The sequence below is a fragment of the Neopelma chrysocephalum genome, unplaced genomic scaffold (assembly GCF_003984885.1).
Source record: "Neopelma chrysocephalum unplaced genomic scaffold, ASM398488v2 Primary Assembly neopelma1_24, whole genome shotgun sequence".
Classification (NCBI taxonomy): domain Eukaryota; kingdom Metazoa; phylum Chordata; class Aves; order Passeriformes; family Pipridae; genus Neopelma; species Neopelma chrysocephalum.
The window spans coordinates 26,569,418-26,641,506 of record NW_020897693.1 but is presented as its reverse complement, the minus strand read 5'-3'; positions in this window follow the sequence as shown (position 1 = coordinate 26,641,506).

Sequence of the window (72,089 nt, the reverse complement as noted above, 5' to 3'; positions counted from 1 at the left end):
GAGAAAATTTGTTTGTCTGACACTCAGATAAGAGAAAATCAGCTGAAAAGGAATTAGATTTATGCTTTACACATAAACAGGTAAAGAAATTTGGACCACTGATTTCACAAACAGCTCAATGTACAGCAGTATTATTCATACCCTTATGTTCTTGAGCTGCAAATTGAGTCATGCTTTCATCATATTTTTCAGAGTATTTTAACACTGTTTAGGTTTAGGAATGGTACTCCCCAATTTAGTCCCCCCACTGAGACTCTACAAAACTACACTACTGCTCTCTCTTGCTCCCCCCATTTGCCCCTCTCCCTTCCTGCTGTAGTGGGATAGAGTTGAGAATTGGTGGCACAAAAGGCAAAGATCCCTGGTTGAGATAAGAACAATTTACTGGAAACAGCAATGAGAAGAAAACAAACAGTAACAGCAACAATATTAGTAACAAGAGGTATAAGGAAAAGAAACTATTTACATGGAAAACCCCTGACAATAAACAAATATTGCACCCTTCTTTCCACCACGTTTTCTCGACCAGAAGGAAACCTTTCCCCCTGGAAGAGAGTCCCTTTCCCCCACCCTTGGCAATGACCTGAGGTGGTATCAGATAATATCCAGGTTTAGTCACACACTCTCACAGCTACTGCAATAAAAGTAACAGTGTCCTGGTTGGAACTACAATAACATTTTACTATTTGGTGTCTTTTTTCTAACATTGATTTGCTTTATGTAATAAATGTTTAAGTGATCTTAGAAAATGCTGAGATTTTGATATTTATTTCTTATATATAGTAGGTAGCGACTTTCTATGAATTTATAATAATTGACCAAAATGCCTTTCAGGAAACAAAATCTTATTCCTTTTGAACATCTAGAAACAAAACAATCTTAAATGCAGTAAGAGTACTGCTAGATACAAATAAATTATTTCAGGATAAAAAAATCACGAATGGGTAAAAATACTATCATAAATTTTACTCAATCTACATGGCCAAAACTCTCTCTGTTCCCTTCCCTCCAAGGAAAAGGAAATAGGAACATATGGAGAAGCTCATATAACTTGCTGAGTTCATTCAATCATTGAACATTTTTATTCAAACAGACTATTCAAGGTAAATAGTGTTCCTTCACACTTAGCAGATAATACTGGTGCATTTGATCTATTCTTGCTAGCTTTCCTTCTATCAGAAGTGATGTACCAGTGCTGTTGACTTCAACTCCTCCTTTGACTTGCCCTTCTGTAAATCCAGGCTACTGGCAAATCAAATTTCAAGTCTGCAGATAGGTCAGGAACAGCAAGTAGTCCTATTTTTTCTTCTATGAATTCAGAGCCTTCTTTTCCAGAATTTTTGTTGTGTTACCAGAGAGAGGAGCATCTGGTCTAGAGATCTTATCTCCTATTGCCTACTTAAACAGTAATCCGTCCCATTTAGAGATAGTTGATGACTCTGCATATCAAAAGTTTGTATTGTGCTGTTGACTGTAATTAAATCTGGGCTCTGTCATAAATGGTCATGTGTTTATGGTTAAGTATATGTTGATAGTCATTAAATTCTTACACCACTTGCTCGGATTTTCAGCAGAAAAATGCAGGTCTATATTTGTACCTATGTACTTCCATTTGCATTCAGCTTCTTACAAATATCTTTACTTTCAAAGTAGCTATCAGTTACTAAATTAATGTTATGATCTCTATTAGCCCATCTGCTAGCTAGCCAAAATCACATTTTTTCATTTTTATTAGTAGATTCAATCAATAGCCTCACATGGTACTTGTTATTTTCATAGAGAAAATATACCTTTTCCAACAGAAAAATATGCTATTCTTCTTTTGAAGAACCTATATATTACTCATTTCATTTGTGATAATTTCTTATAATTTTCAGTATTTTTTCATTCCTTCACTGGAATCACTACCACTAATTAATTATTAAGTCAATTTTCCCCATAGCTGATTTCCTTATCTCCAAATGCTTTGAGATAATACTTGCTACCAGTAAGTGTTGCAGTTGTCACCTACAGTTCTTGAGTTTGGATTCCTGTAAGATAAAAGAGTATATTTAGTTTCATTTTAGCACAGATCTTTGTGACAAACTTGGGTACACTTTATAAGTAATACTGTTATGTATCTGGGAAGTAATGGTAGGAAAACAGTCTTTCTGTTGTTGACCTATGTAAAACTATAACAAAAGATTTCCCCTTAATGGTTAATATCTGTAGTTTGTCTCACTATACTATTTTTCTTAGTGTGTTGCCACTATTCATAATGAGTTCAGAGTAAGTTCAAAAAAAGTGAAGTATATATTAGTGAACATTACAGCGTGTTAAAAAAGTTTATATTTCTGTGACTTCTTTTGAGTGTTTTGTGTCTTTTAAAATTTTCTATGGCAACTTGTTTAAAAGTATTTTATTTTAACTACCACCAGTGAAGCAGCACTACTTTTCCTGACTCTGTATCCTGTTGTTAATAGCAGAGAGGGTCTGTGCTGGATGATGATTCTAGGCACTATACCGATTAACTTCTACATGTAAAAAGTATTCCACCTTCTACTAGTTGCATCAAACTATTTTTCTAATGAACTAGAAGACTAAGGCAAATTTGACTTCCAGACTTCCTTTTAACTAGAAATTACAATAATTTTATGACTGCCTGTCAAAACTTGATCTCCTCAATCAGTATAAAGGGTAGCAATAATCTCTCTGGAATGATCTGCACCAGTCTTATTGTTTTGCCAAACACTTAGTCACAGCAGAAGCCCTTTACAAATCCTATCTCATAGGGAATCTTGGTGCAATATTTCTGATTTGAACAACATAAAAATGTCTCCAATTTGTTTTGTTGTATTTCCCTCTTGTAAGTGGCTCTATGCTTCAGATAAAGCTCCATTTCTGTATGTTAACCTGCAGCAGGAGGGCAGATGTCACAGGGTGAATTTACTACCTGTACTTTCTCCTCTCTGATAGAACTAGTTCACATGCCAGTTTTAAATAGCCTCCCCAAAATGTGTAATGGCCACCACCCACTGAGATCTAAGCCATCCCTTGCTCACTTGGAACTTGGCCAAAACTGCACTGCTGTGATGCAGAGCATGTCACGCTGCTTCTCCCTCTGATGTGGAAATGGAACTTTAACAGTCAGCAAATCTCCTTATAATTTGAATCTCTTAGTTGAGAAATATCATTTGGAAACTTTACTTAAAATACCAGCAGCCAGCAATAAAAGCAAAACACTCTTTCTAATTCTCTGTCTTATCCTTGTTTAAATGTTCAACGTTGTGCAAAGACAAGGCTGCAGGAACAGTCAGTTTACACGTGAAAAAAATGTGTTACTCAGTTCATTTTCATTGAACAGACAGCATCTCCTTAAGTAGCCTCTCTGACTCCTTAAGCCTCCTATGTACTAATCTGTGTTTTTGAAACACTAATCTCTAGCTTTGCAAATGGCAAAAATCTTTCTAATATTTATGCTAATGTATTGATCACATCTAATATTATGATTCTTTGAATTCCTTAGATTTAAACAAATGTAGAATATTCTTAGTGTATATTGTGCATATTTATGTTACTTTAAATATGGGTTAAATTTGAACATGATCTTATAGAGATATAACCCGCTTCAAATTTTTCACTGAATATGATAAGAAATAGAACAAGGTGAGATGTGATGAATAGTGGATAAAGAGACAAAGGCATAGATTAGGTGAGAGTCAGCAAGTCAGTATTTGCAGTGTTATTACTGCTCATTTGCAGGTGTGGTGGGACAGAGAATATGTGAGGAATACTGATGGAGGCAAACAGAAAACTGATTCACCAGCTTCTTTCTTACAATAATTCCCTCAAAAGCTAGTTGTCTTCTCCACTTTCCAGCAGAAGCATGTGTGAAAGGAAACAGCATTAGAACATACATCATATCACTCAGAAGAAATAAATAGCTTGTTCACAGAAGCTGCTTGAAACTGACAGCTGACAAGGTGACTGCTGTACCTCTTTAGAGAACCCTTATTTCACCAAGACCCGCAAGGTTGTGTGTAAGTGCACAGGGCAGAGCACAGCAGCGCACACATATGTTAAACTGCTTCAAATACGTAGATGTGTGCAGGCAGATGACCACAAAGTGGAGATATAGCTGTAGAACAAAAGCCTCCATTTAATTTGGAGGGTTTTTTTGCTCTAAGGCAGAGTCCCAGCAGAAGTAGCATTTGGGAACGCTTAACATACTTTCAGAACTGAACATGTACTCCTGAGAGAGTATTCCCCATCTGCTCTAGGACAGATTTTAAATAAGAGCTGCAGTCCTTAAGTGTATGTTTTGAAGTTACCTTGCAGTACCTGCTATAATAATTGCCTGTACCAGTCAGCTCATTGTGATCAGCTTTTTCACTCAGATTCCAGAGAAATAAGACTGTCTGGTTAAATGGGTTTGTGCTACCTCCATACTGGAGGAATCATTAATAAAGCAGTGATGTGCCTGAGATGGTAGGTGGACAGCTCATGCCACTACTATAATCAAAAATGTGATTCTGCAGCACCTAACACTTAGAGAAAATGACTTTGATATTATGGTGCCCTAAAGGAGGATAAAACCCCCTAAATATTCAGGATCCAATACTTGCAACTGTGAAGGACGTAGTGCTTCCTGAGTCAATAGGAAATCAACCAGGAAACCAATCAACAGATTACTAAAAGAAAACTTAATTTCACCTTCACTTTGCTCCTGACTACTCATGTCATAAAATCATATGTAAGGCTTCAGTTCACTTAAGCACAAAACAGAGATTATCAGACCACATGGCTGGTTTTCTTTTTACTTTAGTCATCAAAATAATGTAAATTTTTACAACCATTAACTTCTTTGTCATTTTCCTGATAAGTAAGAAATCTCCAGATTAGTTTTGTTCAAAACCAATGACACCACAACATAATTTTATATATTTTCTTTAAATTCCAACTTTTTGAAAATGGTACCACAATACGCAGTTTCTCATACACATACAGTTTTCATCATGCGCAATTGAATCCACAAGCAGTATCAGTTCACCTAAATCTACATTTCTAGTGAATAAAATATTTGACTGAAAAGCTTTGAAGAACTCTAATGATCATTTTTTGCCTTCTCACAGAATTCTAGGGAGCTTGATTAAGGCTTATGAAAGGATTTTGAGAATCTTTTGCTGCAGTTGCCATATGAATGTAAGGATTTTTTAATATGTGGTTGTTACAAAATCTCCTATATTCCTGATACTTTGCAATAGAATGCCTCAGAGCAGGAACTTTGCATGTTGTAATTTAGTTATGACAAAACGAGAATACTTTATGAGAGGGTTTTTTAGAGAGAGAGAGTTCCCGTAGTGTAAAAGAAAGGTCTCGTTAGTCAAGAACATAATCTCATGGATATTGCTGTCTGGTGGCTCACCACAATACTTCAGGTAAATTAATCTTTTCAAGTAAACACACAAGGCAAAGTTTGAAATGATATGTGTTTATGTATCTGTAGACAAACAATTTTTGTAGTGATAAGTATTTCCGCCAGTACTTTCTCATGTACCATTTTTTAAATGATTTCATGTTGTTTTTACTGAGCCTTTACTATCAAAAACCAGCTTTCATCACCAGACTGGGGCCTCTGTTCAGCATTTTTAGAGCAGTCAGGGGTGAGGGTATGGAACTCCCATGCCTGCATTAGTAAATTACCATTTGCCTCTGCTCTACTATCCATTGCTCCCTTAGCAGCAACAGATCATATACTGATAGTAAATCAGATCCAGTATGTTTTCTTAATTTTAGTTTTGGGCTAGTCTATCTAATAGTAAAAACATCTGGTTTAGTTTTGCTTTAATTCTGATCTATACAGCAGGAATCTGATCACCAAGGGACCTGTGGAGTCACACCAGGTCAAGTTCTGTACCTGCATGGAGTTAATGTGGAATCTCTGTGAATAATAAGGTATTGCTTTATATTTATGTTATGCCATTTTTATAGCAGTAACACTAACAATAAAACTTTGATATTACAACAGATTCAGGCAATAAATTCCAGACAAGTAAAAAAAAGCTGGCAATGATACAATCAAGAGACAAGAAAGTTGAGCAAAATCATTTTGACGTGAAATGGGTTAGTCCATGATATGAATTTGGCAGTTTATATTATAAACAATATAGTCTTTTAAAAAAGTAGTGCTTGTAAGAATTTTGCTTGCTAGACTGATGGTAGGCTATGCATCATGACTGTCAGTGTGACTACCATGAAAACTTCAACAAAGAGGTTATAACATTTATAATGGGAAGTTGCTTTTTGTTCTGTACTTAATCTGCTTAGACAACAAAATGTAAAAAAATCCCACCTCTAGTCCCATGAGAAAGAAAAATAAATGAAATAAATTCCTGCCTGAATGTTTTAATTTCTGTTCTTAATTGGATTTTACAGTACTTCCACATATTTTTGGAAGTATATTTCAATGTTTAGGATAATTTTTATCAGCTTGGTAGAAACTCCATTTTTTAATTGTGTGGCTCTTTCTATGCTGTCAAAACAGCTAATCTACTACTTTGTTTCCTTTGTCTTACGAATCTGAAAGAATCTCAGGGTCATCCTGAGGCAACATGAGGAAATAAAAAATAAAATTGTTATAGCCTAGGGGTAAAAAAAAAGCCTTTCCCAAATCAACAGTATGTTAGGGGACTTCTGCTCCCTAAAGTAACATTACTGTTTGTGCACTCCTGGCTTAAAGTTCTTTTTTACTTGGCCTTATGAAGAGTGCATAAACAGTAACATTGCTTTAGTCAGAAGGAATTAATTATTGAAATCAATTATTGTTCCTTTCAAACTACTGCCATCAGTCCACAATTACTTGATGTAAAAAAATATGTAAATATGTAAAAAAATGTAAAAAAATATGTAAAAAAAAATGTCTTGCTTGCTGTTTCTGTGAAGGTGAAATCAAATAATTAAAAAAAGCAGGTTTCTGGTGTAAGACTTCTGCTTCTTTTACCCCCATAGATTTTTTTTGGCTTTACTGTACACAATGCTGTGTTGGCAGAGAGAGATAGTCACACTGGTTGTTGGTAGAAAACAGGTATTGCTCAGTTACATTATAAAATACAGTCTATTTTTATCATACAAAACCTTATGAAACCAGATTTGCTTCTGCATAGTATTTCTTCAACATTCAAAGGCTTGGAATCTGGAATAAAATGCTCTATAGAACTACAGTTGGGGTTACATGCAAACACAGTGTGAATAAGGAAGAGAGTTGTATACCGTTCAAGCTCTCTCTCATGACACTGGATGTCCCAGGGCAGGCATCCAACATCTGAATTATACCAGACCAAAATCTGGCCCTTTGTTTCTTACTAAGGTCACTGTTTTTCTTACTTTGTTGTAATTAAAGGTATTTCTATCTTATTTCTTTTGCCATAAAAACCTTTTGAGTGAAAAGGAAAATTCTTTTTCCAGCTGCATTTTCTAACATTTTCATGGCCACTGGGAAGACCATAAAGCAGCCGTGATTTTCAAGTTTTCTCTCTAGTGTATGTTATACTACTGCCTTCTTTGTTACCATCTTTCTTATTTTTTAATTCCCTAGAGTCCATGACTGTCTGATGTTATAATTTAGGCCTTACACAGAACTTTTTCAGAATATTCAACTTTTCTGGAAAAGGTGACTACATTTAGAGACTGCTGCCTGAATGGATATTTCTTGACACCTGAACATTAACTGTCTGTGAGCAGCACATGGCTTCTTCAAAGATGTGTCATAGAGGGCACCAGCCAGAACTTCCTGCGGTTGCCAAAATACCTCTGTGAGCAATATTGGTTCAGGATTTTCAGGTACCCCTAGAACTTGAACTTGCCACAAAGGACAAGAGGTAACAGCACATATGCTGCCTCCTTGTAAAATTCAGGAGAAGCTCTGACCTCTCCTAATCACAGGATGCTATATGTTGATTTAAGTGCTTTGACTTCATTTGACTTGATGCTGGAGGAAACGCACAAACGCATACATGTTGGCAACAACATGTATTTTTCTAATTATTGACAAAAGCAGCTATTCAATTTAATATTATGGCCTAAGGGGTTCAGAATTCTGAAACCTCAAATTAACCACCTCTCTACTGAGTGGTCTAATACATGAAATTTATATTTATTTATGGAGTCCTAGCTTTGTATATGTATCAATGCGTTGATATGATACAGTAATTGTGGATCATGTCCTTTTATAGTTCAAATTGGGTTATCTCCACCAGAGCCAGTGGTTCTATATTAATTATGCTTATAATTACAACAGAAGATACAGCTCCCTGTACCTTAACTTTGACAGTTATAATATATCTGCTGCTTGTTTGATAGATTACTTAAAGCCTTCCTAAGCTGGCCACACCACTACTGCTTACTAGGTGTGCTGACAGTGCTAACTTAAACAGATATAATACAACACATTTATCAGCTCTTGGCCTATAACAGATTTACCATGTGGAAACAAAGATTCTGTTCACATCCTTACAAAACAGGTTGACTGTTGTTTGAAAATGCCAATTTAAATGTGTAAGAAAACATCTTAGTGTTAGCCTGTGGAGCTCCTGAATCTGATTGTAGAACAACTTCTTCTTCACTCTGTAGGAGCTAATATCAGATTGAGAATATTTCCTATCTAAATAGACCATTGCAATTTATCGTCTCCCTAAATTGATAGCCTCTCCCTAAACTAATAGAAATGTGTGTTGGTTTTCTGACCAGGCATTTTTTCAAATAACATTGGTTTTGAAATTGATGGTCATTTTTTGCTTCATGTAGTACGTGAAATATACTATTTATTTAATGATACAAGAGTTAGTTAGAAAATTCAGGATTGACTGCAACCTCCTGAGTGAAAAGCTGTCGCATTCATGTATTCTCAAATAGTCTTACATACGACTTCGTAAAGAAAACTCCATATACTTATTCTGAGTATGGATAGATAGATTTAATTTTCTGGTGTGATCTGCTGGCACTGGTAAGGGACTGAATTTAGGTCAGCCCTATACAAGCACAGAAATTAATTAGAACCCAAAAATATTGTGCATGGAATACTTGATAAGATGCAGAAATTTTAATTTTCAATTTTTTATTTCTAGTCTTTCAAGAGTAGAAATATACAATGAAATGAAATTAAATGAAGTGAAATGAAATTACATGAAATGAATGACAAAAAAATCACTGGTGTGTCCTAAAGAAACACAAATGCCAGAAAATCTTCACTATACTTTGAGTAACAAAAAAGTGATGGAAACTGCATTGATAAGAAAAAAGGGGAGAAATCATCCTTATTTCTAATAATCTTCATCTACTTACCTTGTTTTTACTCTGTTTTTCCTGCCTACTTTCATTGTATCTGCTTTCTGTTTTATTTTTTTTTTTAATCTGCTTGGTCAAAAGGGAAAGGGAAGAATTCCTAGGATCCTATTAGAAAGAACTCAGTAACTCTGGGTGAAACTTCATTTCATTCTGATTTCCATTTAATAATTATTTCATTAAACCTTAAATATACTAGCCTACAAAAAAATTCTCAAATTCTGTTTTGTTGTTCCTTATCTTTTAAACTCTTATTTAGGAAGTTAATTTATGAGATCATAATGAAGCCTCCTTTATTTTTGATGAATCTTGAGATTTTTGCCTTGTGATAAATAAAAAGAAATTATAATGATACTTAGAAAGTTTCACCTGAGAGTACATTCCAATCCAGAGAGCAGCGCAATTTACCTGGAAGGAAGGGATTTAAATGCAAGGCAATTTTTATTCTTTGAATCATCACTCCTATGATTTTAGTGTATTAATGGTCTTTGCCATTTGTGAAGTAACTGGTCTCCTAAATCAATAAGCATGCTCAGCTGCTTGCCATTAAAATCAATCAGTACTACCCTTCTGGCTGATGTCATACCCAACTGTAAATATTAAGTAAGTTGTCATCCAGTTTTTCATTGTCTTTCACCTTTCAAAAGATAGATTTCTTCTCTATCACCGATTTGTAGAAGTCTTTTAAATTATTTCTGATGTTTCCCAATGGAATCAGGATCTCTTTAGGAACAGAAATGACTGTCCACTGTACTGAAAGAGAACTAAGGCATAATATAAGATAAATGGTTTGCAATTACTGATGTTTTAAAAATTAACATAACTGAACAAATTGTGACATTATGAAGAAAGACTAGAGAAATACATTTGGATATTACTACATGTTGTTTAGATATTAGCCAGTAGAATTACTTAATATCTCCATGCTTGAGTTTGAAAAATATGCAGGTCAGTTATGCCTAGATATGACTTATTTATATTGGGATTCAATTTGGAAAAATCTCATAAATGCACTTTGATTGTCTAATTGCTGTGTATATGAGACAAATGAGACAAATTCTGCTTCATTTATTTAATGATAAATGCAGAGAAATTAAAATTATTTCAGTGGAATTGATTTTCAACTCTAATGCCCAGAGGACCTTCTCATTGCTTACACAAAGAAGAAAAAAGAACAAAGATATTAAAACTAGCACATGTGGGACTTAATCCTCTCACTTTGACAGAGGGAATGCAAATTATATGTGAGATAAAATAGACATATGAAATAACACTTTTCTTGAAGACAGTAGAAAATGATAGAGCTATTACTCTTGTTAGGGCTGGTGTAGTGGGTGGGATGATTTGGATTCCAGTAGGGCAAAACATTGTGAAGAGAGAGGTCCATGCTTAGCCTTATCCACTTCTTGGGTTGCACTACCCAACTTTAGGATCAATGAGGGTTATGCAGGATTCCAGCTTTGTCCCGGCTTTAGGTAGTTTTTTACCCCCAATATTGGTTAAATCAGGTTCTCTATTGGACTAAATCAGATGCAGTTCTCCAAACTGAAGTCACAACGCTTTAAACACATTCGTATTAAAGCACGATTTGCTGCAGATTTGCATTTCAGGTTTGAGGGTTTCGGCCAGCATGATTTTTGAGGGCTTTATATTCTGTATGAAGCCTTATACATGATTCTTATCATTTTTACTTGCAGCAAACTTGGTATTTGAATAAGACGTCAGAAATAATTAGACTCTCCAACAGCAAAAATACAATTAATTCATTTATTATCTTCATATCAGTGATATGAAAGGATATCAAATGAATTTGAATTACATGTAATTGGATTTAGTTTAAGACTTCAAGATAGCATTTGTATCTCCTTTAATGACTCTTTGACTGACCTTTCTACATGCAAATCTCAAACTCCAAAATAGTTGACTATCTTTACAGGCTGATTGCAAAATCTTTATAGCATGATGATTATATACGTGGAATCACAGAATGGTTTGGGTTGGAAGGGACCTCAAATACCATCAAGTTCCAACCCCCTGCCATGGACCAGGTTCCATGGACACCTTCCAGTAGACCAGGTTACTCAAAGCCACCCTCAAAACATGCCCTTAAACACTTTCAGGAATGGGGTATCCACCACTTCTCCGAGCAAACTGTTCCAGTGCCTCACCACACTCATCATAAGGAATTTCTTCCTAATATCTAATCTAAACCTACCCTCTTTCAGTCTAAGGCCACTACCCTTGTCCTATCCCCAGATGCCCTTGAAAAAATTCCCTCTCCAGCTTTCTTGTAGCTTCCTTAAGGCACTGAAAGGTCTTCCTGAAGAAAATTCTATAAGGTCTTCCCGAAGCCTGCTCTTCTCCAGGCTGAACAATCCCAACTCTGATGATCTTTGTACTACACCAGGCATTTATCTCTGAAACGAAGTATCATTCAAAAAGTGGCTCACTTACAGTTCCAAACTGAAAATAAATTACATATCTGACTGAAACATTATTGGAGTCTTATGTCACCTGAATGTAAATGTCCAGCTGGAATTTTTCTACAGGGAATCTTGTCAAAATTGCCATGGGAAATTTTTGCTAACTCACCATTTTGAGTCTCACCAGAAAAAATGAAATTTCTGAAAAGCACGTCACCCCATTATACTTTACTAGAGAACTGATACAGTACAGACTTTTTGGCAGAAAAGCGAATCTCTAAAAATCTGGAAAAAAAGCTGAGTGCTTGTGTTACTTGGGTTGTAAACTAACTGAAAATTTGAATGGAAAGGAGTTAGAACTGTTATTTAACTAGAACATTTATGTTCTCTCCACTTGACTTTTAATTTTGGAACCTTCTAAAAATACTCTACCAGTGGCAGAAGTACAATCCAAAACTTATGCATTGCAAATTTAGCTTTATGCTACTAGGTGGTAGATGATGGTTTCTGGCTTTCCTTGAAGATCATAGGAAGTAGTTCCCTAATGTCACAGTAGTTATCCAGGAGATTTTAGACTGTTTCTTCAATGACATTCCTTTCAGAGGCTGCAGAACCCACAGCAATGCTCAATTTTCATCCTGGCAGCTACTTTTGAAGGTGAAAGCATATTCCCAAGATATCCAACAAGGCTTCCCATTTTGCTTCACTTTTTTTCTTGCACTGTAAACTAATCTTGACCAGCTCTTTGCCTAGCTCTTTCCTTTTACTCTGATTTTCCCATGAGGATTTAATTTTTTTTCCGGTAATTAAAGTAAAACCAAAACTGAATTTTCTTTCTGAAATGGCACTGTGATTTATTAATATCTTCAACTGGAGTTTCCTAGGTAATTCTATGGCAAATAGTGCTTTCATGCAAAAAGATAGCTGTCTCTGGGGAAACTTTAGGTAGATAAGACATATTTCTTGGATGTGTTTCTCTTCAGAGACTAAGGTACATGAAGAAATTCATTTCTTGGGTTATGTGCTGGGTCATATTGATGACTCCATTTAAGCCAAATCACCCTATAGACTTTATAACAAATTCCATTTCAAATGTAATTTTAAAAATTATTTTTCATTGGGCTATCTTTAAGTTAGGTTACCACTTGCTCAAAAGCTCAATTCAATACACTGTAATACAGTTTATTGTATTAATTTCATCAACAGAAATTATCCTGCATGAAAAATGGGTGGTTTTTCTTCCTTAAAGCACCACATCTAGAATCATGCCAAGCCTGTCAAGTCCTGAGTGTTTTTCCAAACTAAGCTAACATGGAAAAGAAATAAAATATTTTAAATTGTAATTGTTATCATTAACCACTCAGCTTTAGAGAATACATGTATAGGATTTTAAGGTATATTAAATATTTTTTACTTTTCACGTTTTGCATATTTTCTTTCATTTGATCTTGTTTAGATTATTACTTACATCATAATTGTTTTGCTTTTTCAATCACAATAGGTATCCTGTTTTATTGTGTAGTTTAGTTTTCTTTAGTCTTGATGAATGGTTTCAACTACTTAAAGGTTTTGTTCTGTTTTTTAATTTGTTGGGTCTTTTTTCTGTTTAGTTGGTTTGGGTTTTTTTACTACGGTGTCCTTTCTCAGTTGCTTTGATTCACTCAATTAATTTATTAATTTACTATTAAGTAATTATTTTCTTTCTTTGGAGAACAACTGCTTTGGAGGCATCACAACTCACATTAATAGTGGACTGCCCATGGTTATCAAAATCAAATCTGCAGTCCTTACTACAGTAATTTCAACTAGAAATACTGGATCACTATTTAGGCGTAATTTAGTTCCTGAAATGAGAAAGAAATTTGTGCTTTTTCATTTCTGTAGCTAGTAGAACTGTGAAAAGAAACTTTACCTTCAGCATTACAATCTGAGATTACTAATAAATTTAGAAGTTAATCTCGGTACATTACAAAGAAGAAAAAAATTAACAGAATTTTTAAAATAGTTGTACAAAGGCTTGGTTTCACTTCAATGAAAGAACTTCTTGAGTGCAGTAGTTTCAGACCAGACACTAACATCTGTTACACATTATACATATGATATCACAATCCCAGATTTTTTGAGGTTATTCAAAATATATACTTATTCCACCAAAATAAGGAATTCTTCTCTTAGGATTTGTTTAATTTTGTTTCATTTACTTTATGACAGCACACAGTCTCTGCAAGAGTTATGGTTTACTACATTAAGGCCTTGGGACACTTTTTGGCCTGGTATATAAACCTTGTCAAGATACAACCACTTTTTGTCTTCAGGTTGCCTATTGGTACCTTATATACAAGTTAAATAGTAAATGTTTGTTTGAATATTTTGAGTATATTTGTAGTATTAATAAATGATGATGAACAGGTCTTCAGTCACCAAATTTATCTGACCCAACTGTGGTTTGATCTTGAAGATATTTTGATGAACAATATATAAACTTTACATAACTACAATAAAATTGACCATTGGACTGAGTTAGAAACTAACTCCCTTCTAAAAACAAATATCCAGGCTCGTCTTAAAGCTACCCTGAGCAACTTCTTTCAGTGTGTTATTCATTTCTTGTTACTAAAGTGTTTCTCCATCTCTGATCTCAACAGGTTTGGTCTTTGTTTACAAAAGAAAAATAAAAAAGAATATTTTACAAATGTCTTTTTTTTTTTTCAGTGAGCAGAAGATCAGAACAAAAACATTTTAGAATTCCAGCCAACTCTACCATATTATTTCCATAGACCATGTTACCTTATGAGTAACCAGAACTTACAAATATCCTCCTGATTTGTGTCTGCACAAATGAATGATATGCTAATTGTTAAAACATATGTTGGGTTTTATTATTCTTGGTACTTTCCATTCTTTCTGCTTTCAGATTTATTGTACTTTCTTGATTTCACATTACTGAGCCCAGTTTATCAAAATTATTTGTGTACATGTGTTGTATTGATTGTAGAGTACAAAAAGCAACATAAGATCAAACTAATCCAGCTGAGAGCAGTCTCAGACAGCAGCCAGGGGCCAGTGCTTAAGAAAAGACTATGCTCAGGCAAGTACAGTGTGGTATCACTTCTCCATTTCGGGTAATAAGGATCAGCAAACCAGAGGCTCTATCCAGATCAATAAAGTTTGGTAGATCCTATTATTCAAAAGCATCACAATTAAATAAAACATGGTGTGCACACATTTTGTAATACTTGTTTTAAACATGCTGCTGGTAATTTAACTGATGCTCTGGACCTCTTCCATTATATGAATATTAATATATGTGTATATATATATAAGAAACATCATTCTTCTCTTGATTTTATGAACATCTATCTTACTCTTCTGTCACCTCTTTTCCAAAATGCAGATTCCTCATCTGCCTAGTTTCTCACTATACAAAAACACAGCTCTCATCAAGTGCTCTTTAATGTCTTTTTTTTCCTAGTAGTAATGTATCTCTCTTGATACTGGGCACCAGAACTGCTCACACTGTTCAAGTGAAGTAGGTGTTTAAATACTCTGAGGTTTTGGGCTGTAGCCCATATACACTCGCTCATTGTGGATAAAGGCAATGGAGTCAGAGTTTAATGATTTGCAGGAGTTTAAATTTATTAAGAGCTTGAAGACCAAGGAGGATCTTGAAACCAAAAGCTATCAGGCTATGTCATGATAAATGCTGTATTCACTCAATGCTTTTATATGAATTAAGTCTACCATGTTGATTTGCATGTTTCAAGTTAAGTCCAGAATAAGTGCTTTGTTGGACTGAGTCCCAGAAATCTGCCTCCTTGAAAGAGTCCACAGAGTTTAATCAGCAAAACGTCACTGTACAGAAGCTGCCTATACTTTGCAGTGAAACTCTGCTTACTCAAAATATTTTTTTCAGCAATTTCTCAGATATTATTGCCTTAACTGTCCTGCCACTATGTTTTTTTATTAGAAACTCTAGCTAGTTATAGATGACATCTTACTTTTCCTCTTTCCAGTTACAAACCATTATTTCTTTTGTAAACCATTACAGTACTTTAAATATATATTTTAAAATTTTCATCTTTTAATTTAATGTTTAGCATTTAAAATAGTTCTCCTTCACAAATACAAGCCCATCCACACTTCTACTTATAATCTTTATTTCTGTGCTTTGTATAATATCCTTTTCCCTCTCATTGTCTCTTTGGGAACAGTACATTTTTTAAATGTCTGAAAACAAGATATTTTCACTCTAAACTTCAGGGTTAGAAATAGTTTCAAGAAGTCCCTGGTTCTTGCAGGTTTTATAGATCACCTCTCTGATATAGGATAGAGTATTTCTCCCTATAGATCTAACTGATATATGTTAGGAGAAAACAGGGGCTAACCTGAAGATGTTCCTTCTCATTACTGCTGATACATTTGAAACTATACAAGGAATAATGCACCTGGTAAATCTAAAGACTGATATAGTTTATTCTTTCAATGAGACATAGTGAAGTAACAAATCAACTTTTTAGGGTTAGAAGCCTCTTGAGCTTTCTTTTTTTAATCAGACTATTGATTTTCTCACAACATTCATTGTCTAAAACTTGATCACTGCCACTTTCCACCTTCATAAAATAGGATGCACTGCAACCTGAATAAAATATCTTGAAGTTCACAGAACTCCAGATAAAAATAGATATCTTACTATATTGTTTGCCAATTAAAAACCACACCTGTAAAACTAGGGATGTTGCAAAATATCTGTGTCATCTTTTACCACTGCCTCCCGTACATACATTGATTAAGGTGTTTAGTCACCTTGTGACTAGTATGCAAATATTACCAGGCATACTTTATTGAGGTTCAAGCTAGCAGTGACAAATAGATGTATTATGGGATGTTATGTAAAAGTTCTCACGCATGCTGTGTGTCCACTATGAGAGTAGAAAATTTATTAAACATAATCAGTCTTAATAAAGCCTTATCTCCTCTGGATAGCAAAACAGAATTCGAGTCCTGATTCATAATAATTTGATTCATAAAATGAATCCTGATTCGAGTCCTGATTCATAAAAATTTCAAAATAATTTGAAACAGCATTATGGAACTTAGTGTCAAAGTCAACTTTTTTTCTTAAACTATGAGGATAAAGAAGGTAACACTGCAGAAGTTTTAAGCCCAGGAGTGCACAGTTGTGAAAATGTCATTCAGTTCCAAAACCCCACAGGAAATGCTGATTTTAGCTTCTCTTTAAGATCAAAAATTGCACTTGAAAATACTTAGAAACAATTTCAACTTAATGAAAAACGGAACAAAAAACATACGTGCATGCAAAACTCAAGTTCTACAGTGACTTCAGAAAGTCCTAGTCCTCCTTTCTATACACTGTGTCTTTTCTGCTAATTTTATTTTCTTCAGATCTGCTTTACATGAAAAAAGAGCAATCATAAACAATTTTTTTGGGATCTACAAAGCTCTGGAAGTCCTACACCAGCAGCTAATTTTCACTTCCAAAAATATGAATCTCTTCAAGAAAGGAAAAAAGAGCCTGAGGCAAACAGAAGGAACTATTCTTGTAAAATTTTAAAATATGTATGCAATCAGAGGGAAGTCTAAGATTAAGTGGAAACATGCTATTGATGTGCTGCTGCAGCTAGGATTAGATTGGTACAATCACTTGGCCTGAAAGCAAAAGTTATTAATTAGGCAATGAAATTAGAGGACTGAGACATTTTCTGGAGATTAATAACTGGTTGGTAAGATCCAATGATCATCAATGCAGTGAAAAGGAAACCCAGACAGTTATCAGCCCTCCAGATATTTCTTACGTTAGTGTTACTGTGTTGTTTTAAGATGAAAAGGAGAAATTATTTGCCTGTTGACATTTCTCATGTATTTTGTAAAAACAGTGGATTAAACTCTGTAATAACTCTGAGGATCTGAAAAAAAATAAAATTCATGTTTCAGATTGTAGCAATGGAGTTATGGAAAAAGTCCTGCCAAAGATGGACTGGTGAATCAGAAGTTTTTAATGTTGTTTAAACACGTGTTAAGATGGCTTTTTGCAGAGTCACTGCTTCTTCCCACACCCTCTGTAAGACTCCTTATCTCTCAGGCAGGAGTGTCCTGGGCAGATGTCCCAAGGTGCTCTCATTGGTCCTTTGTTAACCCCTTCCTTATTTGGCTGCTAACTCCCTACCTGATTGTAAGACATCTGTGATTGGTCCCTTTTGACCCTCCCAAGAGCTATATAAGCCCTTACCTCACAGTAAACTTGCTCTTTCATCCGTCTCTCCCCTGGTGGTCTGGTGAGTGCTCCTTTGTGGGGTCTCAGGCCACGTGGGTGGGGGGCAGGGTGGAAGGGCATACACCTTCTAGGTAATGGACTGAAGCCAGGCCTGAAGGATCTCCCCCTCTAACTCATCTACCGTATCAGATGAAGAAACAAACATGTTTAAAAGTAAGATACATTTTGAGGGTTTATTTTCAGGAAGTCTGATCTTATGTATGTAGATGTTGTCCTGGTTTTAGGTAGGGTAGAGTTAATTTCTTCTCAGTAGCTGTTACGGTGCTGTGTTTTGGATTCAAAATGAGAATGATGTTGATAACACACTGATGTTTTGGTTTTTGCTAAATAATGTATACCCTAAGTCAAGGACTATTTTTCTTTTCCTTTGTCTCATACCCTGCCAGGGGGAGGCAGCATAGCTGGGGCAGGTGACTCGAACTGACCAAAGGGATATTCTGCACCATAGAACGTCATGCCCAGCGTATAAACTGGGTGAAGCTACCCAGAAGGAGGGGCCAAGCTGGGTTTAGAAAGAGGGGTCTGGCATCAATCATAGGGTGGTGAGCAATTGCATTGTGCATCGCTTGTTTTCTTTTTATTATCAGTATTGGTATTTACCATCATTATTGCATTTTACTTTATTTTCAATTATTAACTTGTTCTTATCTCAACATGCAAGTTTTACTTCGAGGGGAAAGAGATGGGGGGTGAGAGAGCAGCTGAGTGGTGCTTAATTTCCATCTAAACCATGACAGCCCTTTTTAGTGCCCAGTGTGGGGCAAATGGAAGGGCTGAGATAAGGACACATCTGCCCAGAATGTGTTAAAAGAAAATTGAAAACTCCTGAAGATGACACAGGAAGTGCATGTGAAAGTAATATGTGTTAGGATTTACATTTTTGGTTTGAGTTTTTTTACTTAGAGTTTCAGATTATGTAATTCAGTTCTTTCAGGATCTTTCTTAATCAACTGCTGCTCTAGAAATTAAACAAATGTTACCTATATCACCTTGGAATGTCTTAGTCACTATATAGCACCAAAGAATACAGATGTAGAATGAAAAGGAGTTGAATAGCTATGATGAGTTAGGATAATTCAGATAAGTTCTGACATGTTAGAGCCATTTTAACCACAAAGTTTATTAGGAAAAAATCTTTGGTTGGTGAAAATAGATATTTACAGATCTTTTGGTACATCAGTTGGGCACCTTTATTATGAAGCAATGGAGAATCAGGATATGGTAATGAGATTCCTAGAAGACAGAAAGTGCCAATTTACACAGGGAAAAGAGGAAGATGAAAGGGAGGTGTAGTCTATTGAAAAAAATTCACATGCATTAAAACAAAGAATATAGGGGGACTGTCAGCCTGCACTGATCAACTTAGACAGATAGAAATTAATTATATTTTGTTTAAGAAGCTGCCTCTCCAACCTTGGTCAATTTTAAAAAGCACATTAGAAGATTTTTCAAACTGGCTTTCCAATTACCTTGGATGGCAGGTAAAGTGCTTTGAAAGAGAATTTGTTTTAAATTGGTAAATGCAACCAATTCTGACTGACAGTATTTTCATTATTCATAACACAGTCTTACTGGTCAATGTAATTCTAAGGGGTGCACCAAAAGAAGATTTCTTTTCTTTCAAAGATCAGGAAGATGGGGATATCAGAGAAAAACTGTAAAACATTATTATTTAAGGCAGACTGGAAGAAGAAGTAGAAAAGAGGAAAGGTCCAAGAAGAAAAAATCTTTGCCCGTAAAATTATATATTAGCCCTTCCAATCAACAATGTAGGGTGCCTGGACAATATAATACTTCTGACATTAGAAAATGTACCATCCTGAGGTTGTTTATTGGACCACATGATATGTGGGACACCCAGTAAGTGTAAAACATCTGTCAGAATTGCTAGGCAACAGAGTCCAGCCTTTGGGATGACTCTGCAGGAAATAATAGTGTAATGCTTTCATTGTTTTTTCATTGGCTGACTGAGTTGTATTTTTTAGCTTGTAGGAAAGCTATATAGGTGACCTTCTAAAATGAAACAAAATGTTTCTGCTTCAGCCATTTTGATAATTTTTTGACTGAATTTAATTCCCAGGAGGCTTACATTCTCAATTAAATCTTCATAAATGTAACAACACCGATTCCTTGAAATTCATGGTGCTCCCTGAGAGTGGAGTCAATAGAAAAACTCATCAAATACAAGGAATACTGAAGGGAAATTTCTTCAACTAGATTTTAAGAAAACATGCAAGTAACAGAGGAACAGAGAGTAGACTAGTTTTTTTTACATGATAGATTTTAATATATATATATTTTTAAATACATATGATGTGATTTGTTGCTAATCTGTGTTGCTGTCACTGCCACCTCTTCCTCAGCAAAAAGGGCAATGGTATTTTGTGGGAGGAGACTGTCATTTTAGACGCATTTTCTGCAAACTCTAGCTGCTGGAATAACCCATGTTATCTTCAAATTTCATCACATTATTTTTTTAAGAAGTAAAAAGCTGAAACATAGATCATATCACAGTATTGCACTCAATTCATCAGTTGCCAATATGTTGCAACTTTTTCCACTTTGGTGGCAAATAGGCTATCCACAGAAAAAAATTGCTAGGGGTTAAGGAGTATAATTACAATGTTCATTACACACATCAAAACCTACATGAATTCTCAGTTGCTTTATTAGGCAAAAGAAAGCACCTCTCCAACTGGCATTTATCAGCACCAATTTTTTTCGTTGTTTACAAGTATGCGATTACTAAATGATTGAAGTCAAGGGCATGGTAAAAAGGAAAAATATATATTATGTATTTTGATGATCCTTTGAAAAATAAGATCAACAGCACCTTTAAATAACGCTTATTCTTTCATTCCCTGAAGAAATACCATCTTTATTCTTAATTCTTTTTAATAGGATTGTTGAGAAAATAGTGTATATGGCAATACTGCTAGTTTTCCTTTAGTCTTCCATACACTGAAAAATAATTACTACTTATTCAAGGAAACATTAGAGCAGGAAAAAAATAGAACATCATCACTAACCTCAAGTTTTCAGAAATCACGAGGAAATTTCCAACCTTTTGAGAATCACAGAATTTTTAAAAAAATAATATAATGGAATTAGACAGATCTGTGTTATGCATATATGCTTTAAAAATTCTCAGAAGTTAAAAGTTTCAGGTAACATGCACAATACTTAGTCAACCAAATATTTGTCCGTTACCTCTTGGACTCCACTAACTCTTTCGTATTTTTTAGAGAAAGCAATATAACTTTTGCATACTTGTCCTCTCTTACAGATATGCCTATATCCACCAGTTACTCAGTTTCCTCTCACATATGCTTTCACTTGTGCGCTCTATTTTGTATTTTGCTTGCCTTTGCCATCAGCCCCCTATACCTGTCATATATTGCACCTTCTGACTTTATCCTGATAATTCCTTTTCACACTGCAACTTTAATTAGAGTAGTCTTAATTCTCCTCAGCATTTTTCTTCTGGGTCCTGCTTCCCTACACATTTCTTAGTGCTTTTCATTCCTCCACTTTTTTTCCCTTCCACTTCTCAACTTCAAAGCCACAAGTGGCCATGATGGCCAATCATTACCCAGCTTCTATCCTGATGGAAACAGTACTAAGAAGCTCACAGCTCCTAACTTCCAAGCTACAAGAAAGTGGGTCATTAATGCAGTAATACTGTTCATACTAAATTAGAAAGATATTTACTAGCATTCGGTGGGCAACTTCACAACAGAGACTAATGTTTATACTAACCTCTTCATGTGTGATTCTGATGAAGAGGAAGGTACTAAAGTACCCTTATTTCATGTCTTGAAATAATCAAATTTTAATTAATACATTCACTGAAATTAAATGTGAAAACATGGAACAACATCTGGTGACAAAAGAATAGTTAGATTTAACAGGCCTTTTTTCATCCCTTACAAATATAATTCCAAGCAAATGTAATCATTATTTCCCATGTCTTTGACTTACAATGATGCCTTACAACGTTGACTTGTAGTTGGACTACTAACACTGATTTATATTTATGAACTTAATATTACATAGTAAAAAACATGAATAAGGCACACACATTTAAGCAGTTCATTAAATCTTAAATATCAGGAAATCTAGATTTCAGTCTTGTCCAAGACAATCTATAGATTCTTCTACTATGAAATGAAACAAGCCCCTTCATTTGTTGATTTTGTAACTTTTTGCAATGTGGTAACCAATGTCAAATGAGAATTGAAACTAGTGAGAATTGCTCAACCTCCATTTTTCCACAGTACTCCAGGAGTTAACACAAAAATAACGAGTCCTCTTTCCTCTGAACAACAGCTACCAAATATTTTAGTTTAAAATTCCACAAAGAGAATATAAACTAGGTGCAGTTAATAATGTGATGCATCATGACTATCAAATCGGCAGGTGCTACCAAATATACTAAGAAAAAAACCCAAGAATAATTAACAGGGAGGTAGTTCATACTTAGAGACAGTTTTCTTTGCGGCTAGCAAAAGAAATTAAAAAAATATGTATCACAGTGAATGGAATATAATAAATATTGATTTTTGTGCAACCTAGGTATATTTTTCTAAATAAAAATAAAAAATAAATAGCTACAGAACTTTACCTTACAAAAGTTTGAAAATACAAAAATGTTTTAGTAAATAAAGCTGAATGTTCATTAAGAGTAATTCACAATACTAATTACAAGTTCAGAGCTAAGTAAATAAGGCATTTTATGACAAGAAAACCAGGTTCAGATTTTCATTTTTCCCCATTTAGACATAATTACTTTACATTTACACAGCTAATTAAAGGGAATTTTTGGATCTAGGGATTAGCAATGAGGTTCAGATTCTCATGGCTTTACCAAAAGGACATCAATGTATTCCTCTAAACTTGTCTGTTTCTTTTTGCTTTGCAAGCACAGGATGTGTCGGTATTCTGATAAAAACTGAAATTAGCATTTCTTTTTGTCCTGTTCTTATTTCAGCTAGTGATATTTGCTCTTGGTGAAAGGCAGCATAGCTTAATTAGTAAAGCACCAGACCAATCACTGACCAGAATTTTACTCAGTTATTTAGTTTGTCTTATCATCTTCAACTATGCAAGAGACAAATTGCATATTTGTACTGCGTTATAGCACAAGCGTCAAAGATTATTAGAAATTCCATGTACAGTATTAGAAACAACCATGCTGTCCTGTACCTCTTACAGCTGTCTAACATAAAATGACTTGTGGACTTACGTAGGAAGAAAAAGTCATCCAAGTCAGGTATCTCTTTATTACAGTCCTTTCATATACATAAATATATCAGTTTTTCTAGACACTGTAAGAAGCAGCAATAACTTTTTTGCTTTCTTATGATTTCTAAGAGAAATTCATACCTACCTCTTGGGCTTTCTAAGGCTTTTTGATTTCCTTCTCAGGTAGGCAAAAATTGTAATTAATCACTTCCCCAATTCCTGCACTTACAGTTACTCCAGAGTGAAACCTGCTAATTGGTACATATTAGCTCCTATTCTTTAGACGTTTAGAGAGAGGCTTCTCTTGTCTCTGTACCTTACTTCATAAAGTTGCACTGACTTTGGTTGTACAATCCCTGGAAACATTCGAGGTCAAGTTGGTCCGAGGTCTGAGCAACATAATGTGGTTGAAGGTGTCCCTGCTCATTTCAGGAGAGTTGGCCTGGGCAACTTTCAAAGGTCACTTTCAGCCCAAACAATGCTATGATTCTACGATAAACAAACTTGGCTGTTTTTCCTGTCTTCAGTGAGGTCTGTCATGGCTTTCATATCAAAGACATGCTTCATGGCCACTATTAGAACCATGTCCCATAGCTATAACAATCTTTCTTCTCAATATTGCTAAAAACACTTAACATTTTACTGAGATAAGAAACCCCAATGTGTTGCTATTGTCAGAAAAGTTAATGTAAGCTAAGATAGTGTGCACAAGGAAATGATGGACAGAAACAACAGCACACTTTCCTTGGTTTGGTTGCTGTTCCAGTGTCTACTGAAAATTGCAGCCACTTCTGAAGCCCAGAATCCAATTTTGGGAAGCACCATGAGAATGTTTAAATTGTTTTAGAAAGTGCCTTAAAAATGAAGATTCAGTGAGGCCAATCTAATTAGCTGATCAAAATAAATAGTTAAAAATATGACTTGATGACCATCCTTTGGCTATTAAAAAAAATCTACATGGTAAGAAGAGATTTAACATGAGCTCACATGAACATGGTAAACAGGTATAAAACAAGTTAACATGTCTAATTTCAAGTTAAATTCCACCTGATAAGAATTCTCATAATCAGACAAGTAACCCATGGGAATTTTTTTGTCAAAGTGGAGTCCTCATCACAGTAAGTATTTTAGCCATGGTAGAATGTTTTTCTATACATTTCATTCTAATTTATGCAGTAGTTAGTTCAGGAAGGTCCTAAATCCTATAATATGTTATGCAGGAGGAAAAATCAGATGATCTTAATATCTCTCTCTAGCTTTCAGAATACATTATCTAATTAACAGTTATCCTGAAGCTGCAAAGTCTAAACACTTGTTTCCCTTAACAGCAGTTATACTATTTTCCCTTTTTAAGTGCACATTTGGTTTTTCAAGTAGTTTTCATTACAAGCATAGATATCTAAAATGCACACTATGGTTAATCTGTCCTCATGTTTGCAAAGGATTAGTTTGAGATTGTGCAAGCCTAAGCAAAACAATTATTTGTTTCTTTTACAACAGATATAAAGACAACAGCAATTGCAGCAGCTCCTAGATATATTTCAGAAAAAGCTGAAAAGGTTAGGCATATGAAAAAGAAAAAACAAACCCTTTTCTAATGTTTCCAATGTTCTAATTTTTTCCCTTAACTCTGACATTATTCCAAGACATGTTTCACCTTTCCTAAATAAGTCACCTTTGTCTTCATTAAATCATTCTTACCATGGTAGCCTTAACCTTAAAGGGTAGTCACATATAACAAAGTCACAACACAGTTTTTTTCCTTTTTATTATTTATACTCTGATCATTTTAACGAACGAATTTAATCTCAATTGATTTCAACACGTTTTTCTGATTATTGGGGAACTTAATGTTCTTCAAAGAACTGCAGGCCATTCAAGGGAGTACCTGCTCCACTACGGAGCACTGTCTGACTTTGATATTCTCTTTTGTTTTTCAGTTCTCGGTCTATTTCTAGTTCTTTCTCTCTTTCAATCTCAATCTAAATCTAAATCTCTCTTTTACTTTCACTCCTTTTCACTCTGTGTTCCCTGATTCCCTTCCCCTTGGTGTTTTCTGCCATTTTCAGAGACACCACAGACTCTGGCTCAGCTTTGGCCTGTGGTGGATCTGCTGCTGAGTTGTCTGGAATTGGCCGTGTGAAGCACGGATGGTAGCTCCTTGACCTCCTTCCACAGAATCCACCACTGCAGCAATCCCTCCCACTACCAGAACCTTACTGCACATTAACTAAAAGGAGGAATTAAAAAGAAAAGGGAAAAAATCCAGTATTCATAGATTGCAAAGCCAAAAGGACTGTAAGAAACAGGGGAACAAAAGAACATAGTAAATTAATTATAACAGAGACAGAAAAAGAGAAAAACTTGTAAAATTCTGTGTAAAATTTGTATACAAAATATTTTTCTTGTTCTGAGGATTTTCTCTTTGCAAGGTTCAGTAGTCTTATAGGGAACTATACTACCTGCTAAGCTTGATACATCACATATTCTTGAAAAGTAATTGGTGCTCTGATAATGAAATTCTATTTCAAATATCCAGAAATGAGGAAACACTGAACAATAGCACTCTGAAGAGAAGGCTACAATTCTACAATTTTACTTGCATGATGTGGCTCAGTACTTTGAATGAAATGATTGCAATTATTGATGGCTATTTTGTAAAGACAGCTGTTACTGCATTTGACAGAATGACTGTGTAATACTTTCCCTTTAAAATTTCTTAAATTAATTTAGAATTTTTGACAACGGAAAGCAGCTATATACACTAAAACTGCAGAATTTCCCCACATGATTCTTCAGCTTCGTCTCCATCTCCCTTTGAGGCAGTTATTCTAAACAATAAATTTGCCTGTTTGTATCCCACAAAATTATACTACTAGTTTCTGAACTATGGACAAAGGTATGCTAAAAGAAAGGATTTATTAAACCTCATGACCTTGTCAAGATATTAGGTCTGTGAAAGTGAATGGGGACATTACTTTGAATGAAGTCTTAGGAACAACAATTATCAGGTCAAATTCAAATGGTCCAAACCACCATATTTTTACAAGATTTTGCAGTAAACCTAGTCCAAGCATTAGATTGCTGAGGTGGCACAGGATACTACAGATTCATCTGGTTCAGTTTTTTATCATCAATTAGGAAGGCATGAATAAGAGATAATTAAAGATATACTATAAAACAGCATGCTGGGATAGTGTGACTTCTGATTATACACCATTGTAGAGAAAAAGATGGTGACAGAGCAGTAGAGTTCAGTCCTTTCTCACTTGGGGATCATTTGTCTTTTTAAAAAAGAAAACTAACTAATTTTTTCAGTGGCTGTCAAGCAGAAGGATAATGTGTGTTCATGTTTGGGTAGTGAGTGCTCAAAATGGTCATACTCATTAAGAAATGTTTTCATCCCAACATTGTGTTGAGTACCTCTTTCTGGGAAAACACTGAGCATCACAAGGCAAATTAGAAGGCAAATCTGTGCAGTTTTATATTAATACAATTGAAAAAATAGTTTTCTGATAACCATGAGAAGATATTCAGGCAGAAATTTGTTCTAGGCAAAGCAGTGCATAACAATTAAACTTGCAAAATATCTTTTGTCTGAAACAATGTTAGAATGGTCAGGTCTAACAGAATCACAGAATTGTTAGGGTTAGAAAGGACCTCTGGACACCATTTAGTCCAATCCCCCTGCCACGGGAGGGCCGCCTAGAGCAGGTTACACAGGAACACATTCAGGTGGGTTTTGAATCTCTTCAGGGAGGGAGACTCCATGACCTCCCTGGGCAGCCTGTTCCAGTGCTCTGCCACCCTCAATGCAAAGTTCTTCCTCATGTTGAGGCGAAACTTCTTTTGTTACAATTTGTGTCCTTTCTTTCTTGTCCTGTTGCTTTATACCACTGAAGAGAGTCTGGTACAATCCTCTTGACACCCACCCTTGAGATATTTATGTGCATTATTGAGATAAGTTGGGACCCCTGGTGGCCTAGTGGTTAGGATGCGGCACTCTCACCGCTGTGACCCAGGTTCGATTCCAGGTCCCCCGGGCAGATGGAGCTCATCAGCCCTGTAAGGCCATCCATCTATGAGAAGGTCACTCTAAACAAACCTATGTCCTGAGGACCTCACTGCCATTGTCCAAGCTCGCTTGGCCCCGACAGATGAACCTTAGGATTAAAGGGTGGGCTCAGTTCAGCGCAAGCTGTGTCTCACCTAAAAAATCCATTGTGCAGGCTTGAAAGGTAAAAGACCTTTCCCAAAATCTTCGTTCGCGAAGACAGGCCATTATTATTATTATTATTATTGAGATAAGTTATTTTTGTTCTACAATATATTTATGGTTTAAACTCTTTGTGATATACAAAGAGGGAGGGTCACATATTTATTTCCTCTAGTAATGTTTCCTATTTTTGCCTTCAGGACCAAAGGAATGCTGCCTAGTCTTTTCCTTTTCAGAGAGATCCAAGAAAAAGTGGAGGCCATTTTAGAAGTAATGACAACACCTGCACTGAATTCCATGGGACTAGCTTTTTTTCCCAACTGTCTTCATGTACAATGTTTACCCTTCAAATTTTATTGCTAAAACATATAGTGGAGAGAGGTAGGATGGAAAACCAAAGAATCTAAAGTGATTTTTTTACTTTTCCTATGTATAAATTATGAAAAAATACGTTTTATGTAGACATATAAAAATAAGATTAAAATTGTTACTTGAAAGTCTTATAAAATGTATTCTTTCTGCATGCAATGGCTTGCTTATTTGCTCAATATTCTTTTGGCTGTCTGATAGCAGCCCATGAGATATTTTTCCAGAAGTTTCAAAAGATACTCCAGAAAACTACTTCTAGAAAACTAATAGGTACAGAAAATATAGTGAAAATTGGGAAGGGGGAGGGTGTTTAGTTCATATATAGAATATATGAACTGAGAGAGAGAGAACACTATTCACCATTTTTACCAACAATGCTACAAAGCTGTTGTTTTAATGTAGAAGATTGATTTTAAAGAAACAATAAATTAATCCAGCCCTCATGAATGTTTAGTATTTTATCACTGCTACAACTTTGCTGAAGTAAAAATCAGACAACATACAGAGTTGCATCTGTGACATTTTTGAACTTTATTCACAATGTTAAATAAGAGTTTGATCATCAGAATGCAACAAGTGTTTGATGTAATTTTTCTTTCTGGAAGCTTACTTTTATGAAGGTAGTGTCTGGCTAGGTAATCCTTGAGTGTGGTAACAGAGCTTTGTTGCTGAAGGACAAGGAGTGAGAAAAGGTTGCAGTTGCACAACTGATGTATGTTATGGTTTTTCTAAACAGATATAAATCATACACTGAAGTGTCACTGAATGAGTAATGCACATGCCTTTCATATCCAGTCAAACTTTAAGAGAATGAAATATGTTTGCTAGTATCAATTTGCCCCAGTAGACAGTAATCCACATCACAAGAAACACTTAATTGAGTCCATTTGGCAGTTGCTGCTCAGCAAGGGCCTTGTAACAAAATAACATGTAATAACATATCTCTCATCCCTAGAGAGAGTGTCCCTGCAGGTCAAGGTTGGGGTTATTTCAAGGGCGAGGTCAGGTAGCTTATGTTGTAGCTGCTATTGCCACATCAAATTACATCTTTCTTTTTTTTTTCATTTTTTTAATGAGAAAATAATTTCATAAACTATATTCTAGCTTTTAGCTCTCTTGAACACTTGTTTGTTTTGTCTACCTGCAAACTCCCTGTAATATTAGAGCATATTATCACTCAAAATTAATTTTTCATATGTGTTTTTTACTAAATTAATCTTCATGGAAGAGTCTATGTTTTTTTCATAAATTACTATACAAATAACTTTCCTGTCAGCAAAGAGAATTGTTATAAACCAAGACATCAGAGTACCTAGATGGTGCGAAATACCTCACAAGAATTGCTGAGCAACTTGTGGAGATACAAAGAAAAGGTAATGAAAGAAAATGAACTTTACATTTCCACTCTATGATACTATTGTATAGTAATAAAATATTCTTAAAAAATATAATTAGTAAGAAAAAAAGGTTTTATTATTGGCTTTAATGAAATTAGCTAAATAAAATATTTCAAGAAAGTAGTGCAGAGATCAGCAAATTAAAATGGTAAGAGAGGGAAGCTCTACCTTCTGAAATTATATGGTCAAGTGTCTGTTCACAGTCTTGCCCAGATGACACCTTATCATTGAGATTTTATGTCAGCATAAGTGTTCAGAATGTCAGTTAATCTGAGGGATTATGTATATGCATATGGAAGTCACAAATGAAGGATTTTACTCTGCATTTCTACATAAAAGGTTCTTCATAAAATTTCTTTATAAAGGTCGGACTAGATGATCCTTCAAGGTCCCTTCCAACCAGTGCTTTTCTATCATTCTAAGGTAAGAAATCAGAAGAGATCTTTATCATTTGTGGAATTATAAGAGAAAGTGAAACTTAATCTGATCTTCTTCGGGGGATATATAGATCTTATGAGAGATGGATCTTAGATTTAAAAGGTGGCAATTATGTACATAAAAGAAAAATGGTATCAATTAACTACTTAGCTTAATATACGTTACTTTTCCTATGAAGAATTTGACTCTAATAGAGGGGTTTAAAATCCATAATTGTGAATGACACTGAGGCACATTACAAATACAGATATTAACATATTTTGAATATTTTGCCTTCAGATGCCTTTATCAGAAAAAAAATTCAATATTGATTATCATTTCTGTTGTACAACAGGTGCAGTTTCACTAAAGCTAGCGAGATCTTGTATCTCCTGAAGAGCTTTGCTTTCAGTTTCTGCAGTTTCCAAAAGTTTCTGATGTCACATGGAGTGCTTCCGTATTGAAAGAAATCAACAACTGATCAACTGATCGACAAGTGAAAGAAGAAACTCTCTTCAATAAAACTTTTTCAAAACTCAGAGTTTATAGTAAGGAACTCAATTCCTGAACTCTTACTGAGCTACTTAGAAAGGTTATGCCTTGATTACTCAATTTGTGGGCTAGGGAAGAGTAGACAAGGGAAGATGGAAGTGTAACTTTTGGTTTCGTAGTTTTGGCAATGGGTAGGAAAAGAATCAAAGTTCTTATCTCCATTTCTGAATTGTTTTTTTCCTTGTTTAATCCAATAATGTTATAATGTAGAGCTTGTACACACTTCCAGAGACCTTACTCTAGAAATCCAGTTCTGCCTTTTCCCAGATTACTGTTAAGCACAAGTTAAAAATCAGCCTACCTTCTGGGCTGTGTGCCATGCATTACTGAGTGCCATCAAAAAGAGTAGAAAATGTAGTTTTCCAACAGAAGTAGAGAGAGAGGGCAGTCACCCAGGGGAGTTCATGCTTTGGTGGTTTGGGCTCTCCTTTCAGAAGTAGGTCATGGGGTTACTAATTGATTAGCACCCATGCATGCATCATAGAAATATGGAAATATCTAAAATTACATACTATTTATTTTGAAATGATGTAATAGAGAACTAAACACTTAACCTACGTGGACTTGATTTTCTGATGGAGTCCTTACCTTCAAGATGAAATGCTGACAGGAAAGTAAATAAATTAAGGCAGCCTTCAGCTTTTCAGAATATTCTTTCTTTTTCTCTTCATTGGCTGTAGAGAGCTTTGGCAACTATGTAAGGTGGCCTGGATTGTCTGCCTCTCTGAAAATGGGCATCTAAATTACTAGTGAGGATATGCCTCAAGTAAGCACTTCCAGTAAGCAGACTGCCTTCTACCTTTACTTTCCAGGCATAATATTCTAGTTCTAACAGATATCTCAAAATTAATTTCTTATTTTTAACACATAGCAGGGAGCTGATTTTGTTAACCTCTAAACCAACTCAGACAGTGCAGCCAGAAGCCTTGAATACGTTGTCAGATTGTCTTGTTTGTTTGCAAAGCATGATATGCAAGCATCTGCACTCTGCTTCTCTGTTAGCAAAGATTTCAGAAAGAAATTATTTTATGGTAAATGCAAGGAACAGTATATGTGTACATTGGCTGACTGAATGTGGCAAGATTTTGTTAAGCAACAATGATAGTTCACTGGAGATAAGTAATAGCTTAAGGAAATTAGACGAAGAAGGACTAGCAGTTATTTTCAGGAGGTAGCAATTGTTGCTAGCATGAACAAATAGATCCAGGCTTTAGTTTTGATTTGAAAAAATAAAATAACTTAGCAAGGAGTTTTCCCTTTTTTCAGAATGTAATAATATTGTAAATGGTTCAGATCATACTGTGCTTGATTTAGAAGAGCAGATCTTCTACAAAAGAAGAAGTCTTTAGAGAAAAATGAATTTTATTTAAAATTTCATGTCATCATTAAACAGAAAGGAAAAAGAGACCAAATATGTACTTGATTTTCAATAAGACACATGGACTACATCAAATGTTTTTCCTGTGCTATAAGCTGTAAGCATTCATGATGGATTCAAGAGGAAACATTATTCTTCAAAGGCCTGTGGGAAGATCAATCTCTATAAAAAAAAAACAAAAACACCCTGACTGACATTTTGAAAATACAGTTCCTTGTTCACCATTTAGGTTGCAGAACTGTATTAATTTAAGTGGCCAGCAAGGGTAGGGTTAATAGGAGAGAACATCACAGTACTTGTCAGTTCCCTTCATCTAAGTAAAAATATGTAACCATAGTCCAATTCTACCTAAGGATATAACTCTGGTTACATCTCAATTTATAGAAATAATTAGATCAAATTAGATAATGGAAAGTTTAATTAACAAGGCATAGTTTTGAATTAAACTCCATTTTCTATGGAAATTGGAAAAGGCCTAAGTAATTCAGTACTCATTATATCATGATTTAGCATAAAGAATCGTGGGGGCTGTAAGTCAGAGTATATGAAAAAAAAGCAAAGAGGACATCAACTCTCCAATATTTTAAACTGTATTTGGATGTACTGTCATTCTTCTAGAAAAAAATAAGCAGGTTTTGAATGCCCAAGGGAGTTTATCAGGCCAGCTTTCAACAGGGCAAATGTTCATTTGGCTCATTAACTAGGCTCCAAATTTCATGTCGTGGTTCTTTGACGTGCTTCCACCATAAAAGATGTTTAACGTAGTTCTCACATTTTTGTATTTTTGAAATATTCACACAATCTACTACTAATATGACAGGGACCATTATGAAATATTTCACAAGTGCAATGGTGTCTAATTGTAACTTATTCTATTAACATTCATTATGATAAATTAATTTGTATTAATGTGGATGTAATCTCATAATTTGATCAGAATTTGGAACTAATTAATTTCCCCCTAATATAAAAGTTATTTATTATACAAAGAGCCTCCTTTGCTTTTGTTGCTGCTCTTGAACATAATTTACCACCCTGCGTGTTACACAATCTGTAAACTAGTACAAGAATCATCTCTAATACAATACCTGATCCAGCACAACTTCAGTTATGCAAGTTCCAGTACTCTGCATGGCCACAGGCTTCCTTACTACTCATCTGAGTGGATGTTTCACAGGGGACAAATTCAGTATTACTAACAAGGGTAAAATAAATTATTCTGTTTATCTTGTCCAAAGTAGTTTTTGCCAGAAAATTTGAAGATGTTATATATATATTTTAAATCTCTAGGTGTGGTGTTTTCATCAAAGATTTTTCATCAATCTACATGGGTTTAGATGCCGATTAATGGAGTCACATATATTAAACATGTAAAGAATGAAGTTTTGTAATGTGTTTATGAAAACATTGAAAAGGATGAGGGACAGAGTTTACCACTTTGGCTTTTGTTCAGCAGTGTTCTAGGAATCAAATAGTTTCATTGAAATCAATAGGACCTATTACAGACTGAGGCACAGCTCACTATAAGTAAGGGTCTGGCTACTAGGAAAGTAATATTGAGATTACTTTCATTTTAATGACTGGGAAACTCTAAAACATCCATCCATGCTGTAAGGTGAAATGAGTAATGTCCACTAAAGTTACGAGATTTATGAGAGATGTCCAATTCAATTTCATTAAAAAAAAATTAAAAATTGGTTCTCTGCCTTTAAGATGAAAACCATATGCAAGGAATAGCATTTTTCTAAATTGATGTAGCCACTGAGAAACAAAAATGTTTAAATAAGAAGTGTTTTTTATTATTTATGCATCATGTTTACAGATCTAATTAGTAGAATTTGCCTTCATGATACTTGCTAGGGATAGTTGTAAGGAAGTTCTAGTCAGTATTTCTTAAATGAAACAGCTTTTTTGACCCTTCAGATGCATAAATGATCCTAGATAATTATGCTAAAAATGCTCTAACTCAAGTCCCATACCGGTCTTAGATCTTCATATCTAGAATGAGATGCCAGCTCCTTTCCCAGGACAAATCCTAGTGCTCAGCTTATACCTCAGAGATAATATGCTGAAAAGCTATATTGTATAATTTCTGGGTTGACCATGATATGACATTGTTCTCATGGCTTCAGATATGTGAAGTGTGAAAAGTCCTTCTGAAATTTCTTATTATTTTAAGATTAATTTAAAGCTGTATGGTCCCTACCATGGATTTCTACCCTAAACTGAGCAATCTGATATGTAGTCAATCCAAGATGCACATGTATAAGTAAGTTCAAATGCGGTTCTTTACTTTCTAGGATGTTGAACTTTGAATGTACAATTCAGGTTGCACATTCAAAAAACTGAAAAGTTTATATCTAGCAGATGTTTAATGGATTATACATATGTATCTATATCAAAAGTAATGGTAAAAATATTTAACTAATAAATTATTCAGTAAGGCAGAAATCCATTTTTCCTACTTAAAAATAAGAAAAAAAAAACAGGTGCAAGGATCTGCTTTGTGTTAAATGATGCAATTTTCATAATAAAAAAATCTGAACACTTTTTCTGGCTGTATGCTCACCAAGCTCACAGAAGAATGGAGTAATTTTCTGAAACATATAGATTTATTTTTTTTAGTAGAAAATTATATTCACAGTGATCTAATAAAGTTTCCTCTAATGTCAATGATAAATCTGCCTTTAATCTATATTGGGCCTAAAACATTGAACATAGGTTAACATTCACTCTGACTGAAGTAGATTTTTAACTGCACTTGGCATACTCAAATTTCCTCTTACTTTTAGAGTTAAATTGAAACTTGGGATTTTTTATTTGAATGGCTGATATTTTTGTGATTACATACAAATTAAATTCTAGTCTTTACTGTTCCAGCAAATTATTTCCCAACAAATCGCTTGATGAGTTTAACCCAATATCACTTTCATTTTTGTCATTCACTTCCTACTCATTTATCAAAATAGTCTGAAAATCATACCGGCCCAATCATCAAGTGAAAGAGATTTCCCCCAATGTGATTTGAAGCTAATTTGTCAAGATAGGAAATTATCTTAAATTTGAAGAAATGGCCTTCATATTTGTCTGACAATATCACCAAGAAAATATTTTGTAAGCTTTTGTTGATAGATAAGCTGGAATATTTTGCACATTTTGGAAGAACAGGTCAGTACAAGGACACAAACTTTTTGATGAGTTGGAATAGAAAAATTTAACAAAGATTTCTGAACTGTATTCTTTAAAATAAATAGGTCTTTGGAGATCAACTAGAGGTCCAATGCTAGGCCATATTTTCGAAAGGCATTTGTCTGATTCTTTGAAATACTTGGTAGGTTGTGTATGGCTTTAAATCCCTCAGCGATTCCCAGGACTTTTCAGTGTGTCTGCATTTCTGATCTCAGTGGATACAGCTGCAGTTATGACCACAAACACATAACAGAAAGGCCTCATCAAATTCCATAGTGGCAAAAAGAGACTTGTGCATGATCCCCCGGAAAGAGTTTAAATTGATCCTGAATAACATCAAATTGATTGATTTATACTAAAAATTTACATCTACCTATTCACACATAGATTATGATACACACTGAAAGATAGAAATGATCTAAATACTTTTCATTAATTGCATTAAACACTTTTTTATTTGCATGAAGTGTATGTCAGTAGACAAATGTCAAAGGTTTAACTTGATGCAATTTAAATGCATGAGTTGTAACCCACAGAAAGGAAAACATAATTCTTCCATCCTGGATTTGACTCTTAAAATTGAAGCAGTAATTTCAAAAACACCTAAGGGAGCTAGGGAGAGAATTTCCATTGTATTTCAATGGGATTTGTGTCCATAACCCCTTTAGCCTCATTTGAAAATCTCAATTACAGATTAATCTCAGAATAAAATTTATCTTGTGCATAGCTGGCCAGCTCAAGACATCTGCTGGAATGGAAGTTGAGCTCCCTTGTACATCAGCTTAGACCTATCTATATGGAAGTAGTCCATATTCATGCAAGATGCTAAACTACAACATATTGCTCATCAGTAAAAAAACATAAAACCATTTTCTATAGACTGAAAAACAGAAAGAACTTAATTGTAAGTGTTTGGGACATTTTTATAGGTTATGATCTACCTTCATAAATAAAATAGAGATCAAATAAGTGTAATTGCCACAGTCCGTGGGGGGGAAGGAAATGGGACCGGGCACTACAATAAGGATTTCTGACACCGTTAAGGTCCCGTGCAGCAATGCCACTTTATTTAGGGGAAACAAGGGTTTAAATAACGTAGGTTTGAGGGGTGGATTCTAACCTGGGGAGGCGCAAGAGATTGACAACTCAGGGAAAAGTGTGATAGGGAGACAGGGGAAAGGTGGGCGGAACTCCCGGGTCTCTGAGGGAATGGGCCAATGGTAGCTCTCCCTGCACGGTGGCAGGCTGTAACCAATAAGCAGCAGAGGAGCGGGAAAACTGGGGAGACAGGGTGACAAACAACTTTTGGAGGGAAAATCTGAGGGAGAAAGGGAGACAATATGGAGGTATGACAGAATTCATAAAATTTAACAATAAACTGAGGTGCATAAGAATTCATAAACACACAACAATAGACTGGGGAAAAACTGTCAGTCCGGTGGGTGAATTATCCAGTAAGTAACAGGTCCCTTTAGATCCCATTTATGCTTTTCCAGGCAACATGTCTTTTCCAGTCTGTCTTCTTATCCAGCACATGTAATTTTTATTTGATTTTCAAATTATAATTTTATTTTATTAATAAAATTAAGGTATTGGGCAAACTCAGAGCTGAATTTTGAAATTCAGGAAACTACCTCACACAGTGATTGCTCTATAATTTAATGTTGCAGTGCAATTGAGAGTGGATTAGACAGACCTGCCAGCCTGAGCTGTTTTAAACAAATGGAAAATCATTAAGAGTAATCTTTTGGATCTTTGTGCACAGGGCAGCTACTGCTGGAAGGAGGAAAGACCGGAAGAGGATCTGTAGAGATCTGAGTAGGCAGACACTGCTAGATTAATGACTGGCATTGTCAGAACTGAGCGATAGGGATAGCTGCAGCGGCTTCATAGGCTCACCCCTTCTAGTGGGTGTTGCCATGGGTACCAGCTCAGAGGTGTCACATTAAAAAAAGGAGAGGAAAAGAGAGAGACGGATGAACAGTGAAAGGGAATAAAGGACATACACACCATAACAATATACAGAGACATTCTATGTACACCAAAAAATGGTTTTTGCTATATTACAGTAGAATATAAAAAAAGAGGGGAAAAAAATACAGGTTGAATTCTCAAAACAATCCTCTGAATAGCATGACCCAATTTATATATCTATGATTGTACATTTTTATTTATTGTTCAAAGTCCAAGCAATGATAGAAAAGACACTTATTAATCACAGCATTGTCTGACACCAGAAAAGAGTTATTTGTAGCATGCAATCACTATTCATAAATTTATTATTATCTGGGGCCATATGAAATCTATAGGAAAATAAATTTAACAAATGATTGTTATTCAACACCATAATTAGGCCCCAATTCAGCAAGTGACATCCATGTCTCTCACTTCCCCCAGCACGAGCATTCATCCTTTAAATTAGGTGCACTGCTTAAATACTTGGTTAACTGTGTCTTATCTGAAGTATTCTTCTTCAGATGTAACATAGGAGCTGTTTTTAATAACCTAGCCAGGTTATTAAAATTTGTGAATACAAAACATGAGGCAAGGAACACCTTTGGCTAAAAGGAAAGGTCCCAAGATACAGAAGAAAAAGAAAAAAAAAAAAAACAGCAAACCCCCCACACAAACAAACAACCCCTCACTCTGGAGACACTTTGTGCAAATGTTACCCAAATGGCAGATAGTATTTTTGTTGCTTTCCTGTTTGACTTGTGTTTCAGTTAGATAGATATAAGTGAAGTCCTTATGCCTTCAGATCTGGTGAAAGTTTGCATAACCTCCATGTTCAGTGTTTTGTGTGTCAGGAAGATTCAGTATGTGAAAAAATTTCATTTAGATCTGCTTAGAAAAAAGTGGATATCAATGAGAATGTTAAGTACAAAATATGTTACTGCTATGTTTATTAAGTTGCATCACACAATATATAGAAAGTTGTGCAAATTCTCTTGACTAACTTCGTTTATTAACCAGAAAACAATGTGAACATAGGAGAAATTTGGTGTGATGGGAAATAAGGTAGTTTAGTCTTGATTTCTAGTGAGTTTTTCTATCTGTTTCTCATGCATTAACAACTTTCGCAATGTTCTACTGACAAAAGTAAATAGTTTTAAATAATATTTGCATTATATATTTTATATATTTCATTTTTATATACTTCTTAAATGTGTTTAAATTAAGATGTATTTTTAAAAAGCAGATTGATCTTTAATTTTTATCTTTAATTTAAAAGCTGAATTTGATGAAATTTGCTATGAATAGATTTTGAAGACCTCCCATGTTTAAAAATTCTGACTAGGTTATGTACTATATTACACTTTTCGGAAACCACAATGTGTCTTTTAACTATTTGACCCCCTAAACAATCTTTCAGTTAAGCTTTGTAAAAAGAAGGGAATGGAAGTCAGAAAAAAATTATGCAGTAAGTAAGAATGCATACAAGAGATACAGCTCTATAGTGCCGGCTGTGTCCCTCTTCCTTTGGACATATTCCAGCGAATGACTGAGGTTTCAGATAAACAGGTGTTTACATTAAAAGTTACACTATACTACTAAATGTAAATGCATTTTAGCTCAATTTCGTAATTGTTTTGAGCGGGAAGTTTCTCATTTTGCTGGAGACACTAAATGTTTATCTGGAATTTTCCCAGGAGGGAGTTCCCTTATATTCACTTAAAGCAGTATAAACCACAGAGGCAATGCCACTACAAAAATTGAGTCTGATAAGTAACATCATCAAACTAGAAAGATTCAAGGAAAATTATTTGGCACCATGGGTGTCCCAAAATTCGTTTTCAGTATACTGATTCAAGTTCTGATCAAATTGGTGGTGGTTAAAACTTATTATTCTTTGATTGCTCTTGAATGATATCTCTGAAATAGTTTGCTGCCCTTTAGCTTCTAGTAAGTGTAATATAAAATCATTAAACTCTGGTCTTCAAACTCAGACTCCTGACTGGTAAAATTAAATGCAATCTTCATTAACGCTAATCCACTCTTCTGTCTGCAGTAGTATTTCTTGTTAGAGAAACACCAAAGTGTATCAAAACATCGATAAATTCTACTATGCAGACCTATATGGAAATTATCCTTTTGATATCTATGTTATTGTGTTTCACAAACCAAAATGTGACTTCTGTTTTCAGGGCTTTCAGATTTAGTTTTTACAAAAATTAAAATCCCATTCTCAAAAGGAAGCATATACTTTGCACAGAAACAAGTAATGGAAATAATGATATGAACAAGGGAGAAAAAAGGAAGATTTTAGCATCCAAAGAGACCCTACATATTTAAAGAAGGAACTTGATCTTTTATTTGTCTCTTCCTTTTTCAAAAATATTAAATTGAAATTTCATATACTGTAAATAGCTAATAAGATTAATATCCTCAGTTCATAACTAAAAACCTAACTTAAATTAGTTCGCAAAGTAATGTATTATTAGTTACTTACTATGGAGTACACTAAGTTACACTGTATGCAAAAATGCCTAGACATGTAAGTGGATTACTCAGCATGTACAGGTGACAGCTTTCTGTGACACAATGTTTAAGTCTAGTAGTTTCAAGACTGAAAAAATTGCTTCAAAAAAATATTTTTTAAAATATTTATAGTAACTCTTTGGATAGCATCTATTGTTCACGGATGGGGTCATCTGTATCCCTAATCTTTTATCAGAGAATCAAAATATTTTCACTGTTGTCTTTTTTTAAAAATAGAGACATTTGCTCATGCTTGAGCAAAATCACTTTGCTAAACAGCCCAAATTAGTCCTTCATTGAAAAACAATCTACACCTTTATGATCACATGGTATTTTCAACAATCACAGTAAAATGAGAGTAATAACAGACAAATCCCTCCGGCTACTGCATCTTTTCCTTTTCATTCTCCTCCCTCCTAAACACAGAGACCATATGATGGAACACACAGAGCCACAAATTACTGTAGTGCACAGTTCCTACTTAATAATGACATCCCATAAGTTAGCAAAAATCTGCCAACATCTGCAAGCTTCTCTGCAGTGTTGTGAGCCAAAGTTAAAAATCATGTGTGACAGTGCTGTGGAAAATACAATTGATTCCATTCTGATTGTGTCAGTTCCAAACACAGACAATATTGATGATGCTGTACAGTAATCTTATTGGACTTGGGCCCAACTGAACATTGGTCTTTGTCAACTCATTATTCCTCTATCAGAGGGATCTCACTAGATTGATCTTGCCAGAAGCTCTTGATGTGTCTCACAAATCACTGTTCTGCTGTTGGCAGGCAGATTCGAGTACTGCACAGTAATTGCGGGGTTTTTTTCCTTTCCCCAGAAGGCAGTGACTACATATTGCAAGTCATTGTCATATGAGAGAATATAACTGTCCTAACAAGATAATGTAGTTAACTGTGCAGTACCTGATCATGCCAAAAGATGTGGTCATATTGTATATGTTACTAAAGCAGCAAAATTATCTCAAAGGTAAACTCTTTTTTTTTCCATCCTTGCCACTATTTAAATAAATAATCTAGTTTTTTACTTTATCAGTGTGAAAACTTGTTTGGATAAATTATATTATTTTAAACTGCAACACAAATATGTGAAGATCTTGATTGGCCTCTTCCCATTTGTGCATGTAGAAACAAACCACATGTGAGTCTTTGAACAATCAATATTGCACTGAAAAACTCAGACACAGACATTTGAGTATCTGACAAGAAGTGATTACATCTTGGAATCTTCCTTTATGCTTTTAGCCAGAGGAAAGAAACTTGTTGGCTCCTAAACTCTAAGTTTTTCCCTCAGAAAGATCCAGACAGATTAAGTTTAGTCTCTTGCCTGGGTAAATGCTTTCTTTAAGATACTATCAACATATCCTCTGGCTAGTCTTAGAAGAATACAATGACAAAACCAAATCAAAACACTTGATGCTCTGAGTCAGATCGGGATAATAGCAAGAGCTTGTGCTGGAGTTTCTCCACGAAAGCTTAGGCATATGTTGACTGAAGGAGTCACTGGCAGCCAGCTTCATTCCCACAGTGCACATGGGGAGAATAACAACTAAATAATAATAACAGCTAAACTTAAGCAGTCTACTCTGGCTTCTTGCTCTCTTCATGGATGGCTACTTTTATGGGCAGGTGCAGGAGCTGAGTAGTAGACAGAACACATTATGGCTGAAAAGTGCTGGGATTCCTAATTTGTGGAATGGCTACGGTGCTGAATAAAGAAGGCTTGAAGGACTTACTTGCACCTTGCACATTACTTTGCCTAATACAAGGAAATTGAGCAAGGTCATTAGAAATAAGTGTTGGTAAGACCCTTAAAAGATCAGATAAAATTTCATGTTTAAACAATACGAAGAACTCATCCCCCATTGAAATACTACAACACTTACACAATCACTGTCAAAGAGTTTTGTAAAAGACAGGATAGTAGCAGAAATGCAGGTGATGAAGTCATGGGAACTATAAGAGTAAAAGCCACAGTGGCAGTTTTTGCATGACAGATAGGGAAATGTTTAAGAAAAGAAAGTGTGAAATTATTCCACCTAAAGGCAGCATACAAAAGCACAACATTATGGTAAATTACTCAAGACCAAAATACAAGGTTCAAGGAAGAAAAAGGAACAGTGCAAGTGCAAGGACTATGTTTTCTCCAGCTAGATGATGGCAAATAAATTGAAGAACTTTTGAGTATTTATGTTTAACAGTTTTAGACCAGTAGGCCAGTTCATTTAAAAATGAACCTGCAACTGTTCAAAGAAACCACCTATAAATATGAAATTTTTATACTAATTTTCCTTGGAGGCTTAGTGATTTGCCTCGGTAGAACTACTTATTTAAAGTAGGAAGAAGCTGTCAAGCACTTTTAAAACTAAAATTTGTATCAAACTCGAAGCAAAAAAGCAAAATAAATCAAAAAGTTTAAAAATCAAATTAATTCTTTGAATAAAAGGAGTGATCATGGGACATGTAGGGACTGACTCCACGATTATAAATGTGTGACTCTTGACAGAAATTAGCACATAGTTGTCCACATACCCAGAATGAGCTCCATGTGCAAATTTTATGTTGAATCTTTCCCCTGGGCTATGCTGTGGCTAATGTGTTGATGCAATAAATTCTAAATATAAGAAATATCTGTTATAAATATAGCAGAGCCAACTCTGTTATAAATATAACAGAGTATGATTTTACTTTTAACTTCAAGTAGATCTCAGTAATTGCCCAAGAGTAATTTTGAGAGAAAGACCATCTCAACATACTTATAGAGAATGTCTGTTATTAAAGTAGTTGAGGAAGGGAAAAATAGACCCCAATCTTATGAGAACTAACAGGTGAGCTAAAAGAATGATGATAGCTAGCAGCCTTATTAAGGTTCATGTACTCTGCAGAGGACAAGAATTAGAATATAGCTAAATCCCAGACATACCACTTATCTGATTTAGTTCAGACAATGTTGAAGCACTAATGGTGGTATGACCTGCTCAGTATGAATGATAAGGTAGGATAGTAACGAGAACATTACTAAACACTAGCAAATCTCCCTTACAGACATTAATCTAGGGATATTTTTCTCTTTTTTCTAAGTATGTGTGCTGAATACTAAGCTCATAAGAGCTAGTTAGTACACTGCATTTGAGCACTGGAATGACTGATCAGATCGGTCAGACATTTTCATCCCTTGCTCTTTACTTTGGTTAGCTAATAATATTTTTTTCATAAAAATTACATACTATGTATGACAGAATTCTCAGTCAACGATTTTATCATATTCTCTTGGGAACTAGGAACTAGGAAGCAGAGACTTGTTGTATGCATGTAACACTTCTATTGATGTCTATTTATCTCACTCTCTGGGTGTCTAGTACATAGGAAGACACCAATTTCTATAGTCAGATTGGCAGTATGCTTTATTTTTTAAATTTTAACTCCTATCCTATTTAATGATAAACATTGACAAAATCCTCCATAATGCAATAGTAGAAACAGGATAATGGCATAGCTTCTTTGGTTTCTTAAACTATGCCTGAGAATCAAAGCACTAGCCAGGAGTAACTGGTAGGCAACCACAAGCACATTTACGTTTAGACAGAACAGTGGTTAAATTAACCAGCATTTTGAGAATGCTACAGTATTTATTAACCAGGCATAGTTTTCAGCGCTTCATTTTCTGTTATGGCAATAGACCAAGTACTTTGCTTTACATTAACATCCATCAATGCCCCGTAAAATTCTGAGGGATTGAATTTTTAGAGCTGCTGAAAATCAATAGCTTCATTTGTAACTAGAAGAGCTCTGGATTTCTGACAATTAGAGTCCTGCTGAGTTTGACAATTCTGATTCATATATGTCTTAAAGGCAGGAGTTTCTGTGTATCTCTATCTTGTATTTGTTGGACTCTAAATGTCTCAGGAAAAGGCTGACCAGTGTTTCTCCTTCTTCATTCAGATCAGAGGCATGCACATTCTCTGTGTTGCCATCTCTCATGATTTAATCATGTGTCTCATATTGGCTCATACTAAAATGATTAGCTCTTTGAGATAGGAGAGGACAGGAGAAAAACAACTTTCATCTTTGTTTAAATAAACTTCTAATCCTATCCTTACAAAGAAAAGTGAGAATTATTATCAAGGTTACCCAAAATGTTTTAAAATTAGGTGGCAAATAAAAAGAACACAAATATATTAATTTTTCAAAGTTATTATTTTTTCAAGATGATTTCATGATTGGGACTTAAAATTTGTTAATTTGGGATTAGTTAAATTTTGGGCTAACCTTTTGAGTTGTATTTACAAAATAAAGAATCTCATGGTGGAAAATACTTTTTTTTAAGATGGAGCAAATTAACAGAGAATATATGAATGGAATAAAAATGTAGGTAAAGTAAAATGAAAATCAGATTCACATTATTTTATAAGAGAACTATGATTTTTCATTATGAAAAGCTCTTAACATCAGTGAGAACTGTTTTTGTAAACTCTTGTGCTATTAATTTATCCAGCTGTGTCCCTAACTGCAAGCATATGGTATTAAAGGTAAGGCTCAAAACTGGCAATGTCAAGTTTCATAGTGACAACTGGTTTATCTTTTACTAACAATCTTAGCAATGTGCAGTGACCTGCCCTTGGAGTAGCGGTTTAACAACCTCTGCCCAAGCACTCTGTGGCTCTTCCTATATATCTGCAGTAGTTTTCTTGATGGACTATGAAGAACTGCCAGATGACAGTTCTATTTCATTTTTTGTCACTGTGTGGCTCTCCATTTTTCTTACAGTCTTTTTCTCAAGGGCACAATTCTGTAAGTCAGTGTGGCAATGTTCAAGATGGGTATTGCTCTTTCAGTTACTGTATCTTGATGCAGCATGTGCAAGCCTCAGATATGCTGAGATTCCAGGCCTTCAGGAAAACGAAATCATGGGGAATTTTATATATTCTCATCTCTTTCCCACTGGAGATAAACTGAAATTGTGGGATGTGGCTATTACATTAGAAAATTAGTTACAAACGCAGTATAAACCACTCTGTGTTTTTTAATGAATTGTCTAGCAAATGATACCCTTTTATATATGCTAGAAAAATTTCTACTCCTTAGAAATATCTAGGCCCTCTATGACACTGCATAGAGGGGAGCCAATAAAAATAAAGAGCAGAAGGTGTAAAAGGAGGAAATCAGAATGAGCAGACATTCCTGTCCAGTTTTCCAAGAGCAGACATCATTTCATAAATATCTCTGCATGACGTATTACATGTACAAAAATCTACATTTACAGTAATAACATAGTTTTGCCCACATAAAATGATCAATTAAAGGTAGTGTGCCTGTTCATATAAGTGCATTTCCTTTATATTTGTGAAAGTCAGTGGATTTTTGCTTTTCCAAATGGTTTCAGGTGTATATGTTGTGGGAACACATTTTAGTGTTTTTTGTTGCATTTCTATTTCTATATTGACTTTTAGGTCATGACTTGTGCTAGACACTAGATCAGTTATTATTGGATCAGAACCACCTTGTGGGGAGTGTGTGTGTGTGTGTGTGTGTGGAGGGGAAAGGGATGGGTCAAACCTCACAGAGGTGGGGTGGCATCTTATCCCACATGGCAGTCCCTGGAGCCCACACAGGGGAGCCCTGGAGTAGCTGTCAGTCACAGACAGCCTGGGAAAACTATAACACAGCACACCTCCTGGAGCCCCTCACCCAGCTCAGATTGGCAGGGACAGTGAGGACACTGCCCCTCACCCTGGCCTGGAACCCCCAGAGTGGCTGGTGGGTCAGAAAGCCACCTGGAGGGGTTGGCCATAGGGATCAGAGCAGATAAAACCAAGGGCATGTGTTTGCCCTTTGTCTAAGTTCCTTTATTTTCTCTGCTAAATTAATAAAGAAATCCCTTGGGAACAAGTCCATGGCTTATTCTCTTGACTCTATCTTGAGGTATTAAAGAACCCTATATCTATACATTAAAGTAAAACTAGCTGAGTCTGTGAGCTGGTAGCTCCCGGAGCTGGCGTCTTACAACTTGTCACGTGGACCTTGATAGCTAACTGCATGACAACAGACATTATATAAAAACTTATATTGCAGTAAAAAACTGCTTGCTAAGCACGGAGAAAGAAAAAAACTATGTTTGACTGGTGCAGTGGGATTCATGGCACGTGTTGATATTCTATAAAACTGACAAAAAGTTAAAATTTTTTTTTCTAGAATTAATTCCTGGTGATTATGCCTATGTCAACTCTGCACTATTACTTGGTCTGAGCCTTATTTTTCAGTTCAATACTACTGTACCTCTACCCTTGTGAAGAGGTGTGATGTGTGCCATAGGTCTAGCACCTACTCCCTGTTCCACACTGGAGCGTCAGAGAAGAATGAAACAAAGTCTTTGCCATACATATAGAACAGGAAGTACAGCAAGTAAGCACAGACCTTGGGATTGACAGATTACAGTTTTCTCCTTGTGTCATATGCAAAGTGCTTTTTACTGTTATTCCCATGGCCTTTTGGATCTCAGATGCAACAAGTCAGTGAAATGTCTGGGGCAAACCAAATCATTATTAGCCATTGTTTCAGGCTGTTTGCAAGCTCATAACTTTTATTTTTAGACCATAAGGGCAATAAACTTATTTTTTACTGTGGAAGTGTGGAGTTTGATGAAATCCTACTCCTAGTTTGACACTTAAGAACTGAGACTTTTATTGATAGTTTTGTGTCTATGTTTCCTCTTTTTATTACTAGACCATATTCAAAACTAACCACTGTGGTACACTATAAATGTAGATTTGTAGTTTTCTGTACAGTATTCTTTGGTTCATCTCAGTATTTTTCTCCTGGTCTGTTGACTGTTATGGTATCAGAGACATAGCTTCTTCTCTTTGAATATCATCCTATTCTCCAATTTACGGCTTTTCAGCTATTCATTAAGCTTCCTACTCATACTGAAGACATCCTAGAATATTATATAGATGTGCTACACTAAAAGAAGTGATAGCCTAATGCTCATTATGTCCATTAAATATTTTCCAAATCTTTTCCTATTACAGTTTATTGTTCGTCAGTGAATAGATTTTGTGTCCTGTTGGTTATGTAAGTATAACCTTTAAACATTAATGAATGAGTTATTCATGTTTTTGTTTCAGTTGGATATTTTATGAAGTCTTTATAGATATATGTCATATAAATATATGTCTTTTATACATATAGAAATCTCTTAATCATCAGGGTCAGAAAAATCTGTCTGAAACCACCTCTAGGCCAGCCTCTGAATTTAGAGGCAAACATCATAAATATTCAAGCTTATTTCTTAACATGAATACACTCCTGCATCAAATGGAAATTCCTGGTAAATTAAAGAACTATCCCAGTTGTCTTCTGTTTTAGAATAAAAAATAGAAAAAATTGTTCTTCTCTTTGAATCGTTTTTTAAGTAGAAGTGGCTAAAAGTATTGTTAATCCGCAATGCCAGCTCTATCTTGGATTCTAAATTTCATAAGGCTTCATAATATCCTGGGATTTAAGGTTGTTTGCTTGTGAGAACAGTGAATAAGTAGTACTTGAGCATACTGTTCAAAAACCCCAACACAGGCAGCAAGACAATACAAGGAGTGCATCCTGCTTGTTCTATAAATCTCTATAAATGTAACAACAAGGAGTCAGAAGTTGGGAAAGAGACCTTCTGGCCTCTTCACCTGCACTGAATCTATCAAATGAAAATTAGGAATTGCCATCAAATCCTGTGGAAAGAGGAAAGTGGCAAGTCAGGTCTGAATACATTACGATATAGTCACATTGCAAGGAGAAACATTATCCACAAAGAGCAAATTTTGGGCAACAGCACATCTCCTTCCCCAGCACATGACTCAGAACACACCCAGTCATGGGTAAATCTGACACTACGACTTTGTTGACAAGGTTGGTTGATTTTCAGTCTCAGAGTGAGATTGCTCAAGCAAGAGCAGTACTCTACAGGACCAGTCTCTTTTGCATCAGTCTATGAATGACACTGAGTCCTAAAGGATGCTGTTGATTTCACTGAAAGCCATTCATTGAAAGTTTCCTTATCATAATAGTTTCAGGTTCTTGCATTTCCACTACAAAATTTGAATTCTGCCCATATTGCTCCTATTAAGCTTTAAAAAAAAAATGGGTATACAATAATCACAGCAACTTTCCAATGTTTTTGGTTTTGGTCCTTAGACCACAGCAAAAATTGTGGAACTCACTTGTGTTTTCTCTTGCTTTAACATTAAATTTTTTTTGTAGGATCTCAAGTATTTTTATAACTATTATAAATCATGCAAAATGATATTCACTAAAGACTGGTATGTAAATCTGTGAGTTCTTCAAATAGAGATTTTGTTTAAGTGCAGTATGAACTTATTTGTATGCATCTGAGAAGTCACCATTGCTTGATGCCACTGATTAGTTTGTAGTCACCATATGACTAATGCTAAGAGAAACTTAATTTGAACAAGTTTCAAGTTGCAAGCCTCTGTTTAGGCTTGCAACTTGAAACACTAGCTTACTTTGGATTTCTGTCCATTTTTGAGCTCCTCTGTTCCACTAAGTGAATTAAATGTCACCTTTTTTTCTTGGAACTCTGCAGTATAACATCAACATCTAGACCTGAGATATTACTGAAGATAAATGACTGAAGGAGAACACAGTTAAACCAGACTAAAAATGTACAGTTTGTAATCAGTTTTGTACTTTTTCTGCAGTAATGAGAGAAGCAATAAGAGAAAATGTTAATAGAGAGAACCTTTTTATTTTGTGATAGCATAAAAGCTTTTCATAGTTCAAGTTCTCATGTCAGTGAAATAGGTAATAGTTCAGAACATATTTTTTCACCTGTTTGTATAGTGCACAGGGTTCTATTGCTACTGATTTGGAGATACCATTAACTGTATTGTCAGTGTCATTAATATTGCTACTTTTATATTTTAAAAAATAGTGTAAATAGTCTTAAGTCTCCTCTCAGAGACTTTTCCCAATTCTGCTTCATATGCACTGATCTTCATTTTCACTAGGGCCCACAGGTTTGATTTATGCCTCATTTACCTCTGTAAGGTGTGGTTTGGATAGGGAATCCTACTTAAAAATGTAAAACTGGGTCACACTAAAAATTTGTCTAGCCCTCTTTTTATAACTGTCTGTAGTGGGTTGACCCTGGCTGGATGCCAGGTACCCACTAAAGCTACTCTCTCACTCTCCCTCTGCAACTGGACAGAGGAGAGAGAAAAAAAAACAACAAAAAAACCAGCTAAAGATTCATGAGTTGAGATAAGAGCTGGGAGAGGTCAGTTACTGATTACCTTCACAGGCAAAACAGACTCAAAGTGGGGATATTACTTAAATTTATTACTAAAGGGATAAGAGCCAAAGAGTGAGAAATAAAACAATCTTAAAAAACCACCATCCCCCCACCCCTCCTTCCTTCCATGTTCTCCCTCCTCCCCCCCAGCGGTGCAGGGGGACAGGGAATGGTGGTTACGGTCAGTTGTTGTTTCTGCCGCTGCTCAGGGAGAAGAGCCCTTCCCCTGTTCCCGTGGGGTCCCTCCCACAGGAGACAGTCCTTGATGGACCTCTCCAGCATGAGTCCATCCCTCAGGGAGCAGCTCTTCCTACACTGCTGTCCTGTGGGTCACTCCTCCATGGGGTGCAGTCCTTCATGAATGAGCTGTACCAGCGTGGGTCCCCCACAGGGGCCACAAGTCCTACCCGGGAAAAACCTGCTCCAGTGTGGGCTTCCCTCTCTACAGGCTGCAGGTCTCTAGCAGGATCCTGCCCCATCCCAGGCCTCCCAAGGAGTCACAGCCTCCTTAATGCTTCCACCTGCTCCAGCATGGGCTCCTCCATGGGCCACAGGTGGGTCTCTGCACCCTGATGGTCCTCCGTGGGTGGCAGGGGCACAGCTGCTCCACCATGGTCTGCACCAGGGGCTGCATGGGAACCTCAGCTCTGGCATCTGGAGCACCTCCTGCCCTTCCTTCTGCACTGACCTTGGTGTCTACCTTGTTGTTCCCATGTTCTCGCTCGCCTCTTCCCTGGCTGGAATTCTTTCTGTGCCACAAACTTCTGTTCTTAAATATGTTATCACAGAGGCATTACTATTACTCCTGATTGGCTCGACCTTGGCCAGCGGCAGGAAGCCTATCCTGGATCTGGCTGGCATTGGCTTCACTGGACAGGGGAAGCTTCTAGCAGCTTCTAAGAGAAGCCACCCCTGTAGCCTCCCGCTACCAAAACCCAGCCACAGAAACCCATTACACTGTCACTGGCTGTAACTAGTATAGGAACCAAGCAGACATAGTAATATAGAAGTATTATAGCAGACCACATATACTACAGTATTTATTTATAGATTACAACAATTTTTGCCCTAAGAATATTTAGAGTCAGAAGCTAGAACTGGTTTTATGGACTTAATTCAATGAACTTGACTAATTCTACTTTGCGCCACTTATATCTTCATCAAAACAAAACAATCCTGGCTTACCTAAGAAGTGCCATGTATTTTATATTCTATGTAATATTACAAAGGAGTACCGTTTAGGTTGTATGTCTTTCCAAGAAAAATGAAGACAATACCTGAGCTCTGAGATAACACCGGGTCTTATGTTAATGATTTTGCTGATGGAACAGTGTGCATCTCCAGTAACCAGAAGTAAACAGCAAAACAGGATTATAAATCAAAATGCTCTTGACAAAGAAGTGTTCTTTTTGGAAATAATAAAGTGAATGTCTTCAGAAACATGAGAAGTTATGCTAGAATACTAACTCATAAATAAAGAATAGAGACTAAATGGCTATGTTACAAAAATGTTTTGCAGAAATAAATTTAGAGTTTGTCGTTAGTGATAAACTAGTGTTATGAGCAGCGTGGCACTACAAAAAAAGGGGAATGTCATACAGAAAGCATATGCTGGGCGCATAAAATAATCCTTTTCTTGTAACTGGCACTAGTAGAACTCAGTTGGAATAGGACATCTGTGTTTAGTATCACAGTCAAAAAAGCAATCAATTCACTTTTTGGGATGGGGAAAATCTTTTGGATTTGGGAAAATCTAGGGAGACAAAGAATGATCAAAGATTTGGAAAGCATGCTCTATCAGACCAAACAGAAAAACAAAAGGAAGAATTTGTTCTGTTATACATTGGAGAAAAGGAATTCGCTTAAATTGCTGCAAAGGAGAGTCCAACTTGGTATTATGAACAATATTCTTAGAGTAGAATATATCACCATGAAAGATAGCAGCTTCTCTGTGACTGAAAGTTTCCAAGAGCACACTAAACACACATGTTTTAGGAGTATCACAGGATTAGCTGATTGTACTATGGGAAGAGAATTTGGGGAGAGAATTTGCTGACTTTTTGATGTTCCTATGACACACTGACATTATAAGACTCACTGAACTTACTGTATTCTGACAAACCTTGCTCTGTTATAACACCATTAAGCTAAATTTTCTATTTGATTGTTTACTGCTAAGGGACCATCAAAGAACCCACATGCTGGGCAAACATGTAATGCTCTTTCACAATTGCACCAAATAGTTTACAATTTAAACAGATAGCACAGATGTGGGATAGCTGAGAGCTGTAAAATATGTTAGGAAACACAGATAGCTTGAAAACATTCATGTCTTTCAAAAGCAGCTGTGTCCTTTTTGAGCACTTGGCAAACATGATCATCACAATTCTCAGTGTCTTAGAATAGGCATCTGTACGATACTGAACAGCTGCAGTGGGAAGAGAAATTATTTTGTACAGATGTCTATTGCTTGAGACCAACTTCCTTGTTCTGCATCCACATACCATCTTGGCTGATGATAGAAACCACATATGAAATGCTGCCCTTCTTGAAAGTGAGTAGCAATAAATCGTAAAATAAGTACTTTACTAAGTAAGTAAAATCACAAGATTTAGATGTTAAGGTTTGTCTGAGCAACATCCATAATCTCAGGTGTGTGTCTGAAGGTTGTGCAGAAGAGAAATCATAGGTAGAAGTCTTTTTTGATCAAATTTCAGGTAAAACCTTGCTTTATAATAGTCTTGAAAGCAGAACACAACTCTTCATTTTTTTTCCACTTTTCATGGCTTTATACAAGTTTATGCTTTTAAAGAATTCATAATTTTTTTACCTAGTAAAACAAAGAGGCTTAATTCTTTCAAAAAGTCACAAAAACATACAGTGTCAGAAAAAATATCAGCTAAGCAAATGGCTGGAATATATCTAGCCACTCTGCAATTTTTTAAACCAGGTTCTCAAATAATATAACTCAACATGGAAGTCACTTGTAAAAATGTCACTTGTAAAATCTATGCCAAATTACACCCACTAAGGAGCTTTCCTTATGTTTTCCAAATTCCTAAGAAAGAGGGAAGGGCTTAAGTGAGTTCTGCGACTAACTGATATAAAAGTTTAAAAAGAATTAAGGATGTGGTGAGGTTGTTTTTTTTATAGTCATCAATGAGAAATAGGTGATCACTGTCATTTTCCTGCAATCAGTGGTGCTGTGTCTCACAAAATACGGCATGTGACACCTGTCATGTTGATTTGCTGAGGCAGTTACACGAGAAGGAACAAGAAAGTATTAGCATAACATTTCCAATACATATTCGACTTTGGAAATTTACAGCTGAAGTATGTGGGTCATAGCTCACAGTCACTTGATTTCATAATGTTTTACATATCCCCAAGATGTTTGGAAGTCTTATACATTCCTCAAATGAGTAGTTTTAATATATTTGACAGTCTCAAATCTGCTGTGGATGGGACAACATTTAACATGTGAAAATACATATTCATAATACAAAAATCTAAAGTATTATAATTTTGGTTTATTCATGTTTGTGAGAACATGGCAGGTGAAAGATGGCTAGAGGAGGTTAAGTGATGTTCTTGTAAATTTGCTATGATGTGCAAGATAAAAGAGACCCATTAAATTATATATCTTATTTATGGAGAAGGAGAAGTAGCCCCTATGGATTGTCAAATACCATATGAAATATCGCCAAGCATAGTAATGTGTTCTTGCTAATGGTTCCATTGTTTTCCTGGGACCAAGCAGTAAAATAGATATTCAAAAGATATGTAATGTGTCTATATATTTTAAGCCATTTTCTGTGGGTTTTATTTTTTATCCAAATAGTACTTCTTCATTACTTCTATCTAGGATTCAAATAATGTTAAATAGAACAATATACGGAAAACAAATTATTGTCAGCCTGTCAGTTTGGAGCCAGGTAATTAAAATAGCTTTTGGATTATGAGTTATATTTACAAAGCTGTTAATATTTGATATTTTTTTATTCCTTTCATGAAATAATTAAAAAACAGTTAGTTAAATTGCATTTTCTGTTGGAAAGCACTGCACAGTATGAAAGCACTGCACAGTATAAAAGCACAGCACAACACAACCAACATTATTAGATGCCCTTTAGTTTGAAGAGATCAGTCATTTGACCACTCGCAGAATTTGCCCCACTTACCTTTCCCAAAAACAAAGCAATCGTATCAGAAAAAAACCAAAGGTTTTTAATTCCTCTGTTTCCTACTAAGATGTTAAAATCTTTTCAGCAAATTAATCTACCAACTCACTTCTCATTTAGAATGCCAAGTTAGGAATGTGACAGCTGGATAGACAGTTCTACATGAATCATCATACATGCTGAGTATGTACTTAGTTAAAACTAAGTATAAACCTGTATAGTATAAACACCTTAGGGTTTATCTGGTCCCCAAAATTTTTGTTATTAATGCACATTAACATTTTGTCACGCCAAGGTAATACTGATTTACTGATTTCACAGGCCTTCACCTTTGTTATTCTGGGAGTACTTTATTAGCATTAAACTTACAGTGCTTGAAATCTACTAGATGTATTTCTAAGTATCTACCTTAATGTACAATGCGAGATAAAGGACCAAAACAAGGACATAGGCTCTGATTCTAGACATAGAAGTTAGTTCATCAGCTGAAATCAGCATCAATGATGAAGTAGTACAGTTTGTTATACCCCTTTCGCAGATAATGGTACTTTGTCTCTAGTGAAAACTGCAGTTTCGAATGCATGATCTGTGCTCAACTCTGTCACTCCCACTATGTTGGCGATTAAATTTAGGTGACTAAGGTTACACTACAGGATAATTTTTCAAAGATGACTGAATAAAATTGGTTAAACACTTTAAATTTTTTTAGTAAGTACCTTGAACCAGATGTCCTCAAAAGCAGAAGTTTCCTTCCCTCTCAAAAATTACTGTCTGTGAAACTTTATCCATCTGATGGTCATACAGGTCTATAACTGTACACCTAATTTGATTTCTAACCTAACATTTAGGTTTATAAAATACTTTAAAAAATTTTCCAAATTGAGGTAATTTTTATTCCTTATAGAAGGTTATTTTTAATCTACTTCACTCTGTTTGGACCTGTGCGTCTAGCTACTTTATTGTAAAATTATGATTCTTGAAGCATGCCCTTGCTTTGGGCTGTGCTTTCATGGTATGATTTAGCCTTAAATTCAATGTCAGGTCTGATGATGAGTGTTTCACTGCCTTTACAGGATTCCATTTTGCTGCTTTTCCACCCCACTGTCCCCCACTTAGATTTGTATTTCGTTAACTTCTGCTATTTCACTTTATGTGTGTGACACTTGTACAACCTCTACACTTTTGACTCAGTTTTCTGTTGAAGATGCTTTTAATTTCTCTATTGTTCTTTGTCATGCTTAAGACCTTTACCTTTGAATTCTGCTGTGAGGTTTTTTTTAATAAGATGTTAGAAACAATTCCCATGGGTCTTTAATCCCACTTTCTTGTTGCTCTGGAGAATAGTGGGGTTTTTTATGTGCCCTTTGGATGAGTGATTTGCAGAAAGGAGAACACAGATAGGTAAATAATTAACTAAATTCGTATTGCTGATCACTCTGCTCCCAGAGAAGAGAGGAGAGGAAACACAATGGTGAACACAACTGTTGAAACCTTCAAAGCAGAAAATCTCAGCGAAACATTTTAGCTGAAACTTTAAAAAAATTTTGCTGTTCATGATGTGGGATATTCCCAATGAGGCATTCATTTACTTCAACCAAAAAAGAATTGATCCAGAAGGCTATTTTTCTTCCTCCTCTATATTTAAAGCCTTACAATAATATTCCTGTTTCTCCACTATTTGAATTTTTGTTGCATAAATGGCATCTGCTGGCAAGTTGGAATGAAACTCCAAGACACTAGAAGATAATTGAACCTCTTTAGTGTCTGTAACCCAGCTCCAAATGCCTGAGCAAACATGCCATTGTACACACAGGGTCCCTGGTGAGAAACCTGGCTCCAGGAGATAGACCTTCCCACTGCAAGGTTTTGTGGCAAAATTTATGAGCCTGTCATTCTATCAGTTGAAAGGGTTTCTGGTTTTGGCCTAATGCTGTGAGTTTAATATCTAAAGTTTTGGAAAGGAAGTGATTTGTTTCATTTTGCTTAGGCCTTTATGTAGCTGAATTATATTTCAGCAAACCCCAGTATCCATAGCTACAGTACTTTCCCACTGACACAGCAGCATTTCCTGATAAAGTTTCCCTATAACTCAGCCAGAAAGCTTGTCTGAACTCTATCTTCTGTTTCTCCAGTTAAAGCTAATTACACTTATATGGCACTAGGTTTTCCACTTCCTCCTTTTCTTGGGGTGCACAATTGCCAAGAAGATATATATTTGCCAGGGTAAAAAAAGCTTGAAAGTTGGTGCCAATTAACAAAACAAATATGTTGTAACTTAATGAGCACCCAGCAGATCAAACCTGAACTTACTCAACAGAAAGGTGATGTAGGAGTAAATAAAGGGCAGTGCTTAGCCACTGGCAAAAGGGGAAGGCAATTTTTTCACCAGGGAATGCATTTCTGCTTTGCTTTACTGAGTAGGACCATGCACTTTCTCCCCTTCAGACCCTGCCCACAGTGCCTAATTAATTCACATCAATTTTGAAAGAATACATGATTAGCTGTCCTAGGGCTAAGCAGTAGCATATTGAGTCACACACTAGAAGGCCTAGTTTGGGCACTGGCTCAGGATGGCAGGATCTGTGCCAACAGAAGAAGCTAAATTGGTTGCAGGGCAGGGGGTGGAGGGCTTGCCAACTAACTGCCTCGCCTCATGGCACCATCTGCCAATATGTAGACTGATGTTGGCATCAGATCTGAAAGAGCCACTTATCTTTGTGGAGCTATAGGCCACAAGAGTGAAAGGAAAAACGTTTGAAAATAAAGAGGAAGTTGACTAAGTGCATCTCGTCTAGCACAATGCCTGTCAGGTTACTGCCTACAGTACTTTATCATCAGATATGGGTATTTCTTAAGAAATAAAGAAGCTAATCCATGATTATCATGTCTTCAGACTGCAAACAATATAAGGTTAATGCTCCCAGATGTAGTTACCTGTTTCATGTGCATAATGGAACACACAAAACTGAAACCTCTCAAATCTTATCCTGTGTGAATTAGCTTCCAAAACTTAAAATTAATTCCTTAATAATGTAGTCTACTTTGGGGCCCTCAAAAGCAGTCAGATAAGTTGAAAGGCATTCTTAAAAGAATATAAATTAATTTCAAACTTACTTCAGGGGTAACCTGGAAAAGAACCAGGCATTTCACAAAGGAGAGTGTGTTCTTTGAAATATTCCTTCTCTTAGGGTCTACTTCAATTCAACATTATGTCAGCAGGATCCTAGCAGCTTGCACCTGGCCAGGAATCCCTCAGCATTTTTGATCTAACAAGAAAACTGAATCAAAGCTTCTGAGATGCCCATCTCTGTAACAATGATTCATATATCAAGTTCAATTCGATCTGAGAATGCTGAGAGAACAACTGAAAATGTTAATATGAAAGACAAGATCATCCACTATTGAGAAGAAAAGCTATTAACAAAAAAATAAGATTAGTAAATGTTACATTGTTTAGATGCTCCATTTATTTCTAGACATGGTTCTGATCTTGGCTTCATCTACACAGCTTTTAATAGGTTTTGTCCTAGAAATCTGAGTTTCCTTTTTCTCTTTGTAGCCCATATGAAACAATATCAGCAGAAGAGGGGAATCACTGGAGTAAAAAGAGAGCCTTCAGGAGTCTAAAATAATATAAAATCACTTGCAATTTCTTATTGTAGACAGTCTGCATATCTTTTACTTTTTTTGGAACACTGTGAAAGATCCTTTTCTATACATAAATATAGTAAGTTGAGATCAGTAGGTTCTACCACTGTTTTATTCCTCAAAATAAAAAGAAATATGAAACTCAATATGAAAGAGCTGGAACATATCCCATCTCCTTCCCCCTGAAAAAAATCCTATGATTTTATAAATTGCATTTCTTGGTTTTGATTACTGAAATATTCTGGTTGGACTCTTGTGTTGGACACAGTTAGGTAAGATCCAGTGCTCCCTTGGAGTGTGCACTTGCAGAACTGATTAACAGTGATGATCCCACCAAGAAAAAGGAAATCTTCCCTCATATGGAGATACTGCAAGAATTCTGCACCAGTCCATGATGGGAGGCTATATGACTCATATTTCTAGTTGACACCTTACTCATAAATTGGGTCCTAGAGAGCTCTTTGGTAACTGTCTTAAATCAGAGCAGTCTAGAGCAAAGTGCCTGAGGCTGCTCCAGTTTTCCACCCTAACTGATCCAGCACTAGGAAAGTCCTAAGACTATAGAAAAATAAAATCACCTTTGTACAATCTCCATCCTGCAGGGAGTGCTGAAATAAGCACTCAAAACTCAGGGAAGGATTTTGGAAACTAGAGAGATAAACAGACCTCCAGAGCACTATTTGTGGCCCATTTTGTTCATTTTAATGATTTTTATACATGATAATTCAACCACAAAAGTGCAAAAATGTCTAAATATCTTGAACTTAATGTTCTGCCATCTGCTGTTCCACAGTTCATTTGTGGGTTTTGTGTGCATTCTTTCATGAGCACACTCCATGGATATTATTTACTAATTAGTAATATTTTTTTCTGTGTCTTACTCTATACTTCACCTGCTCACATTTACTATGCTGGTCAGAGCTTGTAGGCATATGTAGTGTCATAGGAGGATTAACATTTTCTTTCCAGGGTATTACATTAGTCCTATTAAATTATTTTCAAAATACATTTAAAATTGGTATGGATTGGGGTGGGAAAAGGAACACAGCCTCTTTAATATTAAATGATGAGTATCAATGTTTAATGTAGTAAAAGATACATCTTGGTCTATGTTGCTCCTTACAGGAAAATGGGTGATGTTATTCTGCTCTGAGTTACCTAGAGAGTAGTCAAAGTGATGAAAAGCATAAAAATATAATATAGTGAAATATTGCAACTCAAATTTGGCATGTACTGGAGACAAAGTTATTGCTAAATCAGATAGAACAAATAGAATATTTTTTCAGATTTATCAAAAAGTTTGAAGGAGCCAAACAAACGTCTCTGAGTTTGGGTAAAAGTGTCTTGTCAATGAGGTGACAGGATCAAAACAAGATATATACCATTTGTTTTAGAGGACTTGAGAAAGTTATTTAGGTGAAAGTTCTTACAATTAAGAGACAGGAACTTTTGCTAATGCAATTATTTTGTCAAATAGTATTCAGCAGGAAAATCTTACTGTCAGGATTTTTATTTCAATGATCAAACTATATGAAACTAAAATTAGCAGAATGAATCTAAAGTCAGGGAGGAAACAGAAATGTGGAAGCAAACGAGTTTTAGTGTAATGAAGGTGTGTATGTGACCCAAGAAGACTAAGAAGAAACTTAGTATAAGCAGTCCCAAAGCACTCCTCACACAGCTCTTCTGCGCTTACCAATTGCAGCACATATGGTTCTCTAGCAGAAGGTCTCAGAACAGCGGGTTAGTTTACATACCATATGTATGCAATTGGTAGGCACAACGGGGTTGCGATAAGGTTATTGCATCTGCCCTAGTTCAGAATTCCCTTGTATTTTTAGGTTTATGTCGGACAGTAATGTTATTTTAGCAGCTTTTGTGTTAAATTTCACATGTTTTTTTAAACAACATTATAGCTTCCTATATTTTCTTTTTATTAATTTTGACTTTATAATAGGGACTCTGGAGATTTAAAATTGAAACACATTGTAGAATGATGGCTGTTGGAAGTTCCAAACTCCCAGGAATGATTATCAGCTAAACCCTGTTCTGTCTCACTGCTATCTATTTAACTGAGCACCTAGTATTTTGCATTTCCAGTATTTTGAGAATGACTATGATCTGTGGATTATTTATAGAAGAATTCTTGGAAATATTTTCTTTGTTACTGTTCTGAATCTCTATCAGAAATTATTTGTCTGTGAAAGTTCAGCAATATGAAAGCAAGCAGTTCTGGTTGGACAGTGTGGTCACTGATTATATCTATTTTGTACATAATATACCCTTACAGTCATGCTGGGCATAATTCAGTTCTTACACTTAAGTGGGATATTTTAAAATATCATCAAAAATTCATCTTCTACCAGTATTTTCAACATCTGCCTAAAATATTAATGGCAAATATTCTTATGCGGTACTTAGGAAAAAAATACTTAAGAGATATGGATGAAATTAACATGTATTTTAGCAAAACTTTCATAACATTGTGAAGGAATTTTGCACTACTTTTACTGCTTTGTAATCAGAATTCATGTAAGAAAATGGGATGGTCTGTAAAGAAGGGTTTAACGCTCTCCAATGTACCCACAAAATTTCTGCTAATAATATATCTATTGATTCATCTAATTTGGTTTTTATCCACTGTATGTTATCCGCCACCACACACAGGAGACAAGGAGTGTTCTAATATGCAGACTGGAAGGTGAAGTATACTTCTGACAATAACTTGTATCAATTACTGGAATAGTTTAAGCATTGGTTTACCTCTAACTTCCTAGTCTCAGGTTTAATAATGTCTGGTAATTGCATTAAGACCCCTGGTGGCCTAGTGGTTAGCATGCGGGACTCTCACCGCTGCGACCCAGGTTCGAATCCCAGTCCCCCGGGCAGATGGAGCTCGTTAGCCCTGTGAGGCCATCCATCTATGAGAAGGTCACTCTAAACAAACCTACGTCCTGAGGACCACACTGCCATTGTCCAAGCTTGCTTGGCCCCAACAGATGAACCTTAGGATTAAAGGGTGGACTCAGTTCAGCGCAAGCTGTGTCTCACCTAAAAAATCCATTGCGCAGGCTGGAAAGGTAAAAGACCTTTCCCAAAATCTTCGTTCGCGAAGACTGGCCATTATTATTATTATTATGGTGAAAGCAACAGGAGATGATAAGCCCTTTCACATAACACATTTCAAACATAGCTTAAACTTTTTTGTAAATGCCTTTTATGGTAGACAAGCAATGGGAAATTATTACTCTTGCACTGAAAAGCTGTGCTTAATTCATGTTCCTCTCAAAAAGAGTGAAATATGGGAAAGTTTAATGCAAGCCAGTAGTGTATTTTTTTAAAAGGAAAAAAAATAATTGAGCAGTGAAATTCCATGATTACAGGCTAGGAAGCTACTGGAGTTGGGAAATACACTGCAGGTAAGAAACACCCTTGAGGAAGTACATGTGAATGTAAAAAGCATTAGGATTCTGCAAGTAATCAGGTCATCTGTTCTTTTGAGACTGCAGTCTATGCAAAGGAGTCTTTCTCATGTGGTATGGTTTGTCACACTCAAATTTAGAGGAAATTAGGTAGAAATTTGATTTTTTAAGTTATAGCTACGCATACAATTGACATAAGAATCACCAATAGATCTAGATATTTTAGATTAATCCAGAAATTATAGAAGTATATATCAAAGGCAAAAGGCAATTATCTAGGGTCTAAGTTTTAATTTTCTATGAAATCTATCAACAAAAGCCAGCTCATGCATGGGCTGAGCAAGCATTTCTGAATATGAGAAGAAAATCTCACAGAAAGTCACTGAGGAGTGTATTGTAAGTTTAAATGGAGATACCTTTAATCTGGAGAAGCAAAAAAAAAAAAAAATCCCAAAACTTTAAAAACCTTAGAGATCAAAGACTTACACAGTAGTTCTGTAAAGTGTCGGATCCTCCAAAGTTTATACATTCAAAAGGCAGAAACAGCTTCTGGAATTAACCACTAGGAAAGTAACTTTGAGTTTGTCGAAGGCCATGCACAGTTGAACTCTCTGGAACAAATAAAGCTTCTTATAGTAAAACACACAATAAGGACTAAAGGTATAAATTGTGAAATTCTACTTTGTTTGTTACTTCTCTTACATCTTGGAGATGTTCAACATATTCAACCCGGTTTGATCATGACAGCAAGGGCCTCAGGAGCTATTGTTCCAGTGACAGAATAACACATAAAAACCAGAAAAATTGGTACTGTGGAATTCTGAATAAAGGCCTAGATCCTCTTGAAACTGACAGAGTGTGGTTCTTGCCATGCATCTTAGCATGATTCAGGAAATGTGTATTCTAATCACAGAGGGGACTGCACAGGTGATAGCCCTGTGACACTTGAAAAGGAACCTGTATATGTTCCTTCTTATTCAAAGCAACAAGGTACTACTGCTCCTCATTCCGTAACCTTTTATGATTGCAACTAGGTAGATCCTGTAGTTATAAATCACCTGCTAATCTTCTGGTTGTTGCTTATGGTGAAACCAAGGAGTTGCTAGGGTAAGTGTAAAACCTTTAAAATTGTAGGAACTCAAAATTACTACTAAATTCACTGAGAAAAGGGTGGTATTCACTGCTTTTCCTCACAATACCCAAAGAAAGCAAAGAGTGACCCTAAAGAGCATATTGATCAGAAAAACTTTCATGCTGAGAGAATTTTATTCCAGATAATTGATCTAGAAACTTTTTTCCTTACAATCCTTTTATGATTGCTCTAGGGTTCTTTCTTTAAAAAATAGCTTAGTCAATCCATGCAGAATGCAAGCAAGAAGTGGCTAGCCCATCTTGAAAGTGTATTCTGAATAAAAAAAAACTATGGAAAAATATACTTCATGATGAAGTCCAGAGAGGAAATAATGAAATACAGCTCTACTTAGTGTCAGTTATCTCATCCTCTTGGTCAATTTACTAAAATAAGGTCTCTGTACAAAGGTATGTTTGCACTCACTTTCATATGTGTATTGTCATTGTAAGTAGATATCCAGGGACGTCATATGAAACTGCTGCCTAGATCCATGACTATTCATTTATTCCAATAGATACAGATTATTTTTCAGGAAATCTATACCTCAATTTTTTATTTTTTTTTTTAAAGGGTGCCAGAAATGCCAACATTAATATTTCATGGCTAGCCAAGTTGATAAAAAGATCCAGCAAGAACATACACCCAGACTAGATGGAGAGTAATTGAAAGGCTGATCAGTGGGAATGTTTTTTTTTAAGATCAAGCAAAAGAGTTCCTTCTTAAATATTATCTTTGTTTCCTCTCTAGAACTTCAAAGAGAAAGAACGTAGAGGATCTGAACTGCTTGGAAGAGTTCTTTTCAGATGTATTTTCACTAAAACTGATAACTGAAATACCTTTTTTGAGCCATTAGATTTTGTAGCAGTGTCTAAAATTATTTCATGAAGGTTTTCAAATTAAGCATTTTCAATATTTTTTTATTCCTCTCTTGGTGTGTCTGTTTTCTCATTCTTAATAATTAACAAGGTGTATTTAGACAGAATGTAAATGAAATTTGATGAGGAATGTTTTCATTTACTCAAGATTAATTTTGCTGCCAGTGTTTGTTTCTCATGTATTTGAAAGTTATACTGAGGTAGAAGGCACAGACACTTCATATTACTGTAGTCTCCAATTTGGTGGGCAAAGCTGAAGAACAGAGGGCTTCTGTCTGCTACTGCAAAAAGGCAGAGGTGAGAGTCCCTTGAGGATGTGCTGGGAAAGGGGCCATAGGATTCATTTTTATTGACTCTCTACATATTTTACAGGTTTGAGAAAGTAGCCAGCTTAGGACTGCACTCAAACATTTGGCTTCATGGGGCAGAGCGGGTTGAATCCGTTCCCTGTGCTCCTGTGTGCTGCCCTGATATGTGCACAGAGGAGTGAATTTCTGTCAAGTTTAGGTCCTGATGTAGAGAAATTGTACTGCTCAGACAAGAAAGCTCAGCACGTACCTAAACTGAACTGAAAATAATGTGAGCTAATGTTCTCTCCTGAAAAGGTATCTTTACAGGAATTTGCAAGACAGAAATTAATAGAAACAACAGGAGTTGTCTGTAAAATGCAGGCCCAAGAAAAGATGCCGTCATATCTTTGAAGATGGTATTTGTTTTGCTAGAATACAGAGATAGTAGAATTCTTGAAATCTAATAAAAGAACTTAAATCTATTTCACTTACAGAGAGATCTTATACTCTTATTAAAAGGCATCAGTCTCATATTGCCAGACATTAGTGTCTTTTGCCTGTGTTCAGAGATGGCCTATGTAGGTTACTGCCTTGACAATGTAGTAAAAAGACTTGGACAGGACAAAATGATCTCATTGTTGACCAAGTATATACTGGTCTTCATTGTCCAATGCAGTATGTATGTCAAAGCTCTCCACTCTTGAAGTACTCTTAGAAGAAATCATCTTTAGTTTGTGGATACAACATCTACCCCAATGTGATGCTTGCTCATGACCAATGTGCCCAAGCACTACAATATAGAAATAATTATAATAATGACAATAGTAATAATGATATTATTACAAGTAACTTAGATAACCAGATATCAGTCCAAAAGAAGGGACTACATAACTGCTAAGCTGTTGTCACATTGCATGGGCCTGGATTTCTCCCAAAGAAATCACAAGCTGGACCTTCATGTAGTGTGTTCATACTGTGTTTTACAGGTTCAAGATACACTGGCCATAGACATATTTCACAATTAGACTGATTTGTCTGGAGCTCATTTGAACTTAGCAGCTCTTTAACTTTCAGAACCCTTTCCTGATGTAAGAAGTTAATTTATTACATCAAGAAATGTTAAGCTAATTTATACTAAGTAATTTATACTGCAGCCTACTTAAACTCTTTTCCAACAAAATTCTGGTATTTTCCAAAAGAAAGGTTTTATCTGATGCATTTCTATATTTTATTTGCATTTTGTAGGTAAGATTTATTCAGAATCAGTGTGCCAAATAGACAGAAGTCTTAAGAAAAGACACTGTATAAGTAGATGTTAACAGAATTTTATGGGAAAGGATAAATACCATATAGTTGCATTAAACAGCTTATACCTGCAGCTGTACCCATGGTAAGGGTAAAATAGCTATTGGATAGGCGGTGTACCTAATGCATTTTTTACAGCAACTGCAGATCTAACTAGCCATAATGCTTTTGCAGGTGTAGAAATCCTAAGCAACCACAGGGCTATGAGCTGACTTCTCAGGTATATGTTATTGAAGAAAGTCATTGATTTCCAAAATTGTTCTATAATAATTTAGTGCCTCCCAGACTGATTGTTGAAGGCTTTGTTTTGAAAAATGGCATATTTTTAACTGTCTGCTGCTGTTTAAACTGGAAGAATGACTTTTCCAGCATTTAAGTGCCTGCTTTGGGACCTAGGTGTTTTTTTCCTTTTTTGGATTATTTTTCTTCTTACATTCCAGCACACATCTAGCCCTTGGCAGATTGAAAGGTGTCTCTGTCAGGAAACATCATCTGAGGGAACACAGATACTTCACAGCACAAAAAAAGGTGTGGTGTAGGAGGAGAGAAAACATCAGAAGCATTGCAAAAATACCTTTTTGTTTTGTGTTCCACAGCTTTGAAACTTTTCAGCAGCTTTGAGCCATTAAAAAGTGTAACTTACTGACAACTTTTTACGTGGAATGTCAGCTTGTGTGATTTGAAACAGCTGAGATAATGTTTCAAATGAGAGGATTATAATACTGAAAGGAATGTAAGTATGTATTGTACTAGCAGCACCTCTCTATAAATGACTAGTGTAGATCAGGTGATGGAATTGCCAGCCTTTTATTTGTACTGTTCTTAAGAGTTCATTTGTCACTTTTTTTTTTTTTTGCTTACCTGAATTAAAAATATATCCTTGGCACTGTAATCGAATTTATTCTGGTATTGAAAAATGTGGGCTTAGTAAACAAAGCTACTGTTTTCTAGCAAACGTCCTTTATTGTAAGAAAACAATAGAACAGAAATATAACTGTGTGAGCTGAGAATGGTTCTTAAAGTTTGCCATGAGGTGTCAGCAGCTCTTTAATTTTCAGAAGCCTTTTCTGACATTAGAATTTCCCAGCAACTTGCTCAAACTCTTTCAACAGTGTTGGAATATTTCCATCAAATAAAGATTTCTATTTTAGAAGTCCTTAAATGTTTCCATATGACTAAAAGAGATGAATTTTTCTGTTTTAAATACAGATATATCTGCACATAAGTTCTTCAATAAATGCAAAATAAATGTTTTTCTTCTAATTAGCTTAGTTAATTTACCTACTGTCCAGTATGTTCACTGCCTCCACTAAGTTAAAAAGTACATAATTTCTGTAAGAATTTTAAATGTCACATTATTAAGAAAGTCAGTAATAATATACATCAAGAGTGGCTTGGAAATAACATGTTTAACAAACTTCAGAAATTTAGAGTTAGCATGTTAAATTTCAGTGCAAATACTGTATCTTCAGGTTTCCCCAGGTGGCAAGGTGTATTAAGAAATGGATGTCTACATCTGGAAATGGTGTTCTTGCTATTTTTATTTTCCAGGGTTAATTAAGCTGTTGAAAGTAATACTAGTTTTGGGAGAAGTAGAGGGAAAGTAGGACTGGAGGAAAACCATGACAACTGCGTTTCTTAGTGGGTAAAGCTAAAACCTTATCCAGGATTAAGAGATTAAATCAAAGCCTATATTCAGGTAAGCTAGCTACCACTACCTATCACTGTATTATCTCTGTGTCTTGAATACATCAAAATGAAAGTTTGCTGGAAAATGGAATACATTCCTGCATCAAACCCCAGCAAAATTGTAAGGAATGACCTTAAGTACTGTCATTTTTCTTTCAGGTGTTAGGGCTTACCCTTCCTGCTAGTCCTGCAAGTGCCTCTTATATTTAGTAATAAACCTTACAGCAGTGCTATCCCACTTATCTAGCCAAAAAAATACATAATGATCTACAAACCTGAACTCTTAACATTAAAAGCAACATTCAGTGTAGGAGCACTGACATGTCATGGCAATCTGGGTCTGTACTCAAATCTGCAGATTTCACCATAAAGGCTACAGAGAAACCAGTGGGGTTTAGTCTGATGTAGGTGGTTCTTTCCCCTTAATGGTGGGTCATCACACCTGATCACCACATTTTTATTCTGAATGATATTTCATGGGAGTCAAGACAGGGAATGTGGGCAGAAAAGACTGAAGCATGCTTAATCATTTTTCTTTCTCTTGAATGTGAGACAAAGGAAGGTGTGAGGAGGATATGGCCTGAGCTGGCTAGTCTGTATTACCATCTAGCATGTGTGGAAAGTGATTTAAGGTCAATAGGTCACACTTCACTTTGAAGTTCAGATACTGCCACATCTTTTTGAAGACATGATCCTGCAAAGTCCTGAGTACCCTGGCTGAAGGCCAGGAAAACACATAAACACATGCTTAACTGTAATCATAGGACTAGGCCCCTTGTGTTAAAGTTGACATGTGTTGAAGTGCTGGCCTGGAGCAGTGCCAGAAGGTTCAGCATCCTTCAGGATTGATTCCTCAACCAATAAACTAAGGGCTGCAGCTTAACAGTAAGCTTCAGATTCTGTTTACATTTCCTGCTTTCATTTTAAAAATAAACCAGTGGTTGTTAAACACAGAAAGTCCTTGCCCCTTTGAGAAAATAGACATAGATGGGGAACAAAAGTTCATTTTAATAGATGCAAGAAAGGAACAGGATTCTCACTTCATTTGGCTGCATGCAAATCCCCTCTTTCCCAAATAATCCCTTAATGACCTGCAAGCACATACCCTATGCAGTGTCTGTTTATGTGGCCAACTGAAGTCTTGCCTTTGGGAGCTGGTTTTTGCAGTGTTCTCAGGTGGCAGTACTCTGTTCCTGAACTTCCACAGCAGGGCTTAAGTTCATTCCCACTGCTAAATAGGGGATTTTGCCATTTTAGAATGGCCAAGTGGTTGTCACAGCTTTCTTCTGATGGTTTCTGTCAGATGCAGAAGGCAAGAGCTAAAACTGAGGCTCACAGAAAATTGGGCTTTCCAATGGGCTGAAGTTCAGTCCTGCCTAGAAAGAGTTTATATCCTTAAACTGTGAACACATATGCTGGATCTGGGGTGCATAGTTATGAACTAGGCTTTCAAGTCTGAAAAAAATTGCAATCAAGTTAGAAGACAACGCTACAGACTACTGTGCAATATCAAATGCATATACAAGAGATCACTATTTCATCTCCAGGCTATCATCCTCCTTCCACTGTCAACAAAATGTTGCACAAGGATTGCTGCAGCCAGAAAGGTTTAAGATGAAAATACCCCCTTGTCCAACTAAATCAGCACTAAGAGAAGTATTTAATATGCTTACAGATCATGGTGATTTCTCCTTGGAACATACAAAAGATTGGCTTAAGTTTGCTTTGGTTGCTAAAATCATAGCAAAACTGTTTTTGAAACTGTTTTCGAAACTGTTTTCTAAATAATTGGAAACAAAATCAAACAAGATAAAACAAAAATGTAGATATTATTGAATCATTTCTTAAGGTTGAACAAACTTGAAATTGTCTAATTGCTTTAATTAGACTTTTTCTGACACCAAATACATTGAAGTACTATGAGAAAAGCCATTCTAACTGACAGTAAGAATTATCTAATTCCATGTAAAAATCTGTTCCTGCAAGATGTCTCTCTGTCAGACTCAATTTTTCAAACACTAGAGGATGACCTAGGCCTTAGGTACTTATCAGACGGACCCAAAAGAACTTCCAGATGTTACTGATCCAATTTTCATGAATATGAGAATGAGAAATCATTGCCTAAGTGGTAATGCATCTCCTTCCACGGTTTCCAAACTGTATTAAAAGAATGACTCTTTATTACTGAAAGCCTTTTTCCTTCTAAACGGTTACAGAAGTGCTAGCCAAACACAGTAAAACCATGTTGATTCTTGTTTGTTTGAACTCAGTTATTGGCAAATGATGTTAAAACCAGGAATTATTTTTTCTTTTCGACTGAGACATTAAAGTCACTCTCAGAAGTTCAGAGTTAGTTCAGAAGCCACAATTTGTGTCTCTTTCTTCAGATGCATAATAGGAATTCCCTTTTCTAGCTTAATGTATTTTTGAATAGGTGTCTGGTACCTAAACCTTTTGATAGAAAGTGGCTTGACTAGATGATTTACAATGTCCATTCCAGGTGCATATTTATCTGTGGACTCTACAGGGTCTTAAGAGTACCCTTAATATGAATTGTTAACACATCATCATAGTTAGGCTTCTCACTCCAGGCACAATTAGAATAAAATTATTGAATAACATCTGTTTGGTCCATTCACCCTACAGTGCTAGAAAATTACATCACCTTGCAGTTATTTCAGAGGCAGAAACCTAAGGAACAGACAGTGCTTTTGTATCTTCTGCCATCAGTTCTGCCCCTTTGTACTGGGACTCCATAACGGTGTCTGAAAAACACACATCATGTGACTGTACTTGGAACATCTCCAATGTTACCAGGCTTCACAAGTAGAAGCACCACTGATTTCTTTGCCCTGGTATTGTTTTGGGGGGAAGGGGACTAGCTGAATCAAAGGTAGAATTTCTAAACTGATTCAGATTAGCTTGATCTGATTGTGTGAAGGAAGTTATTTTAGAGCATTTCCTTTATTTTTCTTAAAAGAGTAGCCTAAAAGGATCTTTTACAGGGATCTTTTTCATACTCCGTCTGTGTTTAGCTGTCATATGCTGGTACAAAGTTGTTCAAACAGACCTGAACTATGAGTTGTGGCACTGTGGTAAACTGCCTCCTTTGGAAGATTTTTAGAAGCCCTTCTTTGAAGGTTTGGCCTTTAGCCTATGAAGGTCAAAACACATTTGGGAACTTATATTATTTGTCACCAGGGAGAGGCTAGGGTAAGCCTAGAAGCATATTTCCTTTCTGAATCCACATGATTAAAATTAAAATAGTATGTCTGGTATGTATACAGAAAAAAACACTGGATTTTCTTCTGTGTCTTCAGATAGATCCAGCGGGCAACTAATCCAACATAACATGTATCATATATGGTATATGTTTGTATATGTGTGTATATATGTCTGTATATATAAAAAACATGCAAAATTTCCATGTCAGTAGATAACTACATTAATAGATTAGCCCAACAGATCTTTGCAGGCAAAGTCCTGATTCCATAAGTTTGAAACTTTGCAATTGCCTAGGAAACTTGTGTAGCCAGCTCCACTGGAAATGATGGTTCACAGAGATTTTATCTCCAAGTTACAAACAGTAGCTTTGCCATAGGGTATTGCTACTGAACTGATAATGAAATTCAGTAGAAGAATGTCTCAGATGCACCTTTCATATACAGAGTGAGCTTTAAATTTCAAATTTAATATGTAAAACACTGACAGATAGGAATGCATTCTTCTTGAACTAGTCTGTAACATAAAAAAAGAATTCTTGCACAACAGTAATTTTTAGCATCATTGTCAATCACTAATCTTCAAAACTGCTAGGATTGGTATGAGAATATAATAGTTCTGTAAAACAAACATCCTTACATTTAAAAGCAGCCAAAATTTTTTTTACAAATTTAGGATTAGACTTTAATAGCATGAGAGAATCTTGATGGGATGTGGAGCTGGCCCAATTATTCTGCTCTAATTTTCTGTTTTGTCCAGGAAACTACTAAAAAGAAATGGTAAACCCAAAGATTTATTTTACTTTAAATGTATTATATAGATGCTGTGAGCTGAATCAATTCAGAGCTCTGGATCTGATGCTCCATATCCCCACATATTAAAATGCAGAAGAAATTGAGTAAGGAGAAAGAAAATTCTTTCTAAACTGATCCATAATATTTGTCATAAACTTTGCTCTAGTATACTGCATTGCATGCAAGAGCTAATGAGTCACTAACTCAGAAATCAGGAGACTTGTGTTGTATTACTTACTCCATCATTAATCTGTTGTGTAGTCTAAGCAAGATACTTCCCTTTGTCTGTTTGCATTATCCTTTTCCCTTTGTCTTTTCTATATTGAATGTAAACATTTTTAAGATTAGACTGACAGGCTATATTTTGATCACCTATATATGCCGTAGGACTCCAAGTGCTGGATCAAAATCATCTGACCTGCATGATTTGAAACTCTTCTCCAGTATAAACTCACTCTGGAGATACACTTTTGGGGTTTGCTTGTTTGTTTGTTTTCTGGAATGGCCTGGTATTAGCAACCTGTAAGTACACTAGGCCTACATTGTATTTTTGCATTTATTTGTGCTGTAGGTTTTTTAGAGGAAAATGAAGGTCCATTGAATAACAGTGAGATTTGCGCCTCACACTTTTGACAGAGATTATATAATATTGTCAACATTCATGTAATATGGAAATGTGAAATGTAACATTTACCAATAGCTTATTAAACTGATCAATGGAAATAATTTCTCTTAAACAAAGTTAGAGACATTCATTCCTCTCTCACTCCCTCCCTTCTTTTCCTTCAGAAAGGAATCACAATTACATCTCTGAAAAGAGGTCTAGTGTTCACACTTCATCAAAGGAAGATCAAACACTTTAAACTGTTCCTTTTTAAGTTAATAGTTTCCAGACTATCATTAGTACTGTCTTACTTTTAAGTGAGAAAAATCATATAACTGAAAATAAAAACCATATCCAAAGGTTGCAAAAATTTGATCTACAATATCTAGTAGACAACTTTATTGAGACTTAAAAAGTGTAGGATGGAAATCCTACAGAATTTTAATTGGGTCTGGTCCTGTTTAACATATTTATTCATGATCTGGATATGGGGATTGAGTGCATCCTCAGTAAATTTGCAGACAACACTAAGTTGGGTGGGAGAGTTGATCCACCCAAAGGTAGGAAGGCCCTGTAGAGGGACCTGGACAGATTAAATCAATGGGTTTAGGACAACTGCATGAAGTTCAATAAGGAGAAGTACTGGGTCCTGCGACTTGGGTCACAGCAACCCCACGCAGCACTACAGGCTGGGGGAGCTGTTCAGCAGAAAGGAAGTTGGGACTGCTGTTTGACAGCCAGCTCAGTATGAGCCAACAGTATGCCCAGGTGGTCAAGAAGACCAGTGGCATGCTGGCCTGTATCAAGAATAGTGTAGCCAGCAGGACTAGGGAAGTGATCATACCTCTCTACTCAGCACTGGTGAGGCCACACCTCGAGTACTGCGTTCAGTTCTGGGTCCCTCACTTTAAAAGAACATTGAGGTGCTGGAGTGTGTCAGTGAAAGGCAACAAGGCTCATGAAGGATTTAGAAAACATGTCTTATGAGGAATATGTCTTATGAGGGAGCTGGGTTTGTCTAGTCTTGGGAAGAGGAGGCTCAGGGGGGACCTCGCTCTCTACAACCACCTGAAAAGAGGTTGTAGTGAGGTGGGGCCCGATCTCTGCTGCCGTGCCTATGGTGAGAGGACAAGAGGAAATTGCCTTAAGCTGAGACAGGGAAGATTCAGATTAGATATTAGAAAAAATGTTTTCACTGTTAGGGTGGTCAGGCATTGGAATAGGTTGCCCAGGGAGCTGGTGAAGTCACCATCCCTGGAGGTGTTTAAGAGGCGTCTGGATCTGGTGGCAGATCTGGATCTTTAGTGATTTAGGGGTTACAGTGGTATCGCTATTTTGATGATTGGACTTGATCTTCAAGGTTTCTTCCAACTTTGATGATTCTATGAAATACTGCCAATACTGCACTTTATGTGCTCAATATAAGTTTTAATGCTTCTGTTGTGCTATTTCTCTTATTGCTCGTATAAGAAATAATATTCAGTGTGATGTTTTGTACATTGGTAGCTAAGTTAAACATCATTGCCCAGTCTGGATTTAGAAGAGTATTTTATCAAGTTGTAAATAGAAGCAATTGCATGATAAACATTTATTGAGAAGCGGAGTCTTTTTATGTATTCTTTCCATCCTTCTGTGTTGCCAAGGTGACCATACAGAGATAAACCAGCTTAAAATGTAAATAATCATATCCCTGAATATTTCAAATTCAGAATGTCTACTGAGTAACATTAGAACTGTCAGACTTACACAAGTAATCATATCTGAAAGATCCTGTAGCTTTTAGTTACACGTCTTTTAAGGTTATAGCCTCACAAGAAGGTAATACACTGAATTATGTTTTTCCTCCCATAACTTGCTTTACAGCAGTATTCTGCTGTAAAAAACAAATTGTTCAGAAAAAGTATCCGAAGGGTAAGACTCAGAATTACTGTGATGTCATACTATGATGACAGTCTCTGACAACCAGTCTTAAGCTGATAACCTTCAATGTACAATTTTTAAAGTTCACCTGACTGTCAGCAGCTAAACTGCCATCAAGCACTGGCTTAGGTTTTCTTTCAAACACTTTTTCATTTTTTTAGATTTCATGGAAATCTAACTGGAAAAAAAATACTCCCCCAAAAGACTTAACTGAGGCATGTAGCTCCAGGGAGACTTCACAGCTGAAAGGTCATCCTATTCATCCCTCCCATGCTGTACCACAAATGCCATAGGAGATACCCTATTTCACCCAGTTGAAAGACCAAGTTTCAGAGGTTAGTTAGTGAGAGAGAATATGTCCAGCTTCCAGAAAAGCACTCTGGCACAAGAGCTCTAAAAACTTTTCCTAAAAGTGCCA